At 40.5% G+C, this 65693-nt stretch overlaps 6 protein-coding genes, 1 long non-coding RNA gene and 1 pseudogene across 7 annotated transcripts; 6 read left to right on the top strand and 2 right to left on the bottom strand.

Annotated features, from left to right (window-relative positions):
* The first annotated feature begins 5399 nt into the window (after positions 1 to 5399).
* LOC133739282 (esterase-like) lies at positions 5400 to 8000 on the top strand. Its single transcript, XM_062167027.1, has 5 exons — positions 5400 to 5782; positions 6291 to 6500; positions 6605 to 6774; positions 6952 to 7216; positions 7550 to 8000. The coding sequence occupies exons 1-5, from the start codon at positions 5536 to 5538 to the stop codon at positions 7810 to 7812; spliced, it is 1155 nt and encodes a 384-aa protein (XP_062023011.1). The 5' UTR covers positions 5400 to 5535; the 3' UTR covers positions 7813 to 8000.
* An 8845-nt stretch (positions 8001 to 16845) lies between these two features.
* Positions 16846 to 17820, top strand: LOC133737856 (GDSL esterase/lipase ENOD8-like; annotated as a pseudogene).
* Positions 17821 to 17960: 140 nt separating this feature from the next.
* On the top strand, positions 17961 to 18685 carry LOC133739283 (esterase-like). The gene is made up of 2 exons (XM_062167029.1): positions 17961 to 18126; positions 18316 to 18685. The coding sequence occupies exons 1-2, from the start codon at positions 17974 to 17976 to the stop codon at positions 18613 to 18615; spliced, it is 453 nt and encodes a 150-aa protein (XP_062023013.1). The 5' UTR covers positions 17961 to 17973; the 3' UTR covers positions 18616 to 18685.
* A 5640-nt stretch (positions 18686 to 24325) lies between these two features.
* Positions 24326 to 25756, bottom strand: LOC133739285 (uncharacterized). Its single transcript, XR_009860529.1, has 2 exons — positions 25293 to 25756; positions 24326 to 24757 (listed from the first exon to the last, which is right to left on the bottom strand). It is a non-coding gene; the product is annotated as an uncharacterized LOC133739285 (long non-coding RNA).
* Positions 25757 to 25816: 60 nt separating this feature from the next.
* On the top strand, positions 25817 to 26471 carry LOC133737854 (esterase-like). Its single transcript, XM_062165335.1, has 2 exons — positions 25817 to 26091; positions 26390 to 26471. The coding sequence occupies exons 1-2, from the start codon at positions 25817 to 25819 to the stop codon at positions 26469 to 26471; spliced, it is 357 nt and encodes a 118-aa protein (XP_062021319.1).
* Positions 26472 to 38721: 12250 nt separating this feature from the next.
* LOC133739280 (esterase-like) lies at positions 38722 to 42044 on the top strand. The gene is made up of 5 exons (XM_062167024.1): positions 38722 to 39116; positions 39653 to 39862; positions 40573 to 40742; positions 40955 to 41219; positions 41545 to 42044. Exons 1-5 carry the CDS (start codon positions 38858 to 38860, stop codon positions 41814 to 41816), a joined length of 1176 nt encoding a protein of 391 aa, XP_062023008.1. The 5' UTR covers positions 38722 to 38857; the 3' UTR covers positions 41817 to 42044.
* Positions 42045 to 44691: 2647 nt separating this feature from the next.
* Positions 44692 to 47688, top strand: LOC133736815 (protein PLASTID MOVEMENT IMPAIRED 1). Its single transcript, XM_062164411.1, has one exon. It carries the CDS (start codon positions 44856 to 44858, stop codon positions 47505 to 47507), a length of 2652 nt encoding a protein of 883 aa, XP_062020395.1. The 5' UTR covers positions 44692 to 44855; the 3' UTR covers positions 47508 to 47688.
* A 7856-nt stretch (positions 47689 to 55544) lies between these two features.
* Positions 55545 to 57933, bottom strand: LOC133740405 (uncharacterized). The gene is made up of 2 exons (XM_062168351.1): positions 57521 to 57933; positions 55545 to 56284 (listed from the first exon to the last, which is right to left on the bottom strand). Exons 1-2 carry the CDS (start codon positions 57771 to 57773, stop codon positions 55950 to 55952), a joined length of 588 nt encoding a protein of 195 aa, XP_062024335.1. The 5' UTR covers positions 57774 to 57933; the 3' UTR covers positions 55545 to 55949.
* Positions 57934 to 65693: the final 7760 nt, after the last annotated feature.

The raw sequence follows: 65693 nt of genomic DNA, 5'->3' as shown, positions 1-65693 counted from the left end.
TGCCAAATGGTTTTGAGTATTTAACAAAGCGGAATTGTGGGGATTCACGCTTAACGAACTAAGAGTGTTCGTATGAACTAAGAGTGTTCATAATTAAACGAACTAAGAGTGTTCGTGTGAACTAAGAGCGTTCACAATGCTTGGACTAAGAGCGTCCGTAAGCATCAAATTGTGACCATATTAAAACATCATGGTTTGGTCTAATCCAAAAGAGATTCTTGGAAATTGATTTCTTGGTAGCATAGCTCGGAAATCTTATTATTTTAGTTTTCGTGGAAGTTTAGCTCCGAAACTAATATATCTTCTCTTCTTATTTTCAGGATGTCGAATGAACCTAGACTCGACTTTCCCATGCTTGACTCAACAAGCTCGGAGTACCATAGCTGGGTAACCGATGTTGAGAACCATCTCACTTCAAATGGAATATTGCCCATAATCCAGGCACCTAACCCGGATCTTGTGTTCATCCCAACACTTGCAAAACATGCTCAAGCAGTCATCTTGATGCGACGTCATATGGACAAAGCACTCAGATTGGAGTATATGTCGATCAAGGATGCAAGAGAGCTATGGGTAGCGCTAGAAGAGCGTTTTGGCAATGTCCAAGATTCCCTCCTCCCTGACTTGAAGGTTCAATGGAACAATCTGCGCTTTGCTGACTTCAAGTCTGTTGCTGAATATAATTCAGAGGCTCTTCGCTTACAATCCATGTTGAGATTTTGTGGGCAACCTGTCACAGAGCAAGAGCTAATTGAGAAGACTCTCTCCACCTTCCCCGTTTCAGCCATTATGGTATCAAAGCAATACCGTACTGAAGTCAATGCTGGACAGATCACGAGGTTTCATCAGCTTATCAATATTATATCTGTAGCTGAGAAACATGATAACATACTCGTGAGGAATTATAATTCAAGGCCCATTTGAACTAAGAGCGTTCATGAGGCAAATTATAATGAACCCAAAGGAGGGCGCAAGGAGCGGTACCCTAAGAATGGGGGACAAGAGGGACGTATGGGCCCATATAACCGCCCTAACCAGGAAGGAAACCGCAAGTTTGGTGCGGATACACGTGGTGGTAATGCCACACGTGGGAGAGGGGGTCGTGGTATCCCTAGTCGTAATGATGGCTCAATGGGTCGTGGTGGTGGCACCAACCCTCCTAGAGAACGCCCGCAACGTGCACAACGTGCACCTCAATTAAAGGGAGGCAACCGCAATGATGAGTGTCATCGATGTGGATCAATTGAGCATTGGTTCAAGCAATGCAAGGCAAGTGAGGAACTAGCTGTAAGCTACAGGGCATATAGAGACATGAGAGAGCAAGAAGTGTACCTTGCAGAAGAAGAAGAAGATGGTGGAGATGTCAATCTCACCATAGAGGACTTCAAAGCTGAAGATGAAGTGCACATGGATGCAACAGACTTTGATTAGATTAGTCCTTTTTATTTTTCCAAGAACTTTTGTAATGGCAATTTGCCTTAGTCAATAAATGACAATTGTATTAACTCTTTCTTATGTGGCAGACCCAATAAAATGTGATGTCTAGGAAAGTCATTGAGATTCTTGGTACTTAAGAGAGCCTCGCTCCACCAACATCTCTCTCTACTTTCCTGGTCATATTTGATTGGAGTTACCAAACGGATAGAGTGACTACAATGTGTCTTACTTTGATTTTATTTTGGATTAGACTTTGGAAACTTTGATGTAATCATTGGCTATTAATAAAGTGTCAATTCTTTTACTTAATGTCTTGGACATACCTTAATTCGAACTTTATTATATAAGAGCCAATGATTTTCATGTGGAAACACATTATGAGAATGGACAGAGTTCCTTTGCATCACCTCTAATGACTACGGACATAAACGAGTATTAGAGAAACTTATGTGTCGCTCTAGTGGGTTGTATGCAACCACTATTTGAGTTATTGAATCCATCTATGTCATGAGAGACGACTTATGGGATTTTGACACATATAGGCTTTGACATGATGATCCGTGTATTAAAGACTTTACACGAACATCCATTTTCAGAACGAAGAAAAGTAAGAACCAAGAATTGGTTCGAGGAGCTGCACATGCGCCTCATAGCGCCATGATTGTGCAAAGATAGGCCATACATGGCCAGTGCCGCCCACCCCCTGCGGCAAATACATGGCATTGACGCCATAAACTCCTCTATCTACTTCTCAAGTCTATTGTGACACTATGGCTTCACCAAAACCTTTATTGGTTGATTATAAAGCCCATGTTTCGTTCTGTAAAGCCTGTTATTTAGGATTGAGACCATCCTATGCAAAGGAGATTGAGGAAATAATTCCATTCTCACAAAGAATCTAAGGGAATTCTATGGATTTGATCAACCAACTTGCGGACCATATAGATGTTTTATGGTGTTGGTTGATACGCAAACACGCTGGTCACGTGTTGTGCCATTATCCACTCGTAATGCTGCTTATACTGCACTCCTAGCACATAACATATGGCTACGGGCTCACTACCCAGATCATCTCATTCAGTCAATTTGACTTGATAATGCTAGAGAGTTTACATCGACAATTTTCGATGACTATTGCATATCATTGGATATTGATATCAAGTATCATATTCCCATGTACACACCCAATTGGTCTCGCGGAAAAGCCACCATTAAACGACTACGATGGTAGCCCGGACATTGGTAATGCGCACCAATATTTCCGCTTGGGTTATGCAATATCGCATGCAGCTATGCTAATTCGTCTACGACTCATAGCAGCCACTCAACTTTTATTTGCGTTACAGCTAGTGACTGGGTTCAAGTCTAATATCTCGTATTTATGCATATTTGAGTGTGCGGTTCATGTGCCAATTGCGCCGCCACAGCGCATCAACATGAGTCATTGCAACGAATGCATATATATATAAGTCCGCTACGTAGAACCCTTGACAGGCGATCTCTATTTCGCTGGATTTGCGAATTGTCACTTTGATGAGACAGTCTTCCCGTCGTTAGGGGGAGATTAGAACGTCAATGTTCAACAGGAAAGACAGGAATTGTCGTGGTCTGTCCCCACTATGTCTCATCTTGATCCCCTAAAAGTGACGAGATCACATATACCTGCTGCAAACATGCCTGCAAGGATTGATGTCCCCATAAGAGGACATGGTGTCACCCAGAGAAGATGGGTACGGCACCACCACCATGGATGGTGGTATGGTGACGCCACAAGGTGGCATAATGGCGTCATAGGCCATGGGTTCCGCTAGAGAGCGTAGGAGACCCATAGGTTCGATGGATTCTCGCCCTAAGAAGAGAGCGAGTTTGGCACAACTTGATCCATTGATCATTGATACTCAAAATCCGTCTCATGAGAATATTTTGGATTGTGGTTATGTCCAAGAGACATCATTGGGGGACGCCTCAATGTTAGAACCAATTCCTGATAATATAGAGATCTCTACGAACTACACTAGTGTACATGATCGAGGACGTGGAATTATTGAGACCAATGACATTGAACCTTACTCCGTTGAAGAATGCCAACGTAGAGAAACTTGGCCTAAATGGAAAGATGCGATCCAGGTTGAATTGGATTCACTAACGAAGAGGAAGGATTTCGGGCCTGAGATGCCAACACCTCCTAATATCAAACCTATTGACATTAACAGGTCTTCGTTAGATAGCGTGATGAGGAAAAGAGATGGCAATCTCACCTTATGGCGCAAGGTTTCTCACAACGCCCTGGAATCGACTACGAGAAGACATATTCTCTCGTAATGGATGTCATTGCACTCCACTACCTTGTCAGTTTGGTAGCTTCCAAATAACTGAACATGCAGCTTACGAATGTGGTCACTACGTATCTTTATGAGGATCTAGATACGGAATATAATGAAGGTTCTTGTGGACTTCATTTACCCAAGTCAAGTGGCTTTAGACCACGGAGCGCATTTGCAACGAGGTTGAAATGCTCACTAAAGTGACTACTTGATTGGGAAGGGATATGATGAACTATGCCCACGCGTTTCCATGACAAGTTCCGGATTTGCAATTGTCGCGGTTTATGTTGATAAACATAATTGGAACCCTTGAGAGTTAAGGGAAACCGCTGAACACCTGAAATCCAAGTTTGAGAGGAAGGACCTTGGGAGAACACGGTTTTGTCTAGATTCAGAACTTGTATACCGTGTCAATAGGTATTTTGATAAAGTCAAAGATGCACTCCCATGGTCGTCCGTAGTCTTGGCCCTAAAAGGGATCCGTTTCGTCCCAGGGATGATGACGAAGACGTGTTAATAACAGAAGTGCTTACTTATGTACAATAGGCGCATTATTGTACTTAGCACAATACAAGACCGGACACCTCAATTGTTATGAACTTGTTGGCTAGATATAGCCCCGTGCCAACGCAACACCATTTAGATTGGTATAAAGACAATCTTTCGATATTTGAGAGGTACGATTGATATGGGCTTGTTCTATCCCTACAGAGAAAAGAGATAACGGAAGTGTGGGATCGGACCCCACAAGGCAAAATGCCACCTTCTGTGCTCCTCCTCCCCTCCATCAAAATGACAACAGGCACTTCTAAATATTGAAGTGAACCAAATCCGATCTGAGGATAATGTAGCGGACTTATTTACTAAGTCGTTACCAAAATCCACCTTCGAGAAACATGTGAAGAGCATCGGATTAAGGAAGTTATCCGAACTCCCATGATTGTAGCAATCAGGGGGAGATATTGACATCAGGGGGAGGTATGATGTCTACATGTTCGATCTCGAAGAGTGAAGGACGTGTTGTGCTCTTTTTGTCCTTCGACCAGGGTTATTTTTGTCCCACAGGGTTTTTGTTACCTGGCAAGGTTTTTAACGAGGCAACAATGAAAGCGTCATCACCAAGTTTGAGCGGCACAAGGGGGAGTGTTGAAGGATATCGACATAATGTGTGCCTCTACAAACTAGGGTTAGAGTTGTAATAGGAAAGTACCCTAGGTATACTAATTGTATTTCGATTCTGTTACCTTTTGTGTACTCTGTAAACTCCCTATATAAAGGGCTCCTATTATCAATAATAAACAATTCTATTCTCCTACAACAGGGCGTTGTTTTTTTTTATTTTTTATATATATACTATTTCATGGTCAGTCAACAACACCGACCCTTTTCCTAGCCTATCTACATTCTACAATGGCAAGTCAGGAAAACCAAAGGGCAAATTCCTGCACAGTGCTCTGGAAGCGCCTTTGGATAGTTACAAACTTTGTATATTGAATATGTGTATGTTCAAAGTTCAAATCCAACTGGAGCACGACATCCTACGTACTCTGCAAGTTCAAGTGACCCATAAGATGTTCACACGTTCTTGGTCATCTTGTTGCCCTGTTTTCAACTTGTTTGAATATGCATGTACTTCGACCTTGACATATGACTAAATGCCGCCTAGAAATACAGAGGAAGTAAATTCTACCTTTCATTACACGTACTATAGTCTATATATAAAACAAACACGTACAGCTTAGTTCTCATCTGCATCCTTTGGTATTTCTCCACCATGGGGTACTCTCCTAAACTTATTATTTCTCTGTTCTGCTCCTATATGCTTATATTGCATATTGCCAGTAGTACCTTGGCTTTGAAAGACTGCGAGTTTCCAGCCATCTTCAACTTCGGAGACTCAAATTCAGATACTGGTGGACTAGCCGCATCCCTTCTACCACCAACCACACCTTATGGAGAGACCTATTTCCATATGCCGGTCGGAAGATTCTCTGATGGAAGACTCATTATCGACTTCCTTGGTATGTTTTTTTTGCCTTCATTATAAATTGACATGTACAGGTTATATCATATGCAGAGGTTCAGAGAGAGTTCTTCCTGGTTGACAATTCAAACATATATGATTGTACAAGGAAATACTGGTTTTTTTTTCTTTTTCTCGAAGTTGAATTATCATACTTCGTAGACAAAGTGGTAGGCCCGAGATGGTTTGTAGACACTCATTTCTTGATGATTTGGCCCTGCACTTTATGTGTAAACATAACGATTGTGTAGGGGGGATATATCACTGGATATGGTTGAAGAGTCTATCCACAGCTCATTGGATGAAAGGCTCTTCCGATCCCATGATGTAGGCATGTTGAAATAATTATTGCTTACATGCATTAAAATAAATTGTTTACTATAGAATAGATTCTTGGTTAGAGTTTTTCTTTCATCATTTCAGTTTTATCAGAGACATTGTATAATGCATTGTTTAGATACCAGATGTATTTTGTACGGTATTGATGAGACTATCTTGTCGTTCAGCAAAGAGTCTTGGTCATCCTTATCTAAGCGCATATCTGGATTCTCTCGGGACAAATTTCTCGCATGGTGCAAATTTCGCCACTGCAGCTTCCACTATCAGACTCCCAGATCTCATTATACCAGCCGGTGGATTTAGTCCCTTCTACCTTGATATTCAATATGTGCAGTTCCTGCAGCTAAAATCCAGATCACAACTCATAAGGCATCGAGGTAAAGTACTGACGAATGTCAATATCTAGGAATCACATTACTCGTCACTTCATTAAGATAAATCCCACTTTTACTAGGAAGGTGACCCGTTTTTACTTTTGTAGGGGGAATATTTGCAAGTTTAATGCCCAAGGAGGAGTACTTCTCCAATGCTTTATACACATTCGACATTGGCCAGAATGATCTTGGCGAGGGATTTTTCAGTAACCTGACTATACAGGAAGTAAATGCATCTGTTCCTGATATAATCACTGGTTTCTCAACGAATATCAAGGTAATCATTAGCATTTACCAAAGCTTGTCAATCTACCCACATGAAGGCCATGTGTTTGATTTTTAGTTTCTTAAAGGACAAGGAACAATATAATCACGTGTGGGATTGAAGTTGATTTGATTCTTCTGTTGTCATGGACTAATGATTGTTGCTGGTTGTGAATTTGTGAGGATGTAGAAAATATATGATTTGGGAGCACGATCATTATGGATCCACAATACGGGACCGATTGGCTGTCTCCCTTACATTGTGGCAAACTTCCCAGCTGCTGAGAAAGATGAGATTGGCTGTGCAAAGGTTTACAATGAAGTAGCTGAACATTTTAACCATGAGCTGAAGCAGGCTATAGTTCAACTCAGGAAGGATCTTCCTAAGGCTGCATTTACTTATGTAGATGTGTATTCTGTCAAATACTCTCTTTTCAAGGAACCCGAGAAATATGGTGAGTCGATTTCTAAGCATTATAAATGCTCGTAATAACATTTTAAACTTCACGGATTCAAATTCCCTGATCAATTCTTTACGTCTTGTTGTTGTGTTTATCGTCTACAACTACTAGTAGTGGCTGTAGCGCTATTGAGTAACTTGATGGTTAGCTTCTGAGTACGAAATGCAGACCAACCTCGCTTTTGAGTGATCATATATTATCACAGAGTTTGAATAGCCTACTTTTGAAACCCGTTGTTAATAAATCATGTTATTTGCTAAAACATAAAGAAATCCAAAATCATTTAGTTTTTCACTTGTATTAATCAATTGCTGGCAATTTTTGCAGGATTTGAGCTCCCACTTGTTGCTTGTTGTGGCTCCGGTGGTAAGTACAACTATAACGCCACTGCTGGATGTGGAGCAATAATTACAGTTAATGGAAGCCAAATCCTTGTTGGTTCATGCAAAAACCCCTCAATTAGAGTGAACTGGGATGGTATTCATTACACCGAGGCAGCTGCCAAATTTGTTTTTGATAAAATTTCAACCGGAGCGTATTCAGATCCACCTCTTCCCTTGAAACAAGCATGTCACAGGAGTTTGAACTAAAGAAGAACTTGGTGAAATAATGAACTTCCTCTTCTAGATTACTTGTTGCAGGAGTTCGAACTAATGAAAATAAATAATCTTTCACAATAAATCGATAATTCTGGCTGTCTCAATAATCAATATAGTCGATAATTCTGAGTGTTTGGTTTTCACTTTTCAGTAAGACGCGCGAGGAAATAGTTCACATCTGTTACAATGTTCAATTTACCATTAGCTCTGCAATTAAATCATTTGTTGAAACCAACTTTTGTATCTTACTCTCCGAACTCCTTCCTGTCTCTTTAATATGAAACTGTTGAAGGATGTCGACACAATGTGTGCCTCTACAAACTAGGGTTTAGAGTTGTAATAGGAATGTGCTCTAGGTATTCAATTGTAATCGGATTCTATTACCTTTTGGGTACCTTGTAACTCCCTATTTAAAGGGCTCCTATTATCAATGATAAACACAATTCCATTCTCCTACAACACGTTATCAGCACGAGTTCTAACCCTAGCCCAAAAAGAAAAAAAAAACCTTGTAACTCCCTATTTAAAGGGCTCCTATTATCAATGATAAACACAATTCCATTCTCCTAAAACCTAAAAACTCTCTCTCTCACAAATTCTGCCGTAGCTCTCCTTGCCCACAAAACAAAGAAAAAAAAAAAACCCTAGCTGCCGCACAGCCTCCTGCAGCCTGCAGCCCCCCCCTGCCGCAGCCTCCTGCAGCCTAGCCTCCTGCAGCCTAGCCTCTACCGCACGCAACTGCAGCCCCTGCTGCCCAAGTATACTGCAGCCCGCCCTGCACACCAGCACACCTACGCACAAACCTGCAGCCCGCTCACATCAGCCCGCACTGCAAGCCTGCCGAACCTGCACGCCTGCTGCACTGCTGCCGAACCTATTGTCCTGCTGCACAGCCCGCGCACAATCAGCCTTGCCCAGCTCGCCAACCCCTGCGCGTCCGTCCCCTGCTTCCTGCTGCACCAGCAAGCACGGCCCCCCACGCCTGACTAAGCTCACCCACCTGCAGATTAGGAGGAGGAAGAACAGAAGAAAGAAAGAAGAAGAAGAAGCGAAGAAAAAGAAAAAAAAGAAAAAAGGAGAAGGGACCCGGCCAGAGAAAAAAAAAAAAGAGGAAGAAAAAAAAAAAGAAGGGACCCGGCCCAGAAAAAAAAGAAGAAAAAAAAAAAGAGGAAAGCCCAAAGAACAGACAGTCCAGAGAAAAAAAAAAAACACGCCTGCATCAACACGCGCGTGTTCTCAAGCCCAAAATCATCACGTAAGTTTTTGTGAATTAAAGTTGCTGCTTTCATGTATTTTAAATTCTTTTATTTTCTGTAGAATATTGTAATATATGTTGCCAAATGTTGCCAAATGGTTTTGATATTTAACAAAGCGGAATTGTGGGGATTCGCGCTTAACGAACTAAGAGCGTTCGTATGAACTAAGAGTGTTCATAATGCATTGGACTAAGAGCGTCCATAAGCATCAACTTGTGACCATATTATAAACATCATTGTTTGGTCTAATCCAAAAGAGATTCTTGGAAATTGATTTCTTGGTAGCATAGCTCGGAAATCTTATTATTTTTAGTTTTCGTGGAAGTTTAGCTCCGAAACTAATAAATCTTCTCTTCTTATTTTCAGGATGTCGAATGAACCTAGACTCGATTTTCCCATGCTTGACTCAACAGGCTCGGAGTACCATAGCTGGGTAACCGATGTTGAGAACCATCTCACTTCAAAGGGAATATTGCCCATAATCCAGGCACCTAACCCGGATCTTGTGTTCATCCCAACACAAGCAAAACATGCTCAAGCAGTTATCTTGATGCGACGTCATATGGACAAAGCACTCAGATTGGAGTATATGTCGATCAAGAATGCAAGAGAGCTATGGGTAGCGCTAGAAGAGCGCTTTGGCAATGTCCAAGATTCCCTCCTCCCTGACTTGAAGGTTCAATGGAACAATCTGCGCTTTGCTGATTTCAAGTCTGTTGCTGAATATAATTCAGAGGCTCTTCGCATACAATCCATGTTGAGATTTTGTGGCAAACCTATCACAGAGCAAGAGCTAATTGAGAAGACTCTCTCCACCTTCCCCGTTTCAGCCATTGTGATATCAAAGCAATATCGTACTGAAGTCAATGCTGGACGGATCACGAGGTTTCATCAGCTTATCAATATCATATCTGTAGCTGAGAAACATGATAACATACTCGTGAGGAATTATAATTCAAGGCCCATTGGAACTAAGAGCGTTCATGAGGCGAATTATAATGCACCCAAAAGAGGGCGCAAGGAGCGGAACCCTAGGAATAAGGGATATGAGGGACGTATGAGTCCATATAACCGCCCTAATCAGGAAGGAAACCGCAAGTTTGGAGCGGATACACGTGGTGGCAATGCCACACGTGGGAGAGGGGGTCGTGGCAACCCTAGCCGTGGTGGTGGAGCCATGGCTCGTGGTGGTGGCGCCATGGGTCGTGGTGGTGGCGCCAATCCTCCTAGGGAACGACCACAACGTGCACAACATGCACCTCAATTAAGGGGAGGCAACCACAATGACATGTGTCATCGATGTGGGTCAAGTGAGCATTGGTTCAAGCAATGCAAGGCAAGCGAGCAACTAGCTTCAAGATACAGGGCATATAGGGACCTGAGGGAGCAAGAAGTGTACCTTGCAGAAGAAGGAGAAGAAGATGGTGGAGATGTCAACCTCACCATAGAGGACTTCAAAGCTGAAGATGAAGTGCACAAGGATGCTGCAGACTTTGATTAGAATAGTCCTTTTTATTTTCCAAGAATTTTTGTAATGGCATAAGCCTTAGTCAATAAATGACAATTGTATCAACTCTTTCTTATGTGGCGCACCCAATAAAATATGATGTCTAGGAAAGTCATTGAGATAATTGGTACTTAAGCGAGCCTCGCTCCACCAACATCTCTCTACTTTCCTGGTCATATTTGATTGGAGTTACCAAACGGATAGAGTGACTACAATGTGTCTCAGTTTGATTTTCTTTATTTTGGATTAGACTTTTTGGAACCTTTGATGTAATCATTGGCTATTTTTATTAATAAAGTATCGTATTCAATGTCATGGACATGTTCTTAATTTCGAACTTTATTATTTTTCAGTATGTTTCCTGGAGAGTTGGAATGCCTTGTTGATAGTGGCACCACACATACTATATTGCGACATAGGCAACTATTTCTATGGATGACGCCTAGTCGATCTTCTGTGACTACGATGGCTGGACCATCACAATTGATTCATGGTCGAGGACCAGCTCAATTTATGTTGCCAAATGGCACAAGTATTAATGTCACCGAAGCTCTATATGCTCCTAGGGCTGGAAGAACCCTATTGAGTTTTAAAGATATAAGAGCCAATGGTTTTCATGTGGAAACACATTGTGAGAATGGACAAGAGTTCCTTTGCATCACCTCTAATGACTACGGACATAAACGAGTATTAGAGAGACTTATGTGTCGCTCTAGTGGGTTGTATGCAACCACTATTCGAGTCGTTGAATCTAACCATGTCATGAGAGATGACTTATGGGATTCTGACACATATAGGCTTTGGCACGATCGCCTGGGACACCCAGGTCGTGATATGATGATCCGTATACTAAAGACTTCACACGGACATCCATTTTTCAAAACGAAAAGAAGTCAAAACCATAATTTGGTCCAAGGTAGAGCCAAAACCGCCTACCCCCTGCGGCCCAACAGTGGCATTGACACCACTAATGCCTCCTTGGTTCCTTTTTCGACTTCTAAAGTCAATTGTGACTTCGTGGTACAACCAAATTCTTCCTTGGTTGCTTCCAAAGCCCATCATTCGTTTTGCAAAGCCTGCTCATTAGCAAAGTTAGTATCTAAACCATCCTATGCAAAGGACACCAAAGAAAATATACCATTCTTACAAAGAATCCAAGGTGATATTTGTGGACCTATCCAACCAACTTGCGGACCATTTAGATATTTTATGGTGTTGGTTGATGCATCGACACGCTGGTCACATGTCATGCTTTTGTCCACACGAAATGCTGCATTTGCTAAACTCCTAGCACAAATCATTAAGTTAAGGGCTCACCACCCTGATCATCCCATTAAGTCAATTCGTCTTGACAATGCTGGAGAGTTTACATCAAAAACTTTTGATGACTATTGCATGTCCATTGGGATTGAGGTTGAACACCCTGTTCCTCACATTCACACCCAAAATGGTCTAGCAGAAGCTGCCATTAAAAGACTTCAAATGGTTGCTAGAGCATTGGTTATGCGCACCAATCTCCCTGTTTCTGCTTGGGGATATGCAATATTGCATGCAGCTGTGCTTATTCGTCTGAGGCCTACTGCCACTCAACCATTTTCTGCGTCCCAGTTGGTTACTGGATATGAGCCTAACGTCTCACACTTACGCATATTTGGGTGTGCAGTTTATGTGCCAATTGCGCCGCCACAGCGCACCAAAATGGGTCCTCAAAGACGATTAGGCATTTATGTTGGATATGACTCTCCAACTATTATCCGCTACTTAGAACCCTTGACAGGCGATCTATTTACCGCTAGATTTGCGGATTGTCACTTTGATGAGACAGTCTTCCCGTCGTTAGGGGGAGATAAGAACAATAATGTTCAACAGGAACGACAGGAATTGTCGTGGTCTGTCCCCACTTTGTCTCATCTTGATCCCCGAACCGCACAGTCCGAAATTGAAGTGCGGAGAATTCTCGATCTTCAGAACGTAGCAGACTCTATGCCTGACGCGTTTTCTGATATCGCTAAAGTGACAAGATCACATATACCTGCTGCAAACGTGCCTGCAAGGATTGATGTCCCTAAAAATCATGGACATGGCGCCACCCCTAGGGGTATTGGGCATGGCGCCGCCACCACTAATAGTGATGGTAATGTGGCTCAGGCCGGGCTCCCAGCAAGGAAACGTGGGAGGCCCAAAGGTTCGATGGACTCTCGCCCAAGAAAGAAAGCGAGTTTGGCACAAAAAGATCCATTAATCATCGACATAAATAACCCGTCTCATGAAGATATCCCGGATTATGGTTATGTCCAAGAGACATCATTGGGGGACGCTCCAATGTTAGAACCAACTCCAGGGAATAGAGAGATCTCCATGAATTACACTAGTGTACATGAGACGTTGAATCGAGATTCTATTGTCCTTGATGATGTATTTGCATACTCTATCGCTCAAGGAATTATAGAACACGATGATATCGAACCTCGCTCCGTTGAAGAATGTCAACGAAGAGCAGATTGGCCTAAATGGAAAGATGCGATCCAGGTTGAATTGGATTCACTAACAAAGAGACAGGTATTTGGGCCTATAACGCTGACACCCCCAAATATAAAGCCTGTTGGCCATAAATGGGTCTTTGTTAGAAAGCGTAATGAGAAAAATGAGGTTGTTAGATACAAAGCCCGCCTTGTGGCGCAAGGTTTCTCACAACGCCCTGGAATCGACTACGAGGAGACATATTCTCCCGTAATGGACGTTATAACGTTCCGCTACCTTGTCAGTTTGGTAGTTTCCGAAAAACTTGACATGCAGCTTATGGATGTGGTTACTGCATATCTCTATGGGGATCTAGATTCAGAGATATATATGAAGATTCCAGATGGACTTCAATTACCCAAATCAAGTGGCTCTAAACCACGGAGCGCGTTCTCAATAAGATTGAGACGCTCACTATATGGATTGAAACAATCCGGACGGATGTGGTATAACCGTCTAAGTGACTACTTGATTGGGAAGGGATATGTCAACAATGAAATATGCCCATGCGTGTTTATAAAAAGAACAAGTTCCGGATTTGCAATTGTAGCAGTTTATGTCGACGACATGAACCTAATTGGAACTCTAGATGAGTTAAAGGAAACTGCTCAATACTTGAAATCCGAATTTGAGATGAAAGATCTTGGGAAAACACGGTTTTGTCTCGGACTAGAGCTCGAGCACCGTAGTGATGGGATTATGATCCATCAGTCAGCATATACTCAAAAATTACTAAGGCGCTTTAATGAGGATAAAGCAAAGCCTGTGAGTACTCCCATGATCGGCCGTAGTCTTGAGCCCGGAAAAGATCCATTTCGTCCAAGGGATGAGGACGAAGACTTATTAGAGGCTGAAGTGCCCTATCTAAGTGCAATAGGCGCATTATTGTACTTAGCTCAATGCACAAGACCGGATATCTCATTCGCAGTGAACTTGTTAGCTCGACACAGTTCTGCGCCAACACGTCGCCATTGGATTGGTGTAAAGACAATCTTTCGATACTTAAGAGGTACGATTGATATGGGCTTGTTTTATCCCTACAGAGATAGAAGAAATAATGGAAGTGTGGGACCGGACTCCACAAGGCAAAACGCCACCTTCCGTACTCCTCCTCCCCTCCATCAAAATGACAACGATGTCTTGATGGGTTTTGCTGATGCAGGGTATCTCTCTGACCCACACAAAGGTCGCTCCCAAACGGGTTATGTCTTTACCATGGGAAGCACTGCGATATCTTGGAGGTCTACAAAACAGACCCTTGTTGCTACTTCCTCAAATCATGCAGAGATCATTGCTCTACATGAAGCTGTGCGAGAATGCATATGGCTAAGGTCTATAGTTAGACATATTCGAGGAACTTGTGGTTTGAAGTCTACCACAGATGAACCTACATGCATTTATGAGGATAATGCAGCTTGTATTGAACAAATGAAATTAGGTTTCATCAAGGGCGACAACACCAAGCATATATCGCCTAAGTTCTTTTACAATCAGCAACAACAGGCACTTCTAAATATTGAAGTGAACCAAATCCGATCTGAGGATAATGTAGCGGACTTATTTACTAAGTCGTTACCAAAATCCACCTTCGAGAAACATGTGAAGAGCATCGGATTAAGGAAGTTATCCGAACTCCCATGATTGTAGCAATCAGGGGGAGATATTGACATCAGGGGGAGGCATGATGTCTACATGTTCGGTCTCGAAGAGTGAAGGACGTGTTGTGCTCTTTTTGTCCTTCGACCAGGGTTATTTTTGTCCCACAGGGTTTTTGTTACCTGGCAAGGTTTTTAACGAGGCAACAATCAAAGCGTCATCACCAAGTTTGAGCGGCACAAGGGGGAGTGTTGAAGGATGTCGACACAATGTGTGCCTCTACAAACTAGGGTTTAGAGTTGTAATAGGAATGTGCTCTAGGTATTCAATTGTAATCGGATTCTATTACCTTTTGGGTACCTTGTAACTCCCTATTTAAAGGGCTCCTATTATCAATGATAAACACAATTCCATTCTCCTACAACAGAAACCTGCATATTGGTCTCCACAGCTCTAATTTGATCTGTTCCATAGTCATAATGCTGTATTGAAAGAAAACTTACTTCTGAAACCGAGAAATAATAAAAAAGCATTCTTTTGAATGTAAGTGACCTATCTCAGTTAAATTTCAAGTAATTCCTCAACTTGTTCATCATCATCATCATCTTGCCATGCATTCAACTTGATTTCTTATTCAAGAAGCTTTCTGAAAACCATTCAAAACCAACAAACGAGGAGAAATTTACCTGCTTGTGACGATTCAAAACCACCAAAAACTAAACCACAGAGATCAAACATGTTCAAAGCAATAAACTTTCACATTCAATTCGGAGCCAAAGTAACCAAAATCACCTGCTTGTGACGATTCAAGGCATCAGAATTAACAGATCGTTCTAATAGCAGAGAAAGAATCTGCCAATCACTCCCAAAATGAACCAAAGTGATTAGACCAAACGCCAAAAAGAACACTGATTTCCCAGCAAGAAACAAAAACCCATTTCGCCAAAACCCCAACAATTCTTGAAGCCAATGAATAATCAGCGTCATCACCAAACAACTTCCACTAGGAGTCTACGAAGTTCAGCATGCTCTGTCTGTCTGTCTCGACTTGTCCGCACATCTATCGCATGACAAAAAAATTTTAAAAGGACAGAACCGTAATTTCAGGCACCGGCTATTACTTTGTTTTATACAAACACAGCTTGCATCTTTTGGTATTTCCTCACCATATATGGAGTCAAGGACTGAAAAATCGAAACTTTCGGCGAAATTTCGTCGAAAATTTCGGTTTTTTAAGGGGTCGATATATCCGTAACATACCAAGCATATTTCGACCGAAATTTTGGAAATTTCCCGAATATTCGATATATCGCCGAAATTATGGATATTTCCGAAACATACCCAGTTTCTCAGAGAAACTTTCTCACGCCAACCCTCATTCTTGCAAGGTCAACTTTGACCTACCATTCTGCCATGCACGTCCACCACTCTGTCCACCACTCTTCCTTCAAAGTTCAATCAAGTGACAACTCATGGACACAATCTGAAGGACAATCTTCAAATGATTATAGTTATGGCCAAAGTCGAGCAATGCATGATCCCTACTATAACTACCAGCACCAAACCCACAGCCAATCCCCCCGGACCCATATGGTTGGCATATAAGTCAATACATGCAAAACTACAGAGGGGAGGTATCATTTAATGACTATTCTTCACAATACACTCAAGACTCTACATATAGAGATGATGAAGATAGTGAAGATTTTGTACCTCATAGGTCTTCTACGTGGTTCTAAGTTACTCATGTAATTCAAGATATAATGTATGATATGTATAAAGAATGTATATATATAAGGCGTGATGGCCTAGCCTCCCATTGGGTTTCCAGCCATAAAAAAAAAATTAGACGTTTATTTCAAAAAAATTCAGAGTTGTCGGCGATTCAGCATTTACCATTTTATGTTAAATTATAACAAATTACTATATAGCAATGTTTATTCAAGGTTTTATTTTCATATATAGTAGACAACTGATAAAACAAACATATCCAAAAGTTTCACTTAAAATTTCCATATTTTTCTTCAAATTTCCATCATTTTTCTTGATTTTATATCGAAATCGATATATCCTCGATATTTTTGTCGAAATTTCCGTTTCCGGGACCATCGAAATTTCCTCGAAACTCGATATTTTGGTCCTTGTATGGAGTACTCTCCAAAAGTTATTATTTCTCTGTTGTGCTCCTATATGCTTATATTGCATATTACCAGTAGTACCTTGGCTTTGAAAGACTGCGATTTTCCAGCCATCTTCAACTTCGGATACTCAAATTCAGATACTGGTGGATTAGCCGCATCCCTTCTATTAACACCAACCACACCTTATGGAGAGACCTATTTCCATATGCCGGTCGGAAGATTCTCTGATATGGAAGACTCATTATCGACTTCCTTGGTATGTTGTTTTTGCCTTCATTATAAATTAACATGTACAGGTTATATCATATGCACAGGTTCAGAGAGAGTTCTTCCTGGTTGACAATTCAAACTTATATGATTGTGGAGGGAAATACTGCTTTTTCTCGAGGTTGAATTATCATACTTAGTAGACAAAGTGGTAGGCCCGAGTTCTTGATGATTTTTCACTGCACTTTTATGTGTAAACATAATGAGGAGAGAGAGTGTAGGTGGGATATATCAGTGGATATGGTTGAATAGATTTGGATAAAAGGCTCTTCCCATAATTTGGGATGTTGAAATAATTAGTTCTTACAATATTAGAATAAAATCATAAATTGTTTACTATAGAAAAGATTAAGGGTGGACTTTGCAGAGCTTTTCTCTTCTCCCTGTAACTCAATTATTGATTAGAGTTTGTCTTTCATCATTTCAGTTTTATCAGAGACATTGTGTATAATGCATTGTTTAGATACCGGATGTATTTTGTACTGTATTGATTAGACTATCTTGTCGTTCAGCAAAGAGTCTTGGTCACCCTTATCTAAGCGCATATCTGGATTCTCTCGGGACAAATTTCTCCCATGGTGCAAATTTAGCCACTGCAGCTTCCACTATCAGACTCCCAGATCTCATTTTGCCAGCCGGTGGATTTAGTCCCTTCTACCTTGATATTCAATATGTGCAGTTCCTGCAACTAAAATCCAGATCACAACTCTAAGGCATCGAGGTAAAGAGTACTGAAGAATGTCAATATCTAGGAATCACATTTACTAATCACATTACTCGTCACTTCATTAAGATGAATCCCACTTTTACTAGGAAGGCTAGGTGACCAGCTTTTACTTTCGTAGGGGAAGTATTTGCAAGTTTAATGCCCAAGGAGGAGTACTTCTCCAAAGCATTATACACATTCGACATTGGTCAGAATGATCTTAGCGAGGGATTTACCCGCGGTAACATGACTATACAGGAAGTCAATGCATCTGTAACTGATATAATCACTGGTTTCTCAACTTATATCAAGGTAATCATTAGCATTTACCAAAGCTTGTCAAATTTACTCGACAAAATTAATTTCTTTCGCTGAAGGCCATGTGTTTGATTTTAAGTTTCTTAAAAGGACAAGCAACAATATAATCACGTGTGGGGTTGAAGTTGATTTGATTCTTCTGTTGTCATGATTGTTGTTGGTTGTGAATTTGTGATGATGTAGAAAATATATGATTTGGGAGCAAGATCAATATGGATCCACAATACGGGGCCGATTGGCTGTCTCCCTTACATTGTGGCAAACTTCCCATCAGCTCAGAAAGATGAGATTGGCTGTGCAAAAGCTTACAATGAAGTAGCTCAACATTTTAACCACGAGCTGAAGCTGGCCATAGTTCAACTCAGGAAGGATTTTCCTTTGGCTGCATTCACTTATGTAGATGTGTATTCTGTCAAATACTCTCTTTTCGAGGAACCTGAAAAGTATGGTAAGTCGATATTGAAGCATTATAAATCCTCATAACATTTTAAATTTCACGGATTCAAACCCCTTGATGAATTCTTTACGTCTTTTTGTTGTGTTTATCATTTAAAACTACTAGTAGCAGCTGTAGTGCTGTAGAGTAAATTGTTAGTTAGCTTTTGAGTATGAAATGCAAACTCACCTCGATTTGTAGTGATCATATATTATCATCACAGAGTTTGAACAGCCTACTTTAATAAAACTGTTGTAAAACGAACATAGAAAGTGTTTCATGCAGAAAATGGAGAGAGCTTTGCTTCAAGGAACTTGAGAGAGAGAGAGAGTTTAGATGCAGAGAAGGAGTGTAGTATTTTCTGTATTCATCTCATAACATGGATGAGAAATGGACTACATATAGTGGAAGATAGGGAACATGTAGCCTAAAGTCCTCCATAAAACAAGGACCCCTAAAGTCCTCCATAAAACAAGGATTCCTAAAGTCATCCATAAAACATGGAAAGGGTAAGCCTATAACAACATAATGATTTACCCTATATCTATTTACATGATATAGCCATAATGATTTACAACACTCCCCCTTGGATATTTCATGTCAATAGTGTAGCATGGGTTGTGCGCTTCTAAGTTGTCTCATCAAAAACCTTGCCAAGTAATAAAAACCCTGTGGGAAAAAAAACAACCTTGGTCGAAGGAGAAAAAGAGCACAACGCGCATGAGTGTGGAGTAGTAATATCACAGCTTCGGAGATAAGTGGAGTCTTCTTATTAGCATCATAAGTAGGTAGTATGTCTACGAGAGGGATGCATTTAGATTTGCTACACCAAAACCTTGCCCGGTAAACCCAGTGGGAAAAACCCGTGGTCGAAGGGAAAAGATGAGCAAATGCATATATATTGAATCAAAACATCTTCAGGATGTAGTATAAGTGGAGTGACCATGCTAAAGATGTGCCTCGTTAAAACCTTGTCAGGTAACAAAACCCAGTGGGACAAAATAACCCTGGACGAAGGACAAAAAGAGTACACGATGGTCAAGTGGGTATGCTTCTGGATACTCCCCCTGATTTCAACTCCCCCTGAAAATTACATGTTAGGTAATTCAGATAATTTACGTAGACCAATACCTTGTACATGCTTCTGGAATGTAGACTTTGGTAGTGACTTAGTGAAGAGGTCTGCACGATTGTCTTCAGATCGAATCTGCTTGACTTTAATTTTCTGATGCTCCTATTGTTGCTGATTGAAGAAGAACTTTGGTGCAATATGTTTGGTGTTGTCTCCTTTGATGAAACCCGTCTTCATTTGCTTGATGCAAGCAGCATTATCCTCGTGGATAGTGGTTGGTTCATCAATGGTGGAATGCAGCCCACATGTGCTTTGTGATGGCTCTCAACCATATACATTCACGTACTGCTTCGTGAAGAGCTAGAATCTCAGCATGATTCAAAGAGATAGCAACAAGGGTCTGTTTTGTAAACCTCCAAGAAAATTGCAGTATTCCTAATGGCAAAGACATAACCAGTTGGGGAACGCGCCTTGTGCGGGTCTGATAGATAGTCTGTATCAGCATATACAACAAGGCGAGCATCATTCTGAGGATCAAGTGGGTTTGATCCATTCCTTGATGCATAGGGATAGAATAAGCCCATATCCGCCGTACCTCTAAGGTAGCGAAAAATGTCTTTTAGGCCATTCCAGTGGCGGCGTGTTGGCGCAGAGCTATATCTAGCTAACAAGTTCACATCGAATGGGATGTCCTGTCTAGGGCATTGAGCCAAGTACCCATGGTCTATTGTACTTAGATATGGGACTTCTGACACCAATATCTCTTCGTTATCATCTGCAGGATGATACGGTTCTCTCTAGACTTCAGACGACCATGGGTGTGCTTGCTTTTATCTTCATTAAAGCGTCTTAACATCTTCTGGATGTAATTTGGTTGATGGACCAAAAATTCATCTACACTGTGCTCGGGCTCCGAGACAATGATTTGTTCTCCCAAGGTCTTTCATCTCAAATTCTGACTTCAGGTGCTTTGCGGTTTCTTTGATTTCTTCAGGAATATCAATCAAATTCATGTCATTGACATAGACCGCACAATTGCAAACCCGGAACTTGTTTCCTTCATAAACACGCATGGGCATAGTTTATTATTCACATATCCCATCCCGATCAAATATTCACTTAGACAGTTATACCATCTCCGTCTAGATTTTTTCAATCTATAAAGTGAACGCCTCAAAACTAATGGAGAGCGTGTTCCGTGGTCTAGAACTATTTGCATCGGGTATCATAAGTCCTTCAGGAACTTTCATGTATATCTCTGTATTGTGATCCCTATGGAGATAAGCTATGACCACATTCATAAGCTGCATATTCAGTTTTTCAGAAACTACCAAACTAAAAAGGTAGCGGAACGTTATGACGTCCATTACGGGAGAATACGCCTTCTCGTAATCAATCACAGGGCGTTGAGAAAATTCTTGCGCCACTAGACGAGCCTTGTGTATCACAATCTCGTTTTTCTCATAACGCTTCCTTACAAATACCCATTTAAATTCTACAGGTTTAACATGGGAAGGTGTAGGAACAACAGGCTCAAAGCACCTTTCTCTTTGTCAAGGAATCTAATTTGACCTGGATTGTTTATTTCCCCTTTTTTTTTGGCCAGTCGTCTCTTCGTTGATATTGATCAACAAAGCAAGGTTCAAGATCATCACATATTATAGTTTCGGTGGCCACCGCAAATACTAATATATCATCGATGATAATCTCATTCAAATTCCAAATCTCACAAAATTTACCGAGATTTCTCTATTCTCGGGAGTGGGTTCAAATGTTGGAGCGTCCCCCAACGTCGTCTCTTCTAGGACGGACCCATAATCCGGATTTATCTCGTGAGATGAATCAGTTTGAGATTGCGATGTCAAGAAGATTCATTTGTGCCGAGTTTACCCTCTTCTGGGGATAAGAATCCTTCGAACCTAGTGGTCTACCTAGCTTCTGGGCAGGGATATGTGACTGGTTAGCCGCCATGGTCGTACCTCGTCCATTTGGGACGACGCGTCCTACAGGGACATCTATCCTTGCAGGCACATTTGCAGCAGGTATATGTGATCTCGTCACTTTAGCTAGATCAGAGAAAGCGTCTGGCATATTTTGGGCTACACTCTGTAGATCTAGAATTCTCCGCACTTCATTATCACATTGTGCGGTTCGGGGATCAAGATGAGACATAGTGGGGACATTCCACGTCAATTCACGTCGTTCATCAGGAACGGTAACGTTCTTATCTCCCCCTAACGGCGGGAAGACTGTCTCATCAAAGTGACAATCCGCAAATCTAGCGGTAAAGAGATCGTCTGTCAAGGGCTCTAAAAAGCGTATAATGGATGGGGATTCATAACCGACATATATGCCCATCCTTCGTTGAGGACCCAATTTTGTACGTTGTGACTGCACAATTGGCACGCGGACTGCATACCCAAATGCGAGTAAGTGCGAAACATCAGGTTCGTACCCAGTTACCAACTGTAACGCGGAGTAAGGTTGGGTAGCAGTGGGCCTCAACGGGACCAACATAGCTGCATGCAAGATTGCATAGCCCCACGCAAAAACTAGAAGCTTGGTGCGCATTACCAAGATTCTATTTGCGAGACCATCTTGGGTGTGAACATAGGGAACTATATGTTCAGCATCAATCCCAAGGGATATGCAATAATCATCGAAAGACTTCGATGTAAACTCTCCGGTATTATCAAGTCTTATAGACTTTATGGGATAATCCGAGTGGTGAACCCTCAATTTCATGATATGGGTGAGAGTTTAGCAAAAGCAGCGTTTTCTTGTGGACAATAGTGTAACATGTGATCACTTTGTCGATACATCAACCAAAACCATTAATATTTAACTGGTCCACATGGTGGTTGGATATATATGTCCACAAATTTCCCTTGCATTTTGTGCAGAAAAATGGTGGTGTATGTACTAGTCTTTGCATATGATGGTCTAGTATGGCATAGCGTGTCATTATATACAAGACCCTTATTCAGAAGGGGATGCACCTGCAATGAATTGAGGATACGGTGCATCATACTTTGACCTGGGTGTCCCAAACGGTCATGCCATAGCAAGTAGTTGCTTAAATTAGTTAGCTTCTAGCTAACAGATTCCAATTTCTCCAATGTACGCTTCTGGCCACACACTTTGGAGGTTATGCAAAGATATTACACTCATTTTTCTCAGTGGTTTCAGCGTGATAACCGTTGGTTCGAATATCCTTAATACTCAATAACGTTCTTCTGGAACGTGGAGATTATAAGGCCTCATTAATGGTAGGTTCAGTACCATTGGACAACATATAGTGGGTTTTGCCATAACCCTCTATCAGGTTGGATTGGCCTGATACGGTTGTCACAGAGGTATGAATAGACAATAAGTTTGAAAAATATCTCCGATCTGGGAGTATGGTGTGCGTAATAGCACTTTTAACCAGACAACAAACTTCCCCACAGAATATGCCTATTCATTTATTTAATTCAATGGATCACATGTATGAATAAGTTTATTGAATTAAATATATTCGAACATAACCACATTTCTATAATCCAAAATAATTGAAAACATAAATCACCAAAATCCGAAGATGTTTCATTCATTAAGATGAAATAGATATGGCACAAGGGGCCAATTATACCCATGTCTTTGAGTTCTAATCCTCGGTATGTTCAGTAACTGCCTGAAAATCCGTGATCTCTAGTGTGGAATCGATAGAAAATGACCCTTTAATAAAGTTGGTATTTCGAGTTCCGCGACCGGCGTAATACTCATCTACTGCTTAGGCTATCGCACAACAGGTGCGGGACCAGCAGTCAATTCCTCCACATTGATAACAAAGATCATGCTGATTCTGGTGGCAGCGGGCCGGACCAGTGTTCCTTTCAACTTGGGCTTGCTGAGTTATGGCATCATGGTTCCTACCACGTGGGCCTTGGCCACGTGGAGCCTGATTACATGGCCTCTTGGGCTTTGGCCAAGTGGCAGACGGTCATATGGGCTAATTTCGTTCTGCCAATCATGTCTTGCTTCAAGCAAGAAAATGGTCATTTAATGGTGAAAGTGCTCTTCTAGAGCGACCCAAAGAGTCTGTGTATCCTCTTCATCGGATACTCAACTTGGAGTGTTTTCTCCATATGTTTCCTTTGAAAATTATGGCACTCATATTAAAAGCCTCAATGACGACATTGTTAGCATTGATTGTTGATCTCATCTTCTTTGCAATCAGATGAATTTTCACATCTTGAGTTCACTTTAGATAGTTTCTTCTGGAAACCTCCAAAGCAACAAAATCAAGTTTGTTGAGATTTGGCATTTCTTACAGGAAATGAACAAATAATCTTAGTGCTTTGGGTAGTATCGTCCATAAGCAACTAATAGGAATTTCAGGTTCTATAACATGGTATGGAAAATCGGATTAAACATGTAAAATCTACTGGTTTTATCATGTGTGGTGAATTTATGAAGGAAACTTCAAGTTTCTTAAATGGCATTATCGAACTACAGGTTCGATATGTGAATGAACTACTGGTTCATTTAGAACTTCTAGTTCATTAGGTACCTGCATTTTCTACACATATATTCTAGTGCGAAATTTAGACAAGTAACACAATAATATTGAATAGAGCAAATTGAAATAATATCTCACAAATTGAATAAATGGAAATCACAAATCAATTGAGATATTAACTGCATGCTAGTAATATAACATATTAATTATCACACAATTATGTGAATAAATGCTTCTGGCAATTAATTACACATATGAAATATGGTGAATTTATTTACAATAGCCATAATGACATGCACGTTGTCTGGGTTCAAATCTCAGTAGAATCAAATCATTTTTCCTTTTATTTGGTTCTGCTGGACCAAAGAAAGAGTGGGCTTGATAATAAACTCTACGGGGCTTAGCTGCGAGCTCGTGACCAAAGCTTTCATGCACTAGTCAAAGAGTGTGTGAGGCCTGCTGGGCTGCTAGGTCCTGCAGAGGGAGAGTAGGCCTGCTGGGCTCAAATTGGTCTTTGTCATGGCAACACATGGCGAGCTTCTGTTATGGTCTTGTAGCTTGGGCCTGAGCTTCTGGCTCGGGTTTGTTATTGTGGCTTTGGGCTTGATTTGAGCTTCTGACTCAACCACATTTAATACTCACAATTATAACATAACCAAATTCAATATATGTTATTACATCATAACGGAAACAAATTAATGCAGGGGTTATGTACCTAAGGAAATGGGTTCAAATCCCATTAATGCTTCTGACATTTCGTATAGGTAATAAATTGAGCAAATGCTTCTGGCATAACTTTATGTAATAATCGCGTAATAATTTAGCCCATAATGCTTCTAGCATAAGGAATTATAATGGCATATTTCAAATTTGTGTAACCAAAAAATTAAGTCCATAATGCTTCAACAAAAATCACAAAAACATGATTGCAGCTTCTACTGAATAACAGTCGAAAGACGAACTGAAACATTAAGCAAATCTACCCAGAAAAATACGAAAATTTACAGAGATGCACTAAACACATAAGGGCTCCAGCATACAAAATTTGGTGAGTTTTGGAGTTGATTTACTATTTCAAATAAATACTGGAACACAGAGAACAGAAGGTAAAATGAAACAGCAAAATCGGTTTTTGTTTGGAAAAAACCTACTTGGTTGTAGAGCTGGTAGAGTGAAGTTGATTGAAAGATGAACTGCCTCTTCTCTGCAACCCAAGCTATTCACCTCTCCTCTTGTCAATCTGCAATCCGAATCGTAGAGCTATTCGTGCTGATAACGTGTTGTAAAACGAACATAGAAAGTGTTTCATGCAGAAAATGGAGAGAGCTTTGCTTCAAGGAACTTGAGAGAGAGAGAGAGTTTAGATGCAGAGAAGGAGTGTAGTATTTTCTGTATTCATCTCATAACATGGATGAGAAATGGACTACATATAGTGGAAGATAGGGAACATGTAGCCTAAAGTCCTCCATAAAACAAGGACCCCTAAAGTCCTCCATAAAACAAGGATTCCTAAAGTCATCCATAAAACATGGAAAGGGTAAGCCTATAACAACATAATGATTTACCCTATATCTATTTACATGATATAGCCATAATGATTTACAACAAAAACATATTATTTGCTAAAACATAAAGAAATCCAAAATCATATATTTTCACTTGTATTAATCAATTGATGGCAATTTTTGCAAGATTTGAGCTCCCACTTGTTGCTTGTTGCGGTTATGGTGGTAGGTACAACTATAACAATACTGCTCGATGTGGAGCAACAATTACTGTCAATGGAAGCCAAATAATCTTTGTTGGTTCATGCAAAAACCCCTCAACTAGAGTGAACTGGGATGGTGGTTATTACACCGAGGCAGCTGCGAAATTTGTTTTTGATAAAATTTCAACTGGAACATATTCAGATCCACCTCTGCCCTTGAAACAAGCATGTCACAGGAGTTTGTACTAAAGAAGAACTTGGTGAAATGAACTTTCTCTTTTAGATTACTTGTCTCAAAAGTTTTTTTTTTTTTTGGTCTGATACTTATCTCAAAAGTTTGAACTAAAGAAAATAAATTATCTTTCACAATAAATCGATAATTCTGGCTGGCCCAATATAGTATAGTTGCAATTGCATTTCTGAAAGACTAAAACTCAGCCTTAAGTCATAGCAGCCCAAGGCCCAATACATATTAACGTTTAATTTTTTTTATTGCCTAATACTCAAATTTAGACTTTATTAACAAATTTTGCGCTTCAGAGAGTGCAATGGTACTGAGAGGGATCCGTTGGTGAAAAAGGCTGAAAAACTCAAAAATCTTTCACAATCTCTAGAGAGATAGTTCACTAACAAAACAAGGGATAAGTAATTCATATTGACGTGGTGGATGTTATCGATTTGAACCAAACTGCTCATTTTGACACATATGACAGATATGACTGACCAAAAAACTTCATAAGCTAAAGGTTTTTGACAAGAGATTTCATTACTCTTAATACGTCATGTCCTTTGAGTGACACTAGAAGCACAAACATACTCGTATTTTGAGTACTTGCGCAATTTTACATTAATTTCTTACGAGCATTTCTATGCAACTATGCAATCATGCATATATTGCAGGCATCCTTGTTGGTAGAAACAAATATTACAGGAAAAGGAATTCTTTCACAACTGAATTTGGAGACTGGAATTCGAATTTTAAGACTGGACTTCCGATCTATAAAAGTCTCTTCTTATCTTCTTCATCTCTCATCGTTCGCACAGTGCATGCAAATCCCTATTTTCTGGTTTCCACTTTCCCCTTCCCAAAGTCATCCTCATAAAGAATCTCGCAAACCCTTTCAATCAGGTACCGAATACACCACCCCACAACCAGAAAATTTGCATCTCTCACTTTTTTCTACTAGTCGATTCCTGAGCAAAATCAACTCCACATGAAAGCTTGGGTACCTTGAAAACAAGAAAAACTTCTACAACAAATTTCTTATGCCATCTTCTTTCTTTTCCTCAACTATATTCTTTCTCTTCTTCTTTTCTTCCGTTCAATTCCTTAATATTCTCGCACATAAGTGCATTCTCTTGTACCCCTCTTTCTATCTCTACAGATATTGGGGAGGAAAAATCTTACATTAAAAAGTGACAAAAGATAATATAACTTAGGAGTAAATACTGTTTAGTCATTGAGCTTTTGACCATAAAACACTTCAGTCCCTGACCTTCTAATTTCACATGTTTAGTCCCTGTACTTCAAAATTTCAGACCAATAGGTCATTGCCGTCTAAAAGTCACGGCGAAATCTCTATTATGCCCTCAGTTCTTTTTTTTTAATTAATTAATTATTTTATTTTTTTGGAAAAGGAATTTTTTTTTTCCCTTTCTTTCTTTCTGTTTTTTTCTTTCTTTCTTTCTTTCTGTTTGAAAAAAAAAAGAATAAATAAAAAAAAAAGAGAAAGGAATAAATTTATTTTAAAAAAAAGAATTGAGGGCATAATAGACATTTCACCGCGACTTTTAGACGGCAATGACCTATTGGTCTGAAATTTTGAAGTACAGGGACTAAACGTGTGAAATTAGAAGGTCAGAGACTGAAGTGTTTTATGGTCAAAAGCTCAAGGACTAAACAGTATTTACTCCTATAACTTATAAGTGAGTGACTCACACTCAATTGTTCCGAGATTTTTTGTGATTAAAACTCAACACCTAATAAATGATTAAGTTGAGACTTGAGACAATATTGGTAAAATAGTGGGTCATATCCCACACTTATTGTTGTTTAACATGGTATTAGAGAGGGTCTCTCTCCAATCACATCTTCAATTATAATGGACCCTATTTGGGTTCATTAAATTGGCCATCAAAAATATTCCGATTGCATTGTTAATTGACCAAGTCTCTGATGTGAGACTTGTGTCGCAATTTTCGATGTGAGAAATCCAATTCTTCGCTAAGTGTCCCATGTGGAATTGGTGCTCTATTTTCTAATGTGAGAATTTGATTTGTTAATTGACATGAGAGAAGGTAATGGGGAGGAAAGATCTCCCATTAAAAAAGTGACAAAAAATAATATAACGTATAAGTGGGTGGCTCACAAACAATTGCATCGAGACCTTTTGTGATTAAAATCCAATACTTGATCAGTGCTTAAGTTAGGACAATATCGGTGCAATGGTGGGTCACATGTCATACGTATTGTTATTTAACAACAAACTCTAGTGTTGGATATTTCTTGAATATCATCATGGATCATAATTTTTCATATTCATCTTCAGATGCTGCAGATGAGGATTTTTAGAATCTTGCTAATTCATCATTATTCGAAGAATTGATGAATTTGGAGAATATTGCTTTATAAGAGAGCAAGAGAACTTAGAGAGGGGAAGGAGAAGGCGTCGGAGCTCTATTCATGGTCTCACATCTATGGATAGAAAGGGGAAGATAAAGATTTAAACAGAAGAGAAAAATGAGAAGAAGATGAAGAGAAACTGAACAAGAAGATGGAGAGAAGGAAAGAGATAGTCCATTTATGTTTTAATAAAATATTTCATAATAATAATAATAATAATAATAATAATAAGGATTAAATTCTGTTTAGTCCTTGTACTATGACCATTTTTTCGTTTCAGTCCCTGACATTCTCAATTAATCTGAAAAGTCCCTAATGTCAAAATTTCCGTCTAATTGGTCCCTCCCGCGTCAAATTAGGAGTTGGCCTTAGGTGAAATGTCCAATATACCCCTCTGTCATTTCTTTTTCCTTTTTAATTTCTTTTTCCTCTTTAATTTCTTTTTTTCCTTTTTTTCTTTTTTCTTTTTCCTTTTTAATTTCTTTTTTGCTTTTTTTTTTATTTCTTTTTTTTTCCTTTTTTCCTTTTTTCTTTTTTCTTTTTTCTTTTTTCTTTTTTCTTTTTTCTTTTTTCTTTTTTCTTTTTTCTTTTTTCTTTTTTCTTTTTTCTTTTTTCTTTTTTCTTTTTTCTTTTTTCTTTTTTCTTTTTTCTTTTTTCTTTTTTCTTTTTTCTTTTTTCTTTTTTCTTTTTTCTTTTTTCTTTTTTCTTTTTTCTTTTTTCTTTTTAATGATCATCGTATCCTGCTGCATCAATAGCGCCACGTCGGCGAACCAATCCAGATCAACCCGAAACCCCAATTCTTGTTCTCCATGCCGGCGACCCTTTTTTTTTTTTTTTTTTTTTCCTTTTTAATTTCTTTTTTCCTTTTCCTTTTTTTGTTTTTCTTTTTTCATTTTTCATTTCTTTTTTCTTTTTCCTTTTTCCTTTTTAATGACCATCGTATCCTGCTGCATCGGTAGCGCCACGTCGGCGAACCAATCCAGATCGACCAGAAACCCCAATTATTATTCTCCACGCCGGCGGCCATTTTCCTTTTCCATCAGTATTCTTCTTCTTCACTTCTGGTTTTGGTCAACTTGGCCATCAAAAACAATCATTTCAACCAGACCCAAAATCCAAATCACCATTTTGAGCAAGACCCAAAAACCTCAGGGTCTGAAAAAATGGTAGTTTTCAGTGAAAAGTTTCCAAATTGAGGCTTGATGTGGAGAGAGAAAGTGAGATTTGAGTGGGAGAGAGAGAAGTAGGTTGTGAAAACAAGAGGGGAGTGGTTTAGCGGCGAATTTCCGAGCTGATTGGGATCTGCTTGTGTTTGGGAGATGGCGTCGGCGATGATGGAGGCGAGGGCGGATCCCAACAGAGGGAGATGGCTTCAGAGAAGGTGAAGAAGTGATCGATCAGCTCCTAGCCTCTTGCTTTTGCTCGATGTCCATCTCTGCACCGCCAAGCTAAGTATTTGCTGGGTTTGGTTTCAATTTGGGGAGAGAAACAGATGGGTTGTGGAGTTTGATCGGAATGAGATTGGTGGGTTGAGGAAGGAGAAAGTAGGCAAAATGAAAAGAAAAAAAAAAGAAAAAAAAGAAATTAAAAAGGAACAAGAAAAAAAAAAAAGCCAAAAAGAAATTAAAAAGGAAAAAAAATTAAAAAGGAACAAGAAAAAAAGAAGAAAAAGCAAAAAAGATATTAAAAAGAAAAAAGAAAAAAAGGAAAAAAAGAAATTAAAAAGAAAAAAGAAAAGAAAAGGAGAAAAAGAAATTAAAAAGAAAAAATAAAATAAAAAGGAAAAAAAGAAATTAAAAAGGAAAAAGAAATAACAGAGGGGTATATTGGACATTTCACCTAATACCAACTCCTAATTTGACGCGGGAGGGACCAATCAGACGGAAATTTTGACGTTAGGGACTTTTCAGATTAATTGAGAATGTCAGGGACTGAAACGAAAAAAGGGTCATAGTACAGGGACTAAACATAATTTAATCCTAATAATAATAATAATATATATATATATATATATATATATATATATATATATATATTTTTTTTAATTTATGGGTTCGAGTGTAAGTAAGTAAGTATATCACAAATATAAAAGTTCAATGTTGTTAGCTAAGGAGAGAAACCCTAGCGTTTAGCAGAGGGCAACGGCGGAAGTCTTTTCCGATTGTTGTCTGATCAAGCAACAACGAGGTTCCTTGTCGTGGGTCGTGGAAACGATGACTGGTGAGTCTGGAGAGGGAGCGAGTTCCAATTGAGAAGTTGTTTCAATCGGTGGTATCTTCGAACTCTGCTTGGTCTCGATGTCGATTGTGTTGGGTGGTGAGTTGGGAGTGTCGGCGCCACGTTGGGTTGGCGTTTTCTGGGTTTGGATCTTGGCTTCCTGGATAGTGAGTTAGGTTTCGGCAGAAATCGAGGTCGAGGCGCAAGGCATAGCAGATCGGCATCAGGGTCACGTCAGCTTGTGGTGTTCTGATTATCGGTGCAGATCCGGGTCGTCGGCTTTGGCCAACGTTAGCTGATCAACGCTGGCAGAGAGGCAGCTGATGGGGTAGAAGAGAAGGTCGCCGGATACCATGGTGACGAGGACGAAGGGATGGCAGAAGGGAAAGGCTTCTGTTCACTCTGCTCAAGGTTGGGCTTGGGCTTGGGCTTTTGGGCCTGGGTTGATGGGCTCTATGTTTTGGGCCAGTAGGGAGGGTGTCTTGCCACCCTCATTAATCACTTAGTGATGGGAGTGGCCCAGGCCTAAGAGGTGGACATTCTTGGGCATTTGGGCTGGCATATGGTCCATGACCAATCATTTTCGGATCAAGACTTCTATGGGAGTTGGTAATTATGTGGAATAAGATTGGCATTTTTTGAAGCGGCTTATAGATAAGGAATTGCTCCTATTTGTTCGCTACAGCAATTGCGCGCCTGGCTAGTGGGGAGGCTAGTCAATCAATGATTGCCCTAGAAGACATAGAGTTATTCTTTGTTTATGAGTTTGCTTACAAAGCAGGCTCAAAATTGACATGTAATGAGTTTACATTGCTTAGATAGGCGCGGGTAATTACCCCGCCATGTTTATGTTTTAAGTGTATGTTAGACTCTGACTTTTTGGCTGGTCATCTAATGCAATGAACCTTTGTTTCAAGAAAAAAAAAAAAAAAAAGTAGGTATATCTCAATTGTCAATTAGCATGTCATCTGTAAAAATCAAACTTAGACCTAAAATTTTTGATATCTCCAATGAAGATTCTCTAACAGAGCAAGTATGATTTTGTAGTGGGGCGGCAGCCCATACTTTGCATATGCTGCGTCAGCGTTCCCCCTCTAATGAATCAAAACAGATAGACAAAAGAAAACACCAGTCATTTCCTAATTTAATATGTAGGTACAATCCAATCACGATACCCTACTCTGCAAGTTCAAACTGACCCATAAGATGATCACTCGTTCTTGGTCATCTTGTTGCTCTGTTTTCAACTTGGTTGAATATGTCTTCGACTAATGCCAAAACAACAAAGACCTTGGTATAATTAAATGCCTCCTAGAAATACAATAGAAGTAGATTGCTGTTGTAAAACTAACATAGAAAGTGTTTCAGAAAATGGAGAGAGCTTTGCTTCTAAGAACTTGAGAGAGAGAGAGTTTAGATGCAGATAATAAGTGTAGTATTTTCTGTTTTTCTCCTCATAACATGGATGAGAAATGGACTACATATAGTGGAAGATAGGGAACATGTAGCCTAAAGTCCTCCATAAAACAAGGACCCCTAAAGTCCTCCATAAAACAAGGATTCCTAAAGTCATCCATAAAACATGGAAAGGGTAAGCCTATAACAACATAATGATTTACCCTATATCTATTTACATGATATAGTCATAATGATTTACAACACTCCCCCTTGGATATTTCATGTCAATAGTGTTGCATGGGTTGTGCGCTTCTAAGTTGTCTCATCAAAAACCTTGCCAAGTAATAAAAACCCTGTGGGAAAAAAAACAACCTTGGTCGAAGGAGAAAAAGAGCACAACGCGTATGAGTGTGGAGTAGTAATATCACAGCTTCAGAGATAAGTGGAGTCTTCTTATTAGCATCATAAGTAGGTAGTATGTCTACGAGAGGGATGCATTTAGATTTGCTACACCAAAACCTTGCCCGGTAAACCCAGTGGGAGAAACCCGTGGTCGAAGGGAAAAGATGAGCAAATGCATATATGTCAAATCAAAGCATCTTCAGGATGTAGTATAAGTGGGGTGACCATTCTAAAGATGTGCCTCGTTAAAACCTTGCCAGGTAACAAAACCCAGTGGGACAAAATAACCCTGAACGAAGGACGAAAAGAGTACACGATGGTCAAGTGTATATGCTTCGGGATACTCCCCCTGATTTCGACTCCCCCTGAAAATTACATGTTAGGTAATTCAGATAGTTTACGTAGACCAATACCTTGAACATGCTTCTGGAATGTAGACTTTGGTAGTGACTTGGTAAAGAGGTCTGCACGATTATCTTCAGATCGAATCTGCTTGACTTCAATCTTCTGATGCTCCTGTTGTTGCTGATTGAAGAAGAACTTCGGTGCAATATGTTTGGTGTTGTCTCCTTTGATGAAACCCGTCTTTATCTGCTCTATGTAAGCAGCATTATCCTCGTAGATAATGGTTGGTTCATCAGTGGTGGAATGCAGTCCACATGTGCTTCGAACATGCTTTGTAACGGCTCTTAGCCATGTACATTCACATACTGCTTCTTGAAGAGCTAGTATCTCAGCATGATTCGAAGAGGTAGCAACAAGTGTCTATTTCGTAGACCTCCAAGAAATTGCAGTATTCCCAATGGTAAAGACATAACCAGTTTGGGAACGTGCCTTGTGCGGGTCTGATAGATAGTCTATATCAGCATATCCAACAAGGCGAGCATCATTCTGAGGATCAAGGGGGTTTGATCCATTCCTTGATGCGTAGGGATAGAATAAGCCCATATCCGTTGTACCTCTAAGGTAGCGGAAAAATGTCTTTCATGCCATTCCAGTGGCGGCGTGTTGGCGCAGAGCTATATCTAGCTAACAAGTTCACATCGAATGAGATGTCCTATCTAGGGCATTGAGCCAAGTACAATAATGCGCCTATTGCACTTAGATATGAGACTTCTGGTACCAATATCTCTTCGTTATCATCTGCAGGACGATACGGTTCTCTCTAGACTTCAGACGACCATGGGTGTGCTTGCTTTTATCCTCATTAAAGCATCTTAACATCTTCTGGATGTAATTTGGTTGATGGACCAAAATTTCATCTGCACTGTGCTCGGGCTCCAGGTCAAGACAATAATTTGTTCTCCCAAGGCCTTTCATCTCAAATTCCAACTTCAGGTGCTTTGCGGTTTCCTTGATCTCTTCAGGAGTATCGATCAAATTCATGTCATTGACATAGACCGCCACAATTCTAAACTAGGAACTTGTTTCCTTAATAAACACGCATGGGCATAGTTTATTATTCACATATCCCATCCTGATTAAATATTCACTTAGACGGTTATACCACCTCCGTCTGGATTGTTTCAATCCATAAAGTGAACGCCTCAAAACTAATGGAGAGCGTGTTCCGTGGTCTAGAACTATTTGCATCGGGTATATTAAGTTCTTCAGGAACTTTCAGGTATATTTCTGTATTATGATCCCCCTAGAGATAAGTTATGACCACATTCATAAGCTGCATATTCAGTTTTTCGGAAACTACCAAATTGATAAGGTAGTGGAACGTTATGACGTTCATTACGGGAGAATACGCGTCCTCGTAATCAATCACAGGGCGTTGAGAAAATTCTTGCGCCACTAGACGAGCTTTGTGTATCACAATCTCATTTTTCTCATTACGCTTCCTTATAAATACCCATTTAAATTCTACAGGTTTAACATGGGGAGGTGTAGGAACAACAGGTCCAAAACACCTTTCTCTTTGTCAAGGAATCTAATTTGACCTGGATTGCTTCTTTCCATTTTGGCCAGTCGTCTCTACGTTGACATTATCAACGGAGCGAGGTTCGATGTCATCGCTAGTTATAATTTCGGTAGCTACCGCGAATACAAATATATCATCGATGATAATCTCATTTCGATTCCAAATCTCACTTAAGCATGCATAATTTATCGAGATTTCTCTATTCTCGAGAGTGGGTTCAAACGTTGGAGCGTCCCCCAACGTTGTCTCTTCTAGGACGGACCCATAATCTGGAATTATCTCGTGAGATGGATCAGTTGAGATCGCGATGTCTAGTGGATTCGTTTGTGCTGGTTTTACCCTCTTCCGGGGATAGGAATCCTTCGAACCTAGTGGTCTACCTCGCTTCTGGGCAGGGACATGTGACTGGTTAGCCGCCATGGTCGTACCTTGTCCATCCGGGACAACGCGTCCTACAGGGACATCTATTCTTGCAGGCACATTTGCAGCAGGTATATGTGATCTCGTCACTTTAGCTAGATCAGAGAAAGCGTCTGGCATATTTTGGGCTACACTTTGTAGATCTAGAATTCTCCGCACTTCACTATCGCATTGTGCGGTTCGGGGATCGAGATGAGACATAGTGGGGACATTCCACGTCAATTCACGTCGTTCATCAGGAACGGTAACGTTCTTATCTCCCCCTAACGGCGGGAAGACTGTCTCATCAAAGTGACAATCTGTAAACTCTCCGGCATTATCAGGTCTTATGGACTTTATGGGATAATCCGAGTGGTGATCCACAATTTCATGATCTGGGCGAGAGTTTAGCAAAAGCAGCATTTTCTTGTGGACAATAGTGTAACATGTGATCACTTTGTCGATACATCAACCACAACCATGAAATATTTAAATTGTCCGCATGGTGGTTGGAAAGGTCCACAAATTTTCCTTGCATTCTGTGCAGAAAAATGGTGTGTGTATATACTAGTCTTTGCACATGATGGTCTAGAGTTTAACATTCCTAACGAGCAAGTTTGGCGTAATGTGTTACTAAACACAGGACCCTTATTCAGAAGGGGATGCTCGTGTGATAAGTTGAGGATACGGTGCATCATACTTTGACCTGGGTGTCCCAAATGGTCATGCCATAGCAAGTAGTTGCTCGAATTGGTTAGCTTCTAGCTAACAGATTCCAATTTCTCCAATGTACGCTTCTGGCCACACACTTTGGAGGTTATGCAAAGATATTACACTCATTTTTCTCAGTGGTTTCAGCGTGATAACCGTTGGTTCGAATATCCTTAATACTCAATAACATTCTTCTGGAACGTGGAGAATATAAGGCCTCATTAATGGTAAATTCAGTACCATTGGACAACATAAAGTGGGCTTTGCCATAGCCCTCTATCAGGTTGGATTGGCCTGATATGGTTGTCACAGAGGTATGCATGGGCAATAAGTTTGAAACATATCTCCGATCTCGGAGTATGGTGTGCGTAATAGCACTTTTAACCAGACAACAAACTTCCCCACAGAATATGCCTATTCATTTATTTAATTCAATGGATCACATGTATAAATAAATTTATTGAATTAAATATATTCGAACATAACCACATTTCTATAATCCAAAATAATTGAAAACATAAATCACCAAAATCCGAAGATGTTTCATTCATTAAGATGAAATAGATATGGCACAAGGGGCCAATTATACCCATGTCTTCGAGTTCTAATCCTCGGTATGTTCAGTAACTGCCTGAAAATCCATGATCTCTAGTGTGGAATCGATAGAAAATGACCCTTTAATAAAGTTGGTATTTCGAGTTCTGCGACTGGCGTAATACTCATCTACTGCTTAGGCTATCGCACAACAGGTGCGGGACCAGCAGTCAATTCCTCCACATTGATAACAAAGATCATGCTGATCGATTCTGGTGGCAGCGGGCCGGACCAGTGTTCCTTTCAACTCGGGCTTGCTGAGTTATGGCATCATGGTTCCTACCACGTGGGCCTTGGCCACGTGGAGCCTGATTACATGGCCTCTTGGGCTTTGGCCAAGTGGCAGACGGTCATATGGGCTAATTTCGTTCTGCCAATCATGTCTTGCTTCAAGCAAAAAAATGGTCATTTGATGGTGAAAGTGCTCTTCTAGAGCGACCCAAAGAATCTGTGTATCCTCTTCATCGGATACTCAACTTGGAGTGTTTTCTCCATATGTTTCCTTTGAAAATTATGGCACTCATATTAAAAGCCTCAATGACGACATTGTTAGCATTGATTGTTGATCTCATCTTCTTTGCAGTTAGATGAATTATCACATCTTGAACCACTTTAGATAGTTTCTTCCGGAAACCTCCAAAGAAACAAAGTCAAGTTTGTTGAGATTTGGTATTTCTTACAGGAAAGGAACAAATAATCTTAGTGCTTTGGGTAATATCGTCCATAAGCAACTAATAGGAACTTCAGATTCTATAACATGGTATGAAAAATCGGATTAAACATGTAAAATCTACTGGTTTTATCATGTGTGGTGAATTTATGAAGGAAACTTCAAGTTTCTTAAATGGCATTATCGAAACTACAAGTTCGATATGTGTATGAACTACTGGTTCATTTAGAACTTCTAGTTCATTAGGTACCTGCATTTTCTACACATATATTCTAGTGCGAAAATTTAGACAAGTAACACAATAATATTGAATAGAGCAAATTGAAATAATATCTCACAAATTGAATAAATGGAAATCACAAATCAATTGAGATATTAATTGCATGCTAGTAATATAACATATTAATTGTCACACAATTATGTGAATAAATGCTTCTGGCAATTAATTACACATATGAAATATGGTGAATTTATTTGCAATAGCCATAATGACATGTACATTGTCTGGGTTCAAATCTCAGTAGAATCAAATCATTTTTCCTTTTATTTGGTTCTGCTGGATCAAAGAAAGAGTGGGCTTGATAGTGAAGCCTATCGGGCTTAGTCTGCGGGCTTGTGACCCGGCCTTTCATGCGTAATTTAAATGGTGTGTGAGGCCTGCTGGGCTGCTAGGTCCCGCAGAGGGAGAGTGGGCCTGCTGGGCTCAAGCTGGTCTGCCAAGGAATGAAAAGTTATTACTCAACCCTTTTGGTAACTCCAATTAAATACGACCAGGTAAGAGTATGAGGTTTGGGTGGAGCGAGGCTCTCTTAAGTACACAGCCTCATTGTATCTTGCCTAGACATCACATCGAATTGGGTGAGCCTACTTGGAAAGATTCATAATATTTCAGTGTTGTCAAAACTACAGGTTCGATACTATATGTGAACTTCTGGTTCAATATTTATGTATGAAATTTTGGTTCAATGTTTATGTGTGTGAACTTCCGGTTCGTTAAGTACCTGCATTCCGCACATATATATTCTAATGCAAAGAATTTAAGCGGGTAAAATATTTAAATTTAATATGAGCAGGTAACACCACAAAACATTATCATAATAAATAATGAAGGAAAGATGTATCATTATCACAAAGTCCAAACAAGTATATATAGATATTCGTCACAATATACATGAATTGATAGCTAAATTAAAAGCTATTGATTTTCCTCTTTCTTTCCCTTTTTTTTCAATCATGCCAATTATAATGCAAGAGAAATAAGTGTCTCTCATAGAGGATTAAGTTAAACTAGATGCTTCAATAAAAGTCATAAATCGTGATTGCAGCTTCTACTGAATAGCAGTCGAAAAACAAACCAAAATCCCAACCAAAACAACCCAGAAAAATATGAAAAATTATAGAGATGCAGTAAACACACAGAGGCTCTAGCATACAAAATTTGGTGAATTTTGGAGTTGAATTACTATTTTAAATAAATACGGGAACACAGAGGACAGAAGGTAAACTGAAACAGTAAAATCTGTTTTTGCTTGGAAAAACATACTTGGTTGTAGAGCTGGTAGATTGATGTTGATTGAATGATGAACCTCTTCTCTGCAACCCAAGAGTTATTCACCTCTTCTCTTGTCAATCTGCAATCCGAATCCTAGAGCTATTCGTGCTGATAACGTGTTGTAAAACTAACATAGAAAGTGTTTCAGAAAATGGAGAGAGCTTTGCTTCTAAGAACTTGAGAGAGAGAGAGTTTAGATGCAGATAATAAGTGTAGTATTTTCTGTTTTTCTCCTCATAACATGGATGAGAAATGGACTACATATAGTGGAAGATAGGGAACATGTAGCCTAAAGTCCTCCATAAAACAAGGACCCCTAAAGTCCTCCATAAAACAAGGATTCCTAAAGTCATCCATAAAACATGGAAAGGGTAAGCCTATAACAACATAATGATTTACCCTATATCTATTTACATGATATAGTCATAATGATTTACAACAATTGCAGCTTTCATTACACTATATAAAACAGGCACAGTTTAGTTCTCACCTGCATCTTTTGGTATTTCTCCACTATGGAGTACACTCCTAGAGTTATTATTTCTCTGTTCTGCTGCTATATGCTTCTATTGCATATTACCAGTATTACTGTAAGCCCTGCCTTGGCTTTGGAAGACTGCGAGTTTCCAGCCATCTTCAACTTCGGAGACTCAAATTCGGATACTGGTGGATTCGCAGCATCCATTTATCCCCCACCTACACCTTATGGAGAGACCTATTTTCATATGCCGGTTGGAAGAATCTCAGATGGAAGACTCATTGTCGATTTCCTCGGTATGTTTCTTCTTTTACCTTCATTGCAAGTTCTAAACAACTTAAAATGTATAGACTATTAGGTTATATCATATGCAAATTAAAGGGTCAGTGAGAGTTCTTCCATGGTTGACAATTCAAACGTATATCATTGTACAATATTGCTTTTGTTTTCCAAATTTTTTTTCTATGTTGAATTATCAAACTGGTACACAAAGTGGTAGGCACAAGATGGTTTTACCAGGCACTCATTCTTCATGATTTTTCCTCTGGATATGGTTGGAGCTTATCCACAGCTCCTTGGACTAAAAGGCTCTTCCAATAAATATGGCATGTTGAAATAACTAGTGTGTACATTAGAATATATTATTTATTGAAGGCCAGATTAAGGATGAATTTCGCAGACGTTTCTTGTTTTCCCCGCAAATCAATGATTAAAGTCGTCATCTTTCATCATTTCGATCAGTTTTATCCGAAAGACGTCTTTTAGATAATCAGAAGGTTTCTATAACATGCCTAATTGTTGTCTGATTGGTGAAGCTATTTTTTTGGTTCAGCAACGAGTCTTGGTCATCCTTATCTAAGCGCATATCTGGATTCCCTCGGGACCAATTTCTCGCATGGTGCAAATTTTGCCACTTCAGCTTCCACTATCAGACTCCCAGATCTCATTTTACCAGCCGGCGGATTTAGTCCCTTCTACCTTGATATTCAATACGTGCAGTTCCGGGAACTAAAGTCCAGATCACAACTCATAAGGCAACGAGGTAAAGTACTGAAGAATTCGAATGAATCACATCACTCATCGTTTCATTAAGATGAATCCCACTTTTACTAGGAATGTGACCCACCTTGAATGTGATTCGACTAGTGTAATTGCATGCATCAAATCCTCATCTTTTGTTCCACCTTGGCCGCTTCGAATTGCATGGCTTACTTGCTTAGCACGTATTAGAGCAATGACCTTTCATTGTTCCCATATTCTTCTGGAAGGAAATACGGTGGCTGATAGAATGACAAACATGGGCTTACTTTCTCCATCTCTGGTATGACATGTTTCTCCTCCGCCTAATATATCTCCTTATCTTCGTATGGATGATCTGGGATTCCCTTACCTTCGCCATGTTTAACTCTCTTTCTTGCATCGGTTGGTGTTGGGCTTGTTTTAACAGTTGGAAGTTGGGAAAATTTGAGGTTCTGCTTCAATTTTTTCACTTCTTTTTGTCTTTCTTTCTAGCTTTTGGGGTAAGGTTTATGTCCCCCCCCTTCTTTAGGTTGTATTTTCTTTTTCTGTTATTAATAAAATAATAATAGGGGGACGGGCGGTGGGTTCCCAGAGTGTGGCAAACCCCTCTCCTTCGGGATTGAGGGTGGGACTTGTTCCCTACATCGTTTGCCTCCGAGGAACTAATATCGCCTAATCCTTTATTCAAAAAAAAAAAAAAAAGGAATGTGACCCACGTACATTTGCTTTTAGGGGGAATATTTGCAAGTTTAATGCCCAAGGAGGAGTACTTCTCCAAAGCTTTATACACATTCGACATTGGTCAGAATGATCTTGGCGAGGGATTTTTCGGTAACAAGACTATACAGGAAGTCAATGCATCTGTTCCTGATATAATCACTGGTTTCTCAACTAATATTAAGGTAATCATTAGCATTTACCGACCACCCCTTTCAGAACAGCTAGTATACTTGTCAATTCAACCCCACAAAAGTAATTTCTTTCGCTGAAGGCCATGTGTTTGATTTTAAGTTTCTTAATGTTCAAGCAACAATAGAATCACGTGTGGGGTTGAAGTTGATTCGATTCTTCTGTTGTAATGATTGTTGTTGGTTGTGAATTTGTGATAGTGTAGAAAATATATGATTTGGGGGCAAGATCATTTTGGATCCACAATACGGGGCCGATTGGCTGTGTCCCTTACATTTTGGTGAAATTCCCATCAGCTCAGAAAGATGAGGTTGGCTGTGCAAAGGCTTACAATGAAGTAGCTCAACATTTTAACCACGAGCTGAAGCAGGCCATAGTTCAACTCAGGAAGGATCTTCCTTTGGCTGCATTCACTTATGTAGATGTGTATTCCGTCAAATATTCTATTTTCAAGGAACCCAAAAAATATGGTAAGTCCGCCGTATTAAAGTATTATAATATCCTTCAATCATTTAAATTTCTAGTATTCAAATCCTCTGATGAATTTCTTACGTCTTGATATTGTGTTATATTCTAAAACTATTAGTAGCGCTATAGAGTGAACTGATTAGTTAGCTTGAGAGTACAAAATACAAACTAATCTTTTCTTTGAGTGACCATATGTATGATAAATCTGTTCGATAAATCATATTTGCTAAAGCATAAAGAAAATCCAATGTCATTTTGTCATTTGGTTACCATCCAAAATCATTTATTTTCACTTGTATTAATCAATATTGCTGGCATATCTTCCAGGATTTGAGCTCCCACTTGTTGCTTGTTGTGGCTATGGTGGTAAGTACAACTATAACAGTAGTACAGGATGTGGAACAACAATCACAGTCAATGGAAGTCAAATCTTTGTTGGCTCATGCAAGAACCCATCAGCTAGAGTGAACTGGGATGGGATTCATTATACTGAGGCAGCTGCGAAATTTGTTTTTGAGAAAATCTCAACTGGAGCATATTCAGATCCACCTCTGCCATTGAAACAAGCATGCCACAGGAGTGGAAATAAGAAAAAATAAAAACGCCATGTATAATAAGTGTGGCCTGAATACTTTATAAGTTCGGGTCCAAAAATCAGTAGGTCATAACAAGCAAGGCCCAACACAAATATGATTTTAATATTAGTAATTATTTTCACTATTTTTTTACCTTCATTAAAATAACAATGCCGGAGGTTCATGCAGGTTGTTTTGTTTGTTTTTTTGGTCAACATGCAGGTTGTTTTGTTGGGATCAAGGAATTACCCATGGTTGCAATTATAATAAAATTTTAAAAATACCAAATTTTCAAAAACTATGTGCTACAGTAAGTAATTTTTAGAGAATTTGCTATCGTTTCATAAAAATATTCTTTGAGATCCATAGTACATCGATATTGGAGTATCGACCACATAATCTCTTTCTTAACAGACGGACGTAAAAGTTATCAACGTACTGTTCGCAGGGACGTATCCAAGATTTGAAAATGGGTGAGGCTAAATTTCCTTAGCCTATAGCCCAAACAGTTATTGAAGTGGTTACGTCTCTAACTGTTTGCATGTAAAGATTTTTGATGGTAATAGGTCAGCCCTTTCATTAATATTCAGCAAGCAGTACAAAAACGAAACACCCCTATGGGGTCGACAGAAAGAATCGTTCCTTAGAACCTCCTGAAACCCTATTCTAGAAGAATAAAACCCCAACAAATCCCGAGTACACCCACCTTTTAGGAAGTCCGCACCTTTATTCTTACAAAAACCCAGAAACCTCGAAGCAGACATAAAATGGTTTCAACGAAGGCTCCGGTTTTTGCGACCCATAACAAAATTAAATTAAACTAGCCCTAACAGGGAGCTCCTTCACAACCTCATCTTCCCCCACCTGCATAGTGCCCAGCACCTCCACAGTGGCAGTATCCAATGCTTCACTTGAGGAAGCAAAATCCAAAATTTTCCCTCTACGCTTATACTTACGTATCTTCTTCACTTCTTGTTCATCTGCATTCTTAATCTTATTTTTGCTTCCCTTAGGACGGCCACCTTTCTTCTTCTTTGGTGAGACCAGCAGCTTGCCATTCTTGTGTTGGACAATCAAAGAGACACTCTCCCCAACCTCCAGCTTCGACTCTGGGAAAGATAAGTACTTCTTCCCAAGGCGATCTAAGTAAGATGCAGCCTTTCTCTTTCTCCCCGCCGGGACCAGTTGCATGGATGAAAACGCCATTCTTGAACCCTCAATACCTGTCGCAGATAACCTAGGGATCAGAGTCGCGGACTCCGAGGCGATCTCATTCGGCGCAACCAGCATTGGAACCCTCAGCTTCAAGTTCCCCATGGTGTGGATCACCGGTTCCAAAACCCTAGGTATTCCAGACAACATGGAAGGCAGGAGCTCGACAGTTGTCGACGGTGCATGATCGCCCTTCCCACCAGCTACCACCACCGCACCTTGTCCAACAGACTCCGACCCAACCTCCAGATCAGCGTTGCTTAACCTCAGAGACTTGGCCTTCAAGAAAAAACCAGTCTCTGTCCCCGAGGTCAACGATAACCCGGCCATGGCTACTGCAGTCGGCCCAGCTTGGATTTCCTCCTTCTCGCGGATTAAGAGCTTGTCACAACCAGTGGCATCATGAACAAAAAGGCCACAGGCGCGGCAAAAACCCTTAACCTTCTCAAAGATGAAGGTTAACTCCGGTTTTACCACCGGTGAGAACTCAAACACCTTCCAGACCCGGATCCGACGCCGAACATCAAACACCACCTTGATGCGCTGTTCTTCTTCTTTCCTCTTCAAAGCATTTTGATCCACTCGAACCATCATCCCCAAAGAGGCACCCACCATGGCCAGCGCCGTCTTGTTCCTCAGAGCAAAAGGAAGCCCCTTCACAGCCACCCAGGCCTCCAACAGATTTAGGGGCACCTCCTCCACCGGACTGAGGCCATCATATTCTCCCACCACCAGCATAGTATTCCGATAAAACCAGGGACCTCCACGCAAGATTCGGTTGCGCACACCTGCATTCTCAAATTGGAACACAAAGCGCTCCCCTGCATCCTGAATGGTCAGCCCTGATCTGATATTCCAGATCGTGGAAATAGTACCCTTGAAGCCGGGTAACCTTGCTTTCGACGCCAACAAACGGCCCACCATGTACCAGTTCCCATCTTGAAACGCTGCAGCCCTTGCAGCCCCCAACGCCACTAGGCTCGAATCCATCTGTAACTCTGCCTCCGCAGCCTCAAAACGGATGTCAGCCATCGAACAAAGAAGAGGTCTAAAGGAGAGAAGTGAGATTTGGAATTTTTATCAGTGAAGAAGCCTACACCGAGAAACCCTAGCAGAGACGGCTAGGTCTTTTTCTGTTTGCATGTAAAGATTGTCTCCTTGCTGATTTTATTAAAAACAATTTGTTTTTTTTTCCGAACTAACGCATCGTCCTAAAGGTTGCTTCCTCTAACAATGATCAGATCGACAGTAAAAGTTGGGATTGAAGTTTACTCCCGAAACAAAATGCTACGAATTTTCAAGGAGTGCCAGTGACCACGTCGTGTAGGTTGTTTAGTTGAGATTGAAATATTGCTGCTGGTATCCTCGCTTGAAATTCTACCAAAACTAATGGTTTTGTACCCCATTTCGCCATCACTGCAAATCATACAAAAACCATTACCATTATGATTCACAGTGATGGAAGCTAGTCCAACCTTCTGTGCTGGGTAAAATTATAGAACAAACAATGCCACAAGGTTCATGAGAAACTTCATAGTTATAAACTGTTTACAGTCTAACCAACCCGAACAAACCATATTTAATTCTCTGGGACCAACTTCCATGCCTATTGTTTCGATCCTGTCTCTTTCACCAGTTAAGAAATGAGATCAGAAACAAACGTTTTCCTCTTATCCTTCATACAATTTCATTGGCTCTAGAAGCTACAATTCATCCTATTCATGGCAGTTTCTCCACCTCACAACCTTTCTACCAAACCCTTATCTCATTCTTCTTCCATTTCTCACCTCTGCATGTAATTCAACTTGCACCATTTCAGTTAATCTGAGCTTTGCTACTATCCCTTCAACAATGGCGGCAGCAGAGAATTCATCAGGTGGCGGAAGGAGGAATTCCAACACTCAGCTCCTGGAAGAGCTAGAAGCGCTCAGTGAGTCACTCTACCAATCCCACACGTCCACCACTACCACTCGAAGAACTGCCTCCCTTGCTCTTCCGCGAAGCTCGAATCCTGCAATCCCATCAAGAGATGAAATTGCTGCCGCGGCTAAAGTTGAGGAGATCAAAGCCAATAGCACCAAACCACTGAGAAGACGTTTGTCTTTGTCGCCTTGGCGCTCACGTCCAAACGAAAATGAACACAAAGATCGAGGCAAGGGGACGAGTAGTATTAATCAGCTGGAGCTGAAGAGCAATGTGGAGGAGAGATCAAGTAGCAAAGAGAAAAAGGGTATTTGGAATTGGAAGCCGATTCGTGCTATATCCCACATTGGAATGCACAAGATCAGCTGCTTGTTTTCGGTAGAGGTTGTCAGTGCACAAGGCCTTCCTGCTTCGATGAATGGCCTTCGTCTTTCGATTTGTGTTAGGAAGAAGGAGAGCAAAGACGGAGCAGTTCAAACAATGCCATCAAGGGTCACACAAGGAGCTGCAGATTTCGAAGAGACCCTTTTCTTTAGGTGCCATGTCTATTGTAGTTCTGGCCAGGGGAAGCCGATGAAGTTTGAGCCACGGCCCTTTTGGATATATGTGTTTGCAGTTGATGCTGAGGAGCTTGATTTTGGGAGAAATTCCGTGGATTTGAGTCAGCTGATTCAGGAGTCCATTGAGAAGAGCCATGAAGGTAAACGAATTCGCCAATGGGATAAGAGCTTTAGATTGTCAGGGAAGGCAAAAGGTGGGGAGCTTGTTCTGAAGTTGGGGTTTCAGATTATGGAGAAAGATGGAGGAGTTGGAATCTATAGTACTAGTCAAGCTTCCAGGACATTCTCGTCTTCTTTTGCAAGGAAGCAGTCGAAGACTTCTTTTAGTGTGCCTAGTCCAAAGCTATCAAGCAGAGAAGCATGGACTCCTTCACAAATAGGACAATCTGCTCATGATCTTCATGGAATCGATGAGCTGAATCTTGATGAACCCAACCCAGTTCCAGTATCCTCTTCTTCTTCGGCGCAGAAGCCAAAAGAACCAGAAGCACTGAAGGTAGAGGATCTTGATCTCCCAGACTTCGAAGTAGTGGATAAGGGAGTTGAATTCCAAGACAAGGAAGGGGAATATGGGGAAGCACAATCAGAAATATCCCTTGATGAAAAATCAGCAATATCGAGTGAGGTTGTGAAGGAAATTGTGCAAGACCAAGTGCATATGAAAAGATTGACAGAGCTGGATTCGATTGCTCAGCAGATTAAAGCTCTTGAATCTATGATGGGGAAAGAAAAAACTGTCGCCAAAGACGAAGAAATTGGATCACAAATATTGGAGGCAGATGAAGAAACAGTTACCAAGGAGTTCCTTCAAATGCTTGAGGATGAGGATATCATAAATGAGTATAAGCTCACCCAAAGTGATATTCCACCATTACAGCTTGAAGGAGCTGAGGATTCCACAGAGGCTGAATCCGCAGTATTCCTTCCTGATCTAGGAAAGAGCTTAGGCTGTGTGGTTCAAACCAGAGATGGAGGTTACTTGGCAGCCATGAATCCTCTGGATACTGTGGTAGCAAGGAAAGATACACCGAAACTTGCCATGCAAATATCAAAACCATTTGTTTTGCCATGGGACCAGTCCATGAGTGGCTTCGAATTGTTCCAAAGGATTGCAGCCATTGGACTCGATGAATTGAATTCCCAAATTTCAACTTTGACGAGCATGGATGACCTGATGGATAAAACCGCAGAACAGATAGCTTTCGAAGGCATTGCTTCCGCAATCATCCAAGGGAGGAACAAAGAAGGTGCAAGCTCGAGTGCTGCACGAACCATTGCTGCTGTGAAAACCATGGCAACTGCAATGAGTGCCGGTAGAAAAGAGAGGATTTCCACAGGGATTTGGAATGTGAATGAAAACCCGTTAACAGCAGAGGAGATTCTTGCATTCTCAATGCAGAAAATTGAGTCCATGGCTCTTGAAGCTTTGAAGATTCAGGCTGAAATGGCAGAGGAAGAAGCCCCATTTGATGTTTCGCCATTGATTGGCACCACAGCAACTGGAGGAAAAGTTCAAAATCAACCACTTGCTTCTTCAATATCGCTCGAGGACTGGATCAAAGACCACAGCTTGGTTGGTGTAGATGACTTATTACAACCAGGTGGTGGTCATACCGAGACAATCACACTGGCAGTGGTTGTTCAGCTGAGGGATCCGGTAAGGCGGTATGAGGCTGTAGGAGGCCCAATGATTGCAGTTATCTATGCAACAAGAGCTGATAACACCGGTGCAGTGGATAAGAATGAGGAGGAGGAGAAGAGATTCAAAGTGGCGAGTTTGCATGTTGGAGGGTTAAGGGTGAGGTCAAAAGGCGTTAGGAGAAATGCATGGGACAGTGAGAAGCAGAGACTAACTGCAATGCAGTGGCTGGTGGCTTATGGATTTGCAAAGGCAGGGAAGAAAGGCAAACATAGTGTGTCATCGAAAGGTCAAGATCTGTTATGGAGCATTTCATCAAGAGTAATGGGTGATATGTGGCTCAAATACATGAGAAACCCAGATGTAAAGTTTACCAATTGATGGACTGTGTATTCTTGGGTTAGCTATACCATTTATTTTTGTTTTGTATTTTATCTGTGGTGAGATCTACAAGGGATGAAGAGTGTAGGTACTGGGATTCATTAGTTAGCGCAGTGAGAGTGACAGAATGTAAAATTTCATAGCAGCTCCGATTAATAAATTTTGATGCATATGTGAATAACTTATCTCTACTATCTTCATAGTAGAAACTACAGCCTCTCATATATTGCCAGTCTCGGCAACATGAAACATGAATTTGGCAGTATAATTAATATCATGTAAACTGAACCTCTTTTTATAGCTGAGAACAATAATGGAAGACTAGAAGTCTCACATTAAATCCAACCCCATATAAGGATTGACCACAAAAAAAAAAAATTAATATGAGCACCAAAATATGATTATGGAAAAGGAAAAATGAGGAACAAGAGTGGTATTATACCTAGAACCAACTGAATTGTGCTAAGCCCCAAGTTAAATGGACAAACGTTCCTCCGCAAAACAAATGAGCAAAATGTATTCCCCAAATCTGAAACTTCACGAATCAGTGAATTTCGGTTGCAAGAGTTAGTGTTCACGAGCAATAATATTGTTATGTCTTGGGATTGGACCATTTTTCAGAAGAGGTAGAGTTCAATTTGCAGCAGATTATTAGACCTTGATGAAGCTTCTAAGCTAATGCTATCCTAGGTGTTGAAGGATATTGACACTTAGTGTGTCTAGTCAAACTAGGATAAGTTCTATAGTTGTAATAGGAGAGGTTTCCTACTCCAAGTTAGATAAGGAATCCTTGTACTCTTAGATTATGCACCTTGTAATCCCTATATATAGGGCTCCTATTCTCTATAATGAAATACACTTCTCTCATCAATCTCTCAATACCAATATACTTAAACACGTTATAAGCACGACTCTAGCCACAAAGCAAAAGCCAAAACCCGAAAAGAAATCCCTATCACCAAAACTGCCGCAGCTCCTAGCCCGTGCTAGCCACCGCTGCAGCCCCTGCTGCCCCGCACGCCTCCGCAGCCCCTGCTGCCCCGCGCACACCTGCGTTCGCTGCTGCCTTGCCCGCACCGACTGCTGCCCCGCAACCGGCCTGCCTACTTCGCGCCCGTAGCCCCTGCACCCCTGCAGCACACCTGCAACTCGCTGCCGCGCACCACTGCACACCTTTACTCGACTCGCTTCGTTCCATCACGCCTGCATCGACACGCGCGTGATCCAAAACCAAAAAGTAAGTATTCAAAAGAGTAAGTTTTGAAGTTACTAAAATTTGAAATTTGAATATTTCTTCTTTTTCTCGGGGACTTAAAAACCTCCCTTCTTCTTCATCCCACCTTTCATAGAACGTGGGTTCGATTCAAAGCGGAATCGTGGGGATTCGCGCTATAAACGAACTAAGAGCGTTCGTAAGACTTCGGACTAAGAGCGTCCGCAAGCATCGATTAACGACCTTATAAACATCATTGTTTCGGTCTAATCCAATTTTCTTGGAAATCGATTTCTTGGTAGCATAGCTCGGAAATCTAAATATTTAGTTGTCGTGGAAGTTTTAACTCCGAAACTAATATATTTCTTCTTCTTATTTCAGGATGTCAAAACTTGACTTTCCTATCCTTGACTCAACTGGCTCGGAATATCATAGTTGAGTCACGGATGTTGAGAATCATCTCACTTCAAAAGGGATCCTACCCGTAATTCAAGCACCAAATCCCGACCTCATATTTGAGCGTACGGCTACAAATAATGCCACCGCTCTCATCTTAATGAGACGCCACATGGATAAATCACTCCGATTGGAGTATATGGCAATCAAGGATGCTAGAGAATTATGGGTTGCGCTTGAGGAGCGTTTTGGTAATGTAAAGGATACCCTCCTCCCTGACTTGAAAGTTCAATGGAACAATCTACGATTTGCTGACTTCAAATCTGTAGCTGAATATAATTCAGAAGTTCTTCGCCTCAAAACCATGTTGGGGTTCTGTGGACAACCTGTCACAGAGCAAGAACTAATTGAGAAAACTCTCTCCACCTTCCCCGTCTCAGCTATTTTGCTATCAAAGCAATACCGAACTGAATTCAATACTGGACGGCTCACGAGGTTTCATCAGCTAATTAATATTATGTCTGTAGCTGAAAAGCATGATAATATCCTCGTGAAGAATTATAATTCGAGGCCCATCGGAACTAAGAGCGTTCATGAGGCAAATTATAATAATGCACCCAAAGGAGGGCGCAAGGAGCGGAACCCTAAAATTAAGGGACACAACGGCCGTTTTGGTCCATATAACCGCCCTACAAAGGAAGGAAACCGCCAAAATGTCGCGGGAACACGTAACAACAAAGGCAAACGTGGGAGAGGGGGACACAAGGCCGCCGGCCATAGAGGTGGCGCCATTGTCCAACAAGGACGTCAATCTCGTCCTCATGCACGTGATGCATCTCAATTCAAGGGAGGAAATCGTAATGATGCATGCCACAGATGTGGATCTATTGAACATTGGTTCAAGCAATGCAATGCAAGCAAACAATTAGCTGCACATTACAAGGCATATAGAGACTTCAGAGAGTCTGAAGCACATGTTGCCGAAGAAGAAGAAGGAGATGGTGATGATGCCAACGTCAATCTCACCATAGCGGACTTCAAATCTGACAAGGAATTGCACAAGGATGCTGCAGATTTTGATTAGTATAGTCCCTTATTTTTCCAAGAATTATGTAATGGCTATTATGCCTTAAATCAATAAAATGACTTATTGTATTAACTTTTTCCCTCTAGGCGTACTCAAGAGTACTTGTGATGTCTAGGCAAGGTTTGATATGAGAGAAAGGTTTTAAAAGTGAGCAACGCTCCACCAAAATCTCGCATTACCTTACCTGGTCACAACTAAATTGAAATTACTGAACGGATTGAGTGACTACGATTTGTCTACGGTTTGATTTTTAAGTTGGATTAGATTTTGGTCAAGAAACTTTGATGTAATCATTGGCTATTCTTAATAAAGTATCGATTTATTTTATTCAATGTCTTGGACATGTTTTAATTTCGAACTTTATTATTTTTCAGTATGTTTCCTGGAGAGCTAGAATGCCTCGTGGATAGTGCCACTACACATACTATCCTTCGAAATAGACAGCTATTTCTATGGATGACACCATCTCGATCTTCCGTGACTACGATGGCTGGATCATCTCGATTGATCCATGGTCGAGGACCAGCCCAATTTCTGTTGCCAAATGGCACGACTTTAAATGTCACCGAAGCTCTTTATGCTCCTAGGGCAGGAAGAACCCTATTAAGCTTCAAAGATATAAGAGCCAATGGTTTTGATGTGGAAACACATTGTGAGAATGGACAAGAGTTCCTTTGCATCACCTCTAATGACTACGGACATAAACAAGTCTTAGAGAAACTTATGTGTCGCTCTAGTGGGTTGTATGCAACCACTATTCGAGTCATTGAATCCAACCATGTCATGAGAGATGATTTATGGGATTCCGACACATATAGGCTTTGGCACGACCGTTTGGGACACCCAGGTCGTGACATGATGATCCGTATATTAAAGACTTCACACGGACATCCCTTTTTCAGAACGAAAAGAAGTACAACTCGGTTTTTGGACACCGAATGAGCCCCTGTGCCTCACGGCGCCGTTCACCCCCAAATCTGGCCATCCTTGGCCGGCGCCGCCTTCCCCCTACAGCCTCAGGGTGGCATTGACGCCACCAAGGCTCCTTTGTCTCCAACTTTTACTTCTAAAGTCACTTGTGATTTTGTGGCTCAACCAAAATCCTCATTGGTTGCTTCTAAAGCCCATCATTCGTTCTGCAAAGCTTGCTCTTTAGCAAAGTTAGGATCGAGACCATCCTATGCAAAGGACACTAAAGAAAATATACCATTCTTGCAAAGAATCCAAGGTGATATTTGTGGACCTATTCAACCATCATGCGGACCATTTCGATATTTTATGGTATTGGTTGATGCATCGACACGCTGGTCACATGTCATGTTATTGTCCACAAGGAACGCTGCATTTGCTAAACTCCTAGCACAAATAATTAAGTTAAGGGTTCACCACCCTGATCATCCTATTAAGTCTATAAGATTAGACAATGCTGGAGAGTTTACATCAAAGACTTTTGATGATTATTGCATGTCCATTGGGATTGATGTTGAACATCCTGTTCCTCATGTTCATACCCAAAATGGTCTCGCAGAAGCCACCATTAAACGACTACAAATGGTTGCTCGAGCATTGGTGATGCGCACCAATCTCCCTATTTCTGCTTGGGGCTATGCAATATTGCATGCAGCTGTGCTTATTCGTCTGAGGCCTACTGCCACTCAACCATTTTCTGCGTCCCAGATGGTGACTGGGTATGAGCCTAATGTCTCACACTTACGCATATTTGGGTGTGCAGTTTATGTGCCAATTGCGCCACCACAGCGCACCAAAATGGGTCCTCAAAGACGATTAGGTATTTATGTTGGATATGATTCTCCAACGATTATCCACTACATAGAACCCTTGACAGGCGATCTCTTTACCGCTAGATTTGCGGATTGTCACTTCGATGAGACAGTCTTCCCATCGTTAGGGGGAGATAAGAACATCAATGTTCAACAGGAACGACAGGAATTGTCGTGGTCTACCCCCACTCTGTCTCATCTTGATCCCCGAACCGCACAATCCGAAATTGAAGTGCGGAGAATTCTCGATCTTCAGAACATAGCAGAATCGATGCCTGATGCGTTTTCTGATATCGCTAAAGTGACGAGATCACACATACCTGCTGCAAACGTGCCTGCAAGGATTGAAGTCCCTAAAAGTAGAGGACATGACGCCAACTCAAGAATGCATGAGCATGGCGCCAACGTCCCATCTCTCAATGATGGTGACGTTATGGCTAGGCCCACGGCTCCTGCCAGGAAGCGCGGGAGGCCCATAGGTTCGATGGATTCTCGCCCAAGAAAAAAAGCGAGTTTGGCACAAAATAATCCATTAATCATCGATGTGAATAATCCATCTCATGAGAATATTCCGGATTATGGTTATGTCCAAGAGACATCATTGGGGGACGCTCCAATGTCAGAACCAACTCCAGAGAATAGAGAGATCTCCATAAATTACACTAGTGTACATGAGATGATGGATAGAAATTCTATGGCGATTGATGATGCATTTGCATATCATATTGCAAAAGGAATTATAGAATATGATGATATCGAACCTCACTCTGTTGAAGAATGTCAACGAAGAGCAGATTGGCCTAAATGGAAAGATGCGATCCAGGTTGAATTGGATTCACTAACAAAGAGACAGGTATTTGGGCCTGTAACGCAGACACCCCCAGGTGTAAAGCCTGTTGGCCATAAATGGGTCTTTGTTAGAAAGCGTAATGAGAAAAATGAGGTGGTAAGATATAAAGCCCGCCTTGTGGCGCAAGGTTTCTCACAACGCCCTGGAATCGACTACGAGGAGACATATTCTCCCGTAATGGACGTTATAACGTTCCGCTACCTTGTCAGTTTGGTAGTTTCCGAAAAACTTGACATGCAGCTTATGGATGTGGTTACAGCATATCTCTATGGGGATCTAGATTCAGAGATATATATGAAGGTTCCAGATGGACTTCAATTACCCAAATCAAGTGGCTCTAAACCACGGAGCGCGTTTTCAATAAGATTAAAACGCTCACTATATGGATTAAAACAATCTGGACGGATGTGGTATAACCGTCTAAGTGACTACTTGATTGGGAAGGGATATATTAACAATGAAATATGCCCATGCGTGTTCATTAAAAGAACAAGTTCCGGATTTGCAATCGTAGCAGTCTATGTCGATGACATGAACCTAATTGGAACTCTAGATGAGTTAAAGGAAACTGCTAATTACTTGAAATCCGAATTTGAGATGAAAGATCTTGGGAAAACACGGTTTTGTCTCGGTTTAGAACTTGAGCACCGTAGTGATGGGATTTTGATCCATCAGTCTGCATATACTCAGAAAATTCTAAGGCGCTTTAATGAAGATAAAGCGAAGCCTGCGAGTACTCCCATGATCGGCCGTAGTCTTGAGCCCGGAAAAGATCCGTTTCGTCCAAGGGATGAGGACGAAGAACCCTTAGAGTCCGAAGTGCCCTATTTAAGTGCAATAGGCGCATTATTGTACTTAGCTCAATGCACAAGACCGGATATCTCATTCGCAGTGAACTTGTTAGCTCGACACAGCTCTGCGCCAACACGCCGCCATTGGATTGGTGTAAAGACCATCTTTCGATACCTAAGAGGTACGATTGATATGGGCCTATTCTATCCCTACAGAGTGAAAAGGAATGACGGAAAATTGGGATCGGACCCCAAAAGGCAAAACGCCCCCGTCCATGGAATGGCCGCCGGCCATGTTGCCGCTCATGGTGGCCGGCGTCCTCCTATCTCCCTCCATCAAAACGACAATGATGTCTTGATGGGTTTTTGCTGATGCAGGGTACCTCTCTGACCCTCACAAAGGTCGCTCCCAAACAGGTTATGTCTTTACCATGGGAAACACTGCGATATCTTGGAGGTCTACGAAACAGACCCTTGTTGCTACTTCCTCAAATCATGCAGAGATTATTGCTCTACATGAAGCTGTACGTGAATGTGTATGGATAAGGTCTGTAATTCGACACATTCAAGGAAGTTGTGGTTTGAAGTCTACCACAGATGAACCTACATGCATTTATGAGGATAATGCAGCTTGTATTGAACAAATGAAGTTAGGTTTCATCAAGGGCGACAACACCAAGCATATATCGCCTAAGTTCTTTTATAATCAGCAACAACAATCACTTCTAAAGATTGAAGTGATCAAATCCGATCAGAGGATAATGTAGCGGACTTATTCACTAAGTCGTTACCTAAATTCACCTTCGAGAAACATGTGAAGAGTATCGGATTAAGAAGGTTATCCGAACTCCCATGATTGTAGCAATCAGGGGGAGATTTCGACATCAGGGGGAGTTACTCAGTCTCGAAGGATCAAGGACGTGTTGCACTCTTTTCTCCTCCTCGAGTTCATTTTTATTCCACAGGGTTTTTCACTTGAACAAGGTTTTTAACGAGGCAACGGATGAAGCGTCACCACCAAGTTTGAGCGGCACAAGGGGGAGTGTTGAAGGATATTGACACTTAGTGTGCCTAGTCAAACTAGGATAAGTTCTATAGTTGTAATAGGAGAGGTTTCCTACTCCAAGTTAGATAAGGAATCCTTGTACTCTTAGATTATGCACCTTGTAATCCCTATATATAGGGCTCCTATTCTCTATAATGAAATACACTTCTCTCATCAATCTCTCAATACCAATATACTTAAACAGTTATGTCTTGGGATTGGACCATTTTTCAGAAGAGGTAGAGTTCAATTTGCAGCAGATTATTAAACCTTGATGAAGCTTCTAAGCTAATGCTATCCTAGGTGTGAGGAATTTTCATTCACATAAAAACAGTAATGGAGTCAGATTGGACACACTAATAATCATGTCCACCCTAGTTTATGCCCATGTTAAGAACAATTTGTTTAGACATATCATATCGTGCCTAGTATGACAAAGTGTAGATTGTGTCTTATTGTATCAGATTCATTCTAAACCGTATTATGTCTGTGTCATATCAATCAGCTGACTCATTTTATACCTCTACTAATTGATGAAGTTGGGTGAAAATTTAAGTCTTGTCATTTTCATCCACCAAATAAGAAACTTTTCAAAAGGCTACCCCGTGGTCCATACTCTAAGAAAAGATCAATGGTCCTCCGATGGTTTGAGCAAGCCAGAACTTGGGGCAAATTGCGGCAATGAAGGAGACGAGTAAACAAATTTGACCTAATCACAATTGCCAGGTACCATCACATGGATGATGACTTGCACATGGGGTGAGAATAACATAAATGAGACGTCATTAACAACATTCTTAATCCATCATTAAGCACATGTTAAGACATTAATAACATGTAATGGTGACTTACAATTCCATTTTGAGCTTCTTAATGGGAGGGAGAAGGGAACAAGATAATAGACAAGTTCCAGAACAACAAGAATGGGGCCTTTGCTCCATTGTTTCCCACTTTGTGAACCTAACATGGGTCTAGCTTTACAATGTTTGGTATGGGAGAGGAAAACAAACACTTACAAAGTAATCTTTATATTTCATAAAAATGTGAAACCAAAGCATATTTCAACAACCCTTTTACAGCCTGTACTGTTTAAAGAAATGGAGGAAACAAAAGGAAAAGAAGAAGCTCAAAGAGTTGAAAGCAAACAAAGCACATTTTTAAGGAATGATAAAGTAAAGAATTTGACTCTACCTCCCTCAATTATATGGCTTTAGTGAGCTTCTACCCACATATGAGTATGGTGGAGGAGAGACTTGTGTCACTTTCTGTACGAGCTCCTTTATTCCATGGACCCTCTCCTCTTTGTCAGACTTCTTATCCAGCCCTTCCTTACCTTGACTCCTTCTACCTTGTTGCTCACATGGCACACACTGCCCTTGTTGGATCTCTTCCATCTATTGAGCTGGAAGAGATGTCCGATCCGCTTCCGCCACCTAAGTGGTGTATGAGCTTTCCCATGCTCTATCACACTCTTGGTCTCTTTGGCATCCTTGGAGTCTTTGCTAAAGTTGTGATTCCAGGGCATGTTGCAATGGTCTAAAGAGACTTTGGATACCTTGTTCTTCTCCCACGAGGCAACTCCATTCTCTTCAAACTTGATTGATATGAATGAATCTGCAAAACACATTTGCATTGTGAGTTTGCGATTAATTCAAGAAATTCAGGGACATGCACATTCTTTACTGATGATACTTCTATATACAGTTATTCATACATATGCTCAGAACAGGATTAATTGGTGAGTTAGACCATCAAAATGAACTCCAGAAAAGACCCAATATGCCCCTCATAGATTCTCATTTGCCTGACTTTGCATGATCAAATAAAAACAAATGCATATAATTCAATGAATAAACAGTGACTTCTAGGATTTGGTTAATATCTTTTTTTTGGGTTCATTTGGTTAATATCTTTAGTTTGCTTTAATATGGGCTAATGATAGCTCAACTGCTCATACCACTTGAGCTATGTGAATGCTAACAGAATATATTAGTCAAGTGAACTTTCATAATTACTCATAGATAGTTGGTATGGAAAGAGCAAGGGTAGAGTCTACGCAAAGTGAGAAAAGAGAAAAGCATTGGAAGTTACAACTAAAAAAATAAGGTAATCTGTAATGAACTAATGATCATACTATCTGTTGCTCTTTAATATATTAAATAATCAAACTAAGCTGCTAAAAATAATCGAAGAATGTTGAACCTTTGAGATTTGTCTAAAGAGGGCATTTTTTAATAATAGCATAGTATTGAAGGAGTTTAGTGCCCTTTTTTGCTTATTTTGAAGTGAAACAAATGTAATTGCACAAAATCAAATAAAGTCGCAGGAATTCACTTTTGAAGACAACAAAGTCACAAAGCTTGGCACAAAAGGATGCAGCTTTTTTGGGAATTCGTCAAACTAGACTGCTTCATGGTTTTACTTTTTGGTGATTTTATTCAGAATTTACTGGCTATTTTTACCAATATCCCTATAGTAAAGCATGAATGATTAGACTATTTCATGGACCCAGAAAAATAATTGCTTCAAGTTCAAGTATGCATGTCCCTGAAATCCCAATTTCTACAACTGGTTTTACTTTTACATCTTCAAATGGGTGTTGAATTACCACTGTAATTAAGAAAATTGAAGCCTTTGTCTTCAATCTGGCATTATATAATTCTACATTAGCCTATACTTTGACCATAATTTTGTCATTATTACCCAATAAAGCAATTTAATCATACAAACAACACACTCGCACATAAAAATCCTGAATCCATATCACAGAGCATTCCCTGTTCACTAAACTCCGCAAATTAAGCATAAAGATCACAACTTTACCACCACCCAGATGAAAAAAAAAGTTACCTTCTTGGCTGGTGGAAGCTTCTTGATCCAAGTAATCTGGCTTCCGATTGAGGAAAGAGCTGAAAGCAAAGATCTTTGGAAGAGTAATGGGTCTGTGACTGAAGCTTTGGGTGCTTCTATGGCGGCCTTTTCTGGCAGCCAATTCGAGAAGCCTCTCAGTCAAGCACAGGGCACAGACCCCCACAACCACCTCTTTTGGGTGGAAATAGCAAAACGAGTTGTCTGGTTCTCTATACCCATTGTTCATGTTCATGGTTGAAAGCTGGATAACAGTGAAGAAGAAGAAGAAGAAGAAGAAGAAGAAGAAGAAGAAGAGAAGCCCAAGTGAAAAAAATCTGTTCAGGTCACCGAAAGGAAGAATATGGAGCTGGGTTTCTGAGAAGTGAGAATACACACCATGTGTAAGAGTAGACGGTGGAGACATTTATAGTTTGGAGCATTTGGATCAACGGAGTTATCATGAGGTGGGCCCACACAAATCAAATTTAGGGCAGTATAAAATCTTGTAAATCTTATATATAAAGTATACTACACTCTAAATTTCAAACCAAATTCTTCTATGCATCGGCTTTTATGCACCGGCAGTGTAAATGATTCAGCACCTATTAGGTGATCTTAATTCTTGATATTTGTAGTTAATTTTTTTTCAGTAGTCAAAATGTGTACATGATGTTATCCAGCCATCTGTTTACTATTTGTGCAAGTACACGTCGGTGTTCTGAATCTCTTCTCAATTTAGAATTATCGAATATTTGAAACTTTTCATTACACTCGATGTTTCTTTTATTTATTAGAAAATCTCTACGTCTGTTTACTATTTTATATAAACGAAGTGCATGTCAAGATATTAACAATAAAAATTAGAATTAAATTAGTCTAATGGGGTGTTTTGTTTTCTTGGGTAAATATTAAAATTACAAAATTTTGAATAAATTATGAGTAATGTCACAAGTGTAGTATTTGGTTTTACTAACCTGGCCAATTCCCAGGTGCAAGAGTCAAAACCGTGTAAATAAAGTAGCTGTGTTTTTCTCAACACATGGAAGAAGCTTCATTGACCAAAGAACGGGAGAAGGTTCTAAATTATATTTAGGTTTACCTTATGAACAAATAATTAAATCGGTGGATAATGAAAGCAATTGCTATTAAATGGTTTTCTTTATTTTTTTGAGGAGATGGCTAGTAAATGGTTGATTTCAACCGTTAGTGTCAAATCCAACTATTAAATACATCGCTCCCTCAGTGCAAATACTTGAGGGACTACAAATGTTGGGCGAGTAATTTGACTAAAGGAACAAATAAATGATGATACAATTATGAACTTGATATCGAACTACAATAGAAAAGTTAATTAAGTTGCTAAGAATTAGAGTTTATAGACATTCATGTCGATCAGCCGAATTGAGTTTAGAATAGTGAACTAAGTTCGGATCTTTGATCACCCAATTATTTTAATAATAAACTATATATACTTGCAAATCATCTATGTCAAATGAGTAATTCAACTTTTGAAAGGATTTAGGTGTCTTTAACTTCTTGGACCATTAAGAAGTTTCTGAAAGTGAAGTTTATGGAAACCCTCTCATGATTTGACCCAAGAGCTTGAATAGATTCAGCATTTTCTGGTCTTAATTATTCTAGACCTTTCTAAAAAATATAAAAAATAAAAAAATTATTCTAGACTTTTTAGGCTTCTAGCAGCATAGACAATTTTGCTCCCTAGAAGAAGAAAAAAAAAAAAAAATAATGAAAACTACCCCACGATGTCCATTCGAGTATGACTAAATCGTAGACATATTGTACTTTCCTAAATAGTGAAGACTTTTTAATTATTTAGGGTATAAATTTGACAACCCAATTCCAACCCTATCGAAAACCATATCGGAGATGGAGTTGTCCCAAAACTCAAAAGGGCTTGCATGTGGGTTTCAAGTCAAGAAAAGCGACTCCCACTTGTTTTTTTTGCCACTTTATGAAGGGCACTAGAACCTAAAGCATAGAGAGAATGCAAAGTAAGCTGTTTAGGACTCTAGAGTGCATGAACTCCAACAAAGGCCACATGAGGCAGTTTTATTGAGTGCTCTATGAGTCTTGTAACTTGTGGTTCTCGGCTTTCTCCGATAAGATAAGTTTAGATACAAATGTGGCACTAGCATATCTAGCTAAAGCGTAGATGTTGCAAAATTATTGGGAAACAAGGAAAGGCAAGTGTTCATCAAATTTGTGAAAGGAAACAATGTTCTCTTTTTCCTTTTCAAAAGTTTGGAGACATTTTTGTACTGCACCTCTAATCTCCGAAAGGTGATATTTTGGGTTTCTTGCAAATTATGACATAGATCTCTCGTTAGTTTTGGCGAAACATCTAACCGTAATTCAAGAAACATTGGTCATAGTTAGTGTCCAAAATCGAGAAGGGTAGAAGTCTTGCACGCATAAGAAATGAGATATTAATCCAACAATAATGCACATGAATGAATTCATTCTTGTGAGATGAAGATTTGTTTTGAAAATATTCGAAGAAGTGATTACGATTGTCCTTATGGCTTATTTGCACTAAGATTAACATTTGATAGTACGAACTTTTTTTTTTTTTTTTTTTGAAAGGAAGACGACAAACTATATTAAGTGAAAATTGAGGATTACATGGAGTGATGCAGAAAACATCAAAAGAAAGCAATAAAACATAACGAGATGCACAAACGCATCTGTAATGAAGAAAAAACAATAAAGCATAATTAGATGCACAATCGCATCAAGAATAAAAGGGAACCAGGTAACCATGTGACTTGATGCCGTAAGGCATTGCTGCACTGCATATGTCACTGAAGCAGTGTAAGTAGAAGAGTAGCTGTAACTGTAACCGATGATATGACCACCTAGGAGAGGCGATTCGCTCACCAAGATATCGAAAGCGACCAAGGGTGTCCGAACCTCGGATTTAGGCAGACGAACTCTTAAGAACCAGAACCAATACCAGAATAATATGAGCAGCTGTTTCGGATCCAAGATCCGAAATAGAATACGACCTGGGTCCCAAATGCGGATCCAAATCCGGCCTGAATCCAAGATCAAGTCTGACGGGTCAAACTTGACAAAGGCCAAGGCTCAACATAATCTGATCGGGGCACCCAAGGATCTGATCTGGGCACCCAAGCTGGCTTCAGCCCGACATCCGGCAACCCTTCCAGATCGGCAACGCCAGATCCTGCCGCCGCACCAAACTGCTTGAGATCCTGCCACCACGCCGCTGGTCTCCCTGCACCATGGCACCAGAAATCTCCTGAGCTTCATACCACCAAATGACCCACGTAAAGAAAGGACGCCGTCATCCACCGTGCCGTCAATCTGTGGGCAACGAGACTGTGAACCAATCCGTCCAACAAAACCGGCGCCGACGCCGCGGAAGTCAGACCACCCAAACAGATGAACCAATTGCCACCAGACAACCACAGGACGTCGAGAAACCAGAAAACGTCCTCGATGAAGGTGCTGCCAGAGAGAAGACCCAAAACGAGATTGACCCCTGATCGCACAGTCCGATCCCGGCCGCATGATCGAATCGAAACTGCCTCACCCTCCAGCAGCGAACCTTGATCTTTAAGCCTCACCCTCCTTGGCCTAATCGAGCCACCACCATCAGAATGTAGAAGATCCGGTAGAACACATGCCTTTAGACCTACCAGAAATAATGGCACAGACGAAAACTGCGACAGAGACGACAAGGTGATAGCCTGTCTTGATTGAGGAGTCCCCAGAGAAGACGCCATAGATGCACTCCATACAGGACGGAGAGAGGTGCAGAGAGGCCAAACCCGAGGGCGGCGCTCTCCCAACCCTAGCAGAGCTCTGCTAGGTCAAGACATGATAGTACGAACTTAATTGAGTGGGAAAGACAAACTTAAGTGGAGATACCTTTTAAGGCAAAAGGCAAAGATAGTACCTAGATCCAAATCAATTTTGAAGCGATTAATTATACATATTCTTCACTCTTTTCCATCAATAGTATGATGTTAGTAATGTTTTTTTTTTTTGAGAAAATTACTGCTTACTCCCTATACTTATAGGGTTTCGTCGTTTCAATCTCTGATGTTCGAATTTCACCTAAACACTCCTCGAACTCTCAATTTCCTCCCAATTAGTCCCTGCCGTCAACCTCCGTCCAAATTATCCGTTAAATTGCTGACGTGTCATTCTTTTCACGCGAAAATATCTATTATACCCTCACCTACTATTTAATTGAGTGGGAAATACAAACTTAAGTGGAGATACCTTTTAAGGCAAAAGGCAAAGATAGTACCGGCCTAGATCCGAATCAATTTAGAAGCGATTAATTATACATATTCTTCTACTCTTTTCCATCAATAGTATGATGTTAGTGATGTTTTTTTTTTGGCTAACATATGATTGGAGAGAGCAGAGCCTCCCAACCTGATTTATTAAAAGAGCTGGATGTTACAAACAGAAGAAGGGAGGACAACACCCATACCCCTAGCCAAAAAACAGAAAAACTAAAGAGGTGCTAACCTCTAGTCTAACATATTAAAAGCGATAAGAAAACTACAACTCAAATAAACCGAAAATTGGGAAGACCAAGTGAGTCTCGTCGACAAAGATCCAGAAGAAAAGGAGGAGCCTCATTCCACCAAACCAAGCCTGACGATGACAAACCAACATTAGCAAGCGCATCTGCCACCTGATTTCCCTCTCTGAAAATATGAGAAGATTTAAATTGCATTTGCGAGATACGGTACAAACAATTATCCCAAGCAACACGGAGCCTCCATGGAACAAGATGGGGTGCGCGAAGGAAATTTGATGTTAGTGATGTTACAATCAAAACTGTTTATTTTCTAAAGGGTCTTTCTAAATATACCCAGCAAATTTTTATGTAGACCCAACAAGTTTTTTACACCCAACAAAATGATAGAATTTCTAATTACACCCTGTAATTTTTCCAATACTACCCTTATTATTAATTAAACCCAGCAAATCCCACGCCCAAAACTCACACCCAGCAAAATCCACACCCACCAAAACCCTAATTATCTCCCTTGGTTGAGTTACTTATGATGCGTTCCACATCAATGAGCGTTGCGCCAAGTTCGTTCCCCAACTGAGGAACTTGTCTGGAGCTTCATTAAAGAGGACCGACTCGATGTGAGTTTCAGATAAAAGGAATTGAAAATAGTAAAAGAATTCGACAAGTAGTAACATTCGGTGGTTGTCTGCCGAAATTCTACCAATATTCGGTGTTTATGGCCCGAACAGAGCAGTAAAATTCGGTGGTTGTCATCCGAATAGTATAGCAATTTTCGGTGGTTGACTGCCGAATGTACATATTTCATTCGGTGGTAAACTACCGAATATTCTAATTATTTTCGGTGTTTATTGACCGATCGAAGTGCAATAAACTGCAGCATGTTTTTTTGATTCCGGTTCTATGATAAACAAAATGAACAAACCTTATTTGACGCCTCCAAAATCATAATTGTAGTCACAACTTTGTCGATATCATGTGTATTAAACCCTTGAAGCAATTATAAAGGAAAGTGAAATTTGGGTTTAAGGTTTGGGTGGTTCTATTTAGACCTCCCAATTTACTATCTAGACCTTCCTTAATTTTTGTAAAACTTTATTGCAGACATCATCAGAAAATCTCTTTCCACTTAGGCCATGTTTGGTTGGTGGAAAGGAAATGAATCAATTTCCTTTCCTTTGGGAAAGTGTTTCCGGAGGGGGGGGGGGGGGAAGGGAACCAATTTCCCTCACTTTTTCCTTTCCTTTGGGAAAGTGTTTCCCTTCCTTGGCTGTCCCAAACGCAGGAAAGGAAAGTGTTTCCTTTCCCAATGCCCACTTTCCGGGAAACAAACATGGCCTTAACTACAAGCCAAAAAGATTCATCAGCAAGCTTTATTCTTGTTCAACGTAAGCTCTAAATAACCAGCAATGCGTAGCTTCCATAAACATTGAAACTTGTTCTCATCTCTGAGATTGAATTATGACCCCAGCAGCTCAAGTAATTGGCTGGGCTGATGTTCGTATGGAAGGAAAACATGAAAAATGGTTGGGCTGAGATCCAAATTAAAGGGCTTGCCAGAAATAAAAGAAGAAGAAAAAATCTGTACTTCCAGAGCAAACCACCATGATGTGTTGGGATGATTGTTTCTTCCATATACAAAAGTATAATTACAAAACAAGAAGAAGGGTGGAAGTTTTCTTTGACGTCATTACGCTCTGGGCAAACTCGATTGATCAAGTAATTTTGAACTCATTACATCTTAAAATTTGCAAATCCCATGATGTAAGTACAGTTTGAATATGGCAAGAATTCATGCTTTAATCGAAAAACAAAAGATATCGTTATCAAGAGTAGTGTGGGAGTGGGTGTGCACTTGATATGAGAAGCGTTGAGGGGCTTTTTTTTTATTTTTTATTTTTATTCGGCAACCTTAGTTCTCTAGCCTTGAAATGAGTTGAAGTTTTCTTTGACGTCTTGCGCTTTGGGCACCAATTAGGTCCTGGTGTTTCTTATTGAGTTATTTATCTACTGGGTTTTGTAGTGTTGAATCTTTTGATGTCTTTTTTGGTTGCTTTGATGCTGAAATAAAATTTGGGTACTTCAATACGTTGCTGGCTTTTGTTGTTCTTTCAGGTCTCGTGGCCTAAATATTTGGCATCAGCATGGGTGAAGCAAAAGTAAAGGTTTAGAAATGGAGGTCTCCTCCGCTGTGCTGCTAACAGTTGTATCATTTCTTTTGGATTAAATACTTGTTACTCCTCGTACTTTGCCCTGAAAAACAGTTTAGTCCCTCGCCTTTTAAATTAAACTGGATAGTCCTTATTCTTTGCAAATCTCATACAACAGGTTCAAAATAATCCGAAATGACTATTATGCCCCTCATTTCCTATTTTTATTATTATTTTATTTTTTTCTCTATTTTTTTAATTTTTCTCCCCATTTTTTTTTTATATTTTCTCTCTCCCTCCTTCTCTCTCTCCCCTGACCTCTCGCTCCCTCTCTCTTCTTCCCTCTGCAACCTGATGGCCACCTCCCCATGATTCAACCCCTCCATCCCTAGCTCCAACGCCTTCATGGCCTCGCCGCGCAACTTGTCGCCGGTCTCTCTGACCCAGCCGAGCTCCTCCTCGACGATTTCGATGCCGGAGAGATCGTACTCGTTGTAGAGCGCCAAGATGGATCCGCCACCCCGACAACACCGCCACCCCGAATGCTAAGACCCAGGAAGCTATGTCGGCTTCGGAGCCCAGAAAAGCTCAAGAACATTATCAGTAGAGCGCTGATAGGAGGTTTGGGATTTGGGATTTCAGAAGTTGAATGAGGATTGAGGTTTGGGATTTGGGATTTCAGAAGATTGAATGAGGAGCGAGGTTTGGGATTTGCTGATTTCGTATTTGAGATGAACTAGTTGGATGGTTTTCTGGGTTTTCGTCTTTTCGAATTGGGGAAGAAGTGAAGATAGAAGGTTTATGGTTTGCTGGGATTTCAGATGAATGAGATGATTGAATGAGGGTTTGCGGGGATTGGCCGATTTGGTATTTTAGATTAAATGAGGGTTCTCAATTTTTTTGGATTATTGAATGGGGGAAGAACGAAGAAGGGAAGAAGTCGAAGAACAGAAGAACTGAAGAAGAACAAGATGGAGAGGCTAGGGTTTCGATTTTGGGTTTGGTGAGGTTGAAGCAGGCGTTGAGGGAGTGGGAGTGGGAGTGGGAGCGGGCGGCGTCGTGGTCGACGATGAGAGGGACGACGAAGAACTGGTGGGGGGAGTTGGTGAGCTTGATTTTGCAGAAGCAGGGAGAGGAGGTTTTGAGTATTTCAAATTTGGGGATTTGGAGAGAGAGATCGCTGGCCACGAGGCTCAGGCCAGGGGAGGGCGATGGTGACGGTGGCGGGTCGATAGTGAGGAGGCCGTAGGTGGAGGAGGTGAGGGAGATAATGTGGGATCAGCCACTGCTAGCGCTGCTAGTGCTGAAGAGAGAGGGAGCGAGAGGTCAGGGGAGAGAGAGAAGGAGGGAGAGAGAAAATATAATAAAAAAAAAGGGAGAAAAATTAAAAAAATAGAGAAAAAAAATAAAATAATAATAAAAATAGGAAATGAGGGGCATAATAGTCATTTTGGATTATTTTGGACCTGTTGTGTGAGATTTGCAA

The sequence above is a fragment of the Rosa rugosa genome, chromosome 3 (genome assembly GCF_958449725.1).
Source record: "Rosa rugosa chromosome 3, drRosRugo1.1, whole genome shotgun sequence".
Lineage (NCBI taxonomy): Eukaryota > Viridiplantae > Streptophyta > Magnoliopsida > Rosales > Rosaceae > Rosa > Rosa rugosa.
This window is presented reverse-complemented; position numbering and strand designations above follow the sequence as displayed.

What these genes read in the sequence shown, in the direction of transcription:
- LOC133739282 (XM_062167027.1), top strand. Translation starts at nt 5,536, where the DNA reads ATGGGGTACTCTCCTAAACTTATTATTTCTCTGTTCTGCTCCTATATG. An exon ending in ACAACTCATAAGGCATCGAG is followed by an intron (nt 6,501 to 6,604) that starts GTAAAGTACTGA and finishes TTACTTTTGTAG; the next exon opens with GGGGAATATTTGCAAGTTTA. An exon ending in CAAGGAACCCGAGAAATATG is followed by an intron (nt 7,217 to 7,549) that starts GTGAGTCGATTT and finishes CAATTTTTGCAG; the next exon opens with GATTTGAGCTCCCACTTGTT.
- LOC133740405 (XM_062168351.1), bottom strand. Translation starts at nt 57,773, where the DNA reads ATGAACATGAACAATGGGTATAGAGAACCAGACAACTCGTTTTGCTAT. An exon ending in AGCTTCCACCAGCCAAGAAG is followed by an intron (nt 56,285 to 57,520) that starts GTAACTTTTTTT and finishes TGTGTTTTGCAG; the next exon opens with ATTCATTCATATCAATCAAG.
- LOC133739280 (XM_062167024.1), top strand. Translation starts at nt 38,858, where the DNA reads ATGGAGTACACTCCTAGAGTTATTATTTCTCTGTTCTGCTGCTATATG. An exon ending in ACTCATTGTCGATTTCCTCG is followed by an intron (nt 39,117 to 39,652) that starts GTATGTTTCTTC and finishes TTTTTGGTTCAG; the next exon opens with CAACGAGTCTTGGTCATCCT. An exon ending in GTTTCTCAACTAATATTAAG is followed by an intron (nt 40,743 to 40,954) that starts GTAATCATTAGC and finishes GTGATAGTGTAG; the next exon opens with AAAATATATGATTTGGGGGC.
- LOC133737854 (XM_062165335.1), top strand. Translation starts at nt 25,817, where the DNA reads ATGGCAATTTTTGCAAGATTTGAGCTCCCACTTGTTGCTTGTTGCGGT. An exon ending in CAAGCATGTCACAGGAGTTT is followed by an intron (nt 26,092 to 26,389) that starts GTACTAAAGAAG and finishes TTTGCGCTTCAG; the next exon opens with AGAGTGCAATGGTACTGAGA.
- LOC133739283 (XM_062167029.1), top strand. Translation starts at nt 17,974, where the DNA reads ATGCCCAAGGAGGAGTACTTCTCCAAAGCATTATACACATTCGACATT. An exon ending in GTTTCTCAACTTATATCAAG is followed by an intron (nt 18,127 to 18,315) that starts GTAATCATTAGC and finishes GTGATGATGTAG; the next exon opens with AAAATATATGATTTGGGAGC.
- LOC133736815 (XM_062164411.1), top strand. Translation starts at nt 44,856, where the DNA reads ATGGCGGCAGCAGAGAATTCATCAGGTGGCGGAAGGAGGAATTCCAAC.